The following is a 72,089-nucleotide window of genomic DNA, read 5'->3' on the forward strand; positions in this document are numbered from 1 at the left end:
AAACATACTTCGGAACAAACTGATAAATATCTGTTTGGAAAAAGGTGAGAAGGTAGTCGATCTACACGCAAAGGTAAAGGAATTAATCACCGGACTCGAAAACCTCAGAGAAACGGCAACCAACCGGGACACGATATGCTACGCACTCAATGTCTTTCCCAAGACTCCAGAATGGACCTCAATAATCGACGCCTACTACATCTCGAAGGACATGGAGGTAAGTACCCTAGAGGAACTCTTTTCTACTTTTGAATTACATGAAACCAGATGTGCAGGGACATCAAAAGACTGAAGCCAGATTATGGCACTAAATGCAACTAAGAAGGATGAACCCGAGTCAGACTCAGAAGAAGATCAAAAAGCTTATATGGTAAGAAATTTCAAAAAATTCTTTAGATTTAATAAATTTAAAGAAATGTAGAATATGAAAAATCCAAAAAATAGAAGAAGAGTTCGTTGCTACTGGTGTTAAAAAGAAGGACACTTAAAAGAAGATTGTCCAGAACTCAAGAAGGATAAGGTCAAAATACCCAAGAAGTACAAGACTCTAAAAGCTACCTGGGACGACAGTTCATCATCTGAGTCTGAAAGACAAGAATATGTCGGACTTGTAATGATGGCGAGCTATAAAGGACAAAGTATATCAGAAGCTAGCATCAATGAAGATTGAACGACTTCAGATGAATGCAGCGAAGCAGGGGGAGAGTCAGGATTCATGTCTGATATGGTAAGTGAGGTATGTCTCTTACTTCCTGATCAGCTTTATTATGGTATTAAATCTATGACAAAATCTATATACAAATTAAACAGTAAAAATAATAATTTTAAAAATGAAAACTTAGAAATAAAAAGAATTTTAACAAAATCATGTCTGATAGAAGATTTTGATAAACTAAGATTTGAAAATGATAAATTAAAAGAAGAAATAGAAAACTTGAGAAATTCTACTTATTCAAATATTTCTGCTTTTAGAAACTATAGAGGATTAAACTAGTACTATAGGTTTCACAAAAGTCATATCAGAAAAATATCAAAAAGTACTTATGTACCTAGAAAATACCTAATTAACCCTGTAGGAAGGAATCTCTATTGGATTCCAAAATCGTGTTTAAATTAAAAGAATAATTAAGACTTAGAGCTTTCAAGTAAAAAATTGAATATTTGAATTCATTAAAAGGCTTTGTCTAGAAGTGGTTAATCATCCAATAACCAAGAAGGTCTAGTGCATCGCCACAGTTTGGAAGCTGATTTCTGAATTAAATATTTAATTGACAAACTGATAAGCATAAAATAGTTAATTGCTTTCAATATTTGTCAATGGTTTAACACTTATTGAAATTTCTGCTAAAAACTTCACTTAAAAAAATTCAATATTTAAATTATTTCTGTTAAAAATATTTTTAAGTTATTTATTCCGTTGCAAAAAAATTTTATTTTTAATTTAGAAAATTAAATTGTTCTTACTTAGAAATTTTCTTAATTAGAAATTTTTCTGCCTGAAAATTTTCTCATTTAAAATTTTCTAATTTATTGTAAATTTTTTTAAGTGTTAAAGTTAACCTTAGACTTGTTAAGAAACCCAAATTTTTTTATATGATCAAAGGGGGAGAATGATATATTAAGTCTAGGGGGAGGTATAATTTAATTTTTAACTGAAAAATATTATTTTCAAAAATAATTATCTTTACATTGCATTTTTTCTTGCATTTGTTTACCCTAACTTAACTTGGGTTGCTCACATCAAAAAGGAGGAGATTGTTGGAACTCCAAGGTTGTTTTGATGTGATCAAATAAGTTAAGTTAGGTCCTGTTTGGTTTAACCCTTATGTCTAAGTGTGTAGGAGCTTAGGAGCACAGGAAGTCGAGCGGAAGACGCGGCTAGCGAGAAGGACGACACAGGGAGAGAGCCGACGAGCTCGGTGTGTTCGAGGGACGAGGTGCCACGGAAGAGTACACCGGTGGATGAGAAGAACGTACGCAACGTTCGAGGGATGAGAAACCGGGAAGGAAGGCTGCTTGAGGAGAAGGCCGAAACTTGAGTTCGGGTGAGCCGTTTTCCTTATGGCCGAGATCACCCAAGCAAGCGGAGCCGGAGCGGAAGACCCGGATCGAGGCGAGCTGAACTGGAGCAGAGGGTCCGGACTAAAAAAGTCAGCACTATTGACTTTCTTGGTCCGAGCGCCCGGAACCCTTCCCGGCGCTCGGACCTAGATTTTATCTAGATCGCGGTCAAACGCGATATATGTGAAAAGGGATAAAGTTTTATCCTCTCAGGCGCTTGAAACCCTTTCAGGCGCCCCGACCAAGGCTATAAATATATCCTTGGTCCAAGAAGCTGAACAACAACTTGTAATCCATTTCTGTTTATTCTACCTTTCTTTGTGTGCTGTTAACGCTATAAGAGGCTACTCCACCCGAAGGAGATCTTCAGATAGTGCACTTCATTCTCTTTGGATTAGCAATCTTCTACTTACAAACCAAGTAACTCCTTTGTGTCTATTTCCTGTTTAATTAGTCTTTTTATTTTTAATTACAAGTTTTATTAATTTAGTTATAAGTCGAGAAAGGGTTGATTTATTTTTTCAGGGTAATTCACCCCTCCCATCTTGCCGGCCTCTAAAAGGACCAACAATGACTACTCCCTACATCCTAGAATCATGAGAACTACTCCATAGCAAAGGAATTACAATTCAAAGTCACAAATGAAAGCATTCATATAGATGAAAACAATAAATAGAGATAGAGAGATGCTTAGGGAGAAGATTCTCAGTGTCTTCAGAGTGATTCCCTTGCGCCAGAGGTGAACGTATCTCCGGAGTAAATAAAGATGATGACTCTAGGTCTCCTCTAGAGTGGGGAAACCCTCTCCTAAGGAGGAGGACGAAGTCTTCTGGTCCAAGATTGCTCAAACAACGATTTGCTTGACCCTTTTATACCTCCTCCCAAGTTGTCCAGTTCTACATAATTACTTGGCTCCACCAAAATTGGGTTTTCAACTCTTAAACCTGGTTTTCTCGAGTTGGATCCTGAAACAAAGTTATAGATCTTGAAATTATTTACATTTCCATATATGGTTCGACCCCTGGCTCCTACTGACCCGAAAGTTATGACTATTCTAAATTCGGTCTGTAGTGCAGACAGAGGCCTGTCACAGGCCGTGCTGGTTCACATGAGCGCCCGTGGGAAAATGGCCAATTTGGCCACAAGTCGTGGCTAGCCACACGGATGCTCATGATGGGTACTGTTGGGAAGTGTTTTTGGATTGTTTTGAGCCCGATTTCCTCTATATGAACCCATTTGAGTTATGGGACATTGACAAAGAATATTCCTTGATTAAAACTTTATTTTGATGGTCTTTTGAATCTTTTTTATTCGTGGGTGTTTCGTGTGTTCAGCTTGATAATGAGGCTCGATGTTCAATGCTCTATTTTAGCTTTAAATTCATATCCTATCAATGTAAACAAGCAAAGAGCAATTCTCCAACTAAAAGCAACAAAAGAAGCATAAAGATGGAAACATCAAATATATGCATATAAAATGAGATAGGATGTATGTTAAACTACGATAAAAATCTATATGAAATGCACACATCACTATGTTCTCGAAGGAGATCCTCGAGAGGAGGGCGAGACTAATCCTTTATTTGCTTCTCTTGATTCATCCATTCGACGAAGTCTCTTGGCATACTGATGACATTCACTTGTAGCATGATGAGGAGATTGATGGTAGTCACAAAAATGTCTACATCTTTTAAGCAGTGACTAATCCACCTCCCGCACTGCCCCTTCTTCTCGAACTAGCGAAAGATTCGGGAGGGAGTCTCTGGGGTGTTCCAAAGGTGGCAGTGGTTTCCGACCGGCCTGGCCGATCAGATTTGAGACAATCACCTCCTTCCGAGCGCCCTGAGCTTCCTCGACATTAATATATTTGATCGCTTTCCCCAACAGTTCATCGAATTCCTTTAGGGGCTTTCTGACGAGGGCTTGGAAGAACTCTCCTTCTAAAAAGCCTTGAGAGAAAGTACTTATTAGTATTTCGGAAGTGGCGGGGAAACATCAAGCACCACTTGATTGAATCGCTTGATGTATGCTCGTAGGGATTCCTTAGACCCTTGCTTGAGCGTGAACAGACACAGACTGGTCTTTTAATACCTCTTGCGGGCAAAGTAGTGCAAAAAGAATTTGCGAAAATCTTTAAAGCAGCAGATGGACTCAACCGGGAGCCGGCTGAATGATGTCGGTCTTTTTGCATGTCACGTGGCACATCAAATTAATTAAAATCGAAACTCATTAAAATTTAAACAAGTGTTGTAACAACGAGTCCCAAGTCGTATTTTTTTTCCAAGGATAACTAGTAGAAATTATGAATTCTAGAATTGATTCAAATCAAATTCTTACATCACCATGGTCAAGAATAAAATCAAAGAAAGAATGTTCTTATCTAGACATGATCCATTTCATAAAGTTAACAACAGTTAAGTATAATTAATTCGAATTCTTAAGCTTACTTATTAACTAATCTTATGCATGATTAACAACATTTCACTGAGGTAAACAATCATTAGCTCAAAGCAAACATCCTACACTCAAGCATGAACACAATCTCAACACATCCAATGAATCGAATAAGGGGTTTCTAAATTCATGAATTAAAATTAAGCAACTACTTGTAATAAACTAATACAAACTAAGCTTATGAATGTAATTTTTAATATTACAGATCTTATTCAGATTTAACAAGACTCCAAAACATATTGCAATTACACTACAAACTGAATTGGATTCGGATTGCTAAAGCTCAATATGACAGGATTGCAAGTAGAGGATCGGAAATGAAATAGAAAAAAGGAAAATTCAAACAAAACGAAATGGCAAAGAAAATAATCAGATCATCAGATCTGAGCAAGAATTCAACAATTCAAAGACAAAGATAAAGAAAACTAAACCTAAAGCATTCCACATCCCTAATTCCGTAACAAAACTCTCCTCTCTGCTGTGAAACATAGGTGCTCTCGGAAACCTCCCCTCAAACACCCGACGAGCAATGTACAAGCTTACAACTATTTCCAGAAGGTGCCCACAGCTCTTGGAAACCTCCCCTCAAGCTCCCAACAACTAGAAATCTCATCAGCCGAAGAACAAAGCAAAGATCCTGTGAATTGCGAAGCTAATTCAACTGATCAGATCATCTTAGCCTCGCTACGAAATGAATAACGGAAAAGGTTCAGAAACTCCGAGAAACCTCCCTCAAAGCTCTGGTGATTGCAAAGATCGCTGATAAAGAAAACTCCCTCAAACAGGATCGCGGTGATGAAGAACCCAAGTCGCGGCTGAGAAACCTCCCTTTGCAACTCTTGTATCCTCGGAAGATGAACGCCGACAGCTCGAGATTGCCGTCGGTGAAGAACGTTGCTCTTGAATATGGAATTATGAAACAAGACCTCGGCGTCGCGGAGAAGAAGAAGAAACAGTGAAATCACGAAAACGCCGAGCCCACAAGACACTGTAGCTTCTCAAAGCTTTTAAACCTCTCCCAATCTGATCGGACGATCCAAATTAATTCGGGCTTGATCGACGGCTGGATGAACTCAAATCTGGATCAAAACCTCTGGATCTTCATCTATGGCTGAGATCTCCTCCTCATTAGGTTGGATGGACCAGATCTTCAATAGATGACTCAGATCTACTTGATTGTAGATGAACGGTCCAAATAACTCCAATGTTTGATAGTCTCATTTAGCCTTGGATTTGAGCCCAATGTAGTCTGATCTGATCGGGTCCATGACTCTTTTGATACCTACAAAATAATAATCAAATATTAACATCAAATACCATGATAATGGGCTAATTTGTAATTAAGTCCAAAATCAAATGCGATTATAAAATGTGATGTAGATATGAGTTCAATCCATGAGAAAATCATTAAAAACTTGCATTATGAATCAAGATAATATAGCCAAAATCATGGTTATCACTGAACCATCTTTACGCCGAGCCAGAAAGAGTGGTAAGAAACACTCGACACTTTATGTTATTCGTGTATTGATGAAGGATGGTTGTGTTTTCAAATTTAAGTTAGATGATCTTCTAAGCTGATCGCTCCTCCGTATTCTCCAATCGTTAAAGGACGAAAGTGACTCGACAATTTGTCCTCCAAAATTTCATGAGAGAATAACATACTTATCCGCACGGGAGAACTACTATGGACCTGAGCCTTTCCCTTTCGTGGATCCTGAGCCGGTACATCCCCAGAAGATGATGCTTGGAGTTTTTCCACTCGGCTTGCATTATCAAAGGGTGTACGAAATAATGCTCAATGACACGCGACCGGAGAAGGCGACATGGGAGGAAGGCTAATCCGTTGCATAGGTGCTTGCATGAAGCCTGCTAGAGGAGGATGAAGTGGTTGGGACCCAGTCGAGGCTTCCACTCAAGTTCCTCGTTCGGTGTGAGGGCCCATCATCAACGTAGTCGGGTCGTGCGGTAGAGGGCCCCAATCGCTACTTGTTGCTGTTGTTGCACTAACTTTTGTGCTTGGGTCGCTATCAGCAGCTCCAAGTCTTCTTATGATAAGGTGATGGTGGTGAGTCATCCAACCTCTTTCATCTCCACGTTTTAGATTCAAGCAAAAGTTCTCATAGACGACATCAAATTTGATCATGTTTGAAAGCGAGGAAGATGACGCGCTGGTTAGGGGTGATGTCGAGGTGGCTTGTATGTTGAATGGGAGAGACTTTGAGCTGGAAGAAGATGGCGCTACATGATCCTGGAACTAGGAGCAGGAGCTACAGAACTGCGGGCACCACAAACAAAGCCAATGGAAATGTTAGAGCGAGAACCAGGGAAAGGGTCCCTGACGCAGACACTCTGACGCTTAAGTTAGAACAGTAGCCAAGCGAAATGGAGAAGAAGATGAACAATAGTAACAGCTGATGAATTATGGTAGTGAGACCTCACGTACTTGAGCATACCTAACCAACAGAAAGGATCCCTTTTTATATCGCCTCTTATAACCTCCGCAATTAATGAAGCGACAGAGAATGTTTGGTATCAGAGTGTGTTAGGTAGTGGAGGATGTATATGTCAGAGTAGCGGAATATTACCTGATGAATAGCTGTTACTCTTTGACAGGTTATTACGATTCTCTGACAATATTATCTCCTACAAGGAGTTCGGCTGGCGCTTGGACCGACCGGAAGCATACTAGGAGTCGCGCTCCAGAGAAATGGAGAGCTGAGCCCCTGAAGTTCGACTGATGCTTGGGCCGGACAGATATAGGCTGAGAGTTGTGCCAAGGAGAATTGAGTTTGGAGTAGGGGTGTAAACGAATCGAGCTGGTTCACGAACTTTTCAAGCCGACTTGAAAATATTTGATTTGTATTCGAATTTATTGAATTTGAGCTGAACTCGAACATGTTCAAACTTTTTTTCGAACCGAACTTGAGCCCAAATTATATTGTTCGATAAACTGCTCGCGAACCTTAATATTTTATTAATATAAGTTAAATATATATTAAATAAATAAATTTTGAACCTTTCAAGTACCTATTTTCGAGCAATAATTCGAATAGTTCACGAACATGTTCGAATCTTTCGAGCCGAACTAAAACCCGAGCCTTAATTCGAACCGAACTCGAACCAAAATTTTTGAATTTTTCAAGTTTCAAATCAAGCTCGAAGTCAAATATACCTATTTCGAGCCTTAAATTTTTCTGCATATTCGACTTGATTCGGTTCGTTTACACCCCTAGTCTGGAGGTCCGACCAGCCCTGGGATCGGACGGATGTAGGCTGGGAGCTGCGCCAAGAAGAACCGAGTCTAGAGGTCCATCCGGCTCTAGGCCAAACTGAGCATGTAGTCTGGTTGGCCTTGGTTATGAATTGAACTGAATCGACCCTGAATTTCATCAAGTTAGGGAGGGGACTCGGTATCCAATCGGATAAAATATCCGCTCGGCTTACTATTTGGCCGAACCGTGCGGTCATACTAGCCCTAAGTATCCACCCTCTCCTTGTCTTTGACCGACATATTAGTTGGTTTTCTTAATTTTGAGCCCAACTTCAGGGATCCATCTGACTTGCCATATCAAAAATAATTAGGGATTGTCGATGAATGTACAACAGTTTGACTAGGGCTGCCTAAACTAGGAGTTCTTGGATGGTCTATAAACATTTAGTGAATTTGCTAGTAACATAGATGGATGAGAATAATATCAAATGTCCATGTAACAATCGAAAGTATCAGAATTATATTTGCATCGGATCGTTATATTTGAGAGTAACATGCAGAGCAATTTCTGTGGCCATCCTCATTTCAAGAAAGCAAGTAGAGGAAGTTATCAATAGAAAACTAATGTTCCAAGTAAAAAAGATGGATTAGTTTCATCTCACCAATCGATTGAAAAGATTGTATGATTCTACTGCTATGATTAAGGAAATGAGGTGGCATGTAGAGCATAAGGTTGAAGATGGTGTCATGTGTTATTGCTTAAATTCCCCTACTTTGAAGTATGTCAACTAGACACGTCTAGATTTTGCATCTGAAATTCAAAATAATTGACTTAGTTTTATTTAAATGGCTCTCAACCATTTGAAGACTATGCATGAAAGAACAAAATATGTTCTTACTCGTATTTGTACTAGTCTCTAGATCAAATAATTCAAAAAATAAGTTGCAAGGTCTCCTGCAATCTCTTATTGTGGAATTAAACAATTGTGAGAACTGAGTGTAAAGGCAGACATTTCGAAAAAAACAAAACATTAAACATTTGCGACGAGTGGGTGTAGGCGTATGACATTTCAAAAAGCAAAACTTTTCATACAAGAGCTAATCAGTGATTTTTCAACGTATCCAATGTTTTCTAATTGGAGTACTGCAGGGCGGTTAGCTTGCCCATGTTGCATGGACAATTCAGATGAATTTACTCTGTCAAAAAGTGATAAACAATGTTGGTTTAACAATCATCACGAGTTTTTCCACAGTGAATACCAAATAGAGATGCTAGCTCAAAATTCTCTCTAGATGCTGCTCTTCAATCAGCTTCTCCCTTGCCTACACTAGTTGTTTTAGTATTAGAAGTGTGATCTACAACTGGATGAAGGTGTATAACAGTATGTATACCCTACAGCATGAAGAAAAAACATGAAAGATTTAATTACAACAACAATAATATTAATGTTTATCCAACCCATCAGCTTAATCTTTTCAGGAAGGATATACAATGATTAGATGGTATTAGAATGGAAACTGCAGCTTAAGTTTTCAAGCAAATTAGGTTTCACAATGACCAAGTAGGACCAATTTCATGTTCAACTAGAACTCTTTAAAATGGCCTTCTCCTTGGCGCAAGAACCATACTCACTACCAATGGATCATATACTTACATAATCATCAACTTCCTTTAGCAAGAAAAGACAATTTATCTTAAGTTAGAAGAAAAAATGTAACCGAAAGATGGTTATGACTTACTAAGAATCTCAAATAAAGCCATTAGTCAACCACAACTCAAATGTAAACCATCACTTCTTGTGTGTGCGCGCGCGCATGCACGTGTGTGTTTATGTGACATTAATGCTTTGTTTATTGTTTACTCGGATGTGCAGATTAGAGAAAAGATGGATTGCATGAGAATCAAGATACTTTGCTCCATTTAATCTATTGAAAAAATAATAGACAGACATATTCCAAATCCGTCCAGCCATGGAGAGGTCATGAACTTGCGACACGGCTGTTGCAACTGACCTCTCTGCGGTTGTCGTGTGTTCACAGCATTGCGGCCACAATCTCAAACTCACTTGGCTGGTCGTGGCCACCAAAGGATTCCTTCCTCCTTCCGTTTCAAAAAGATTATTTATTATATAATTAGATAAGAGGCAATTTATTGTTCATGTTCCCATCCTTACTGGATTGCCAATGTGAAAGTGTAATCGATTGGTATCTACTTTCATATAAATAAACAATCTTCAACTTACAAAAGCCTACAATGCTACTTCCTTTGCTAAGCATGAAACCAAATTCCATAAGTTTCATATGAATTTCAATTCCAGATTAGGTCGAACAATTTCTCACTCACTTGGGTATTTCCAAGTTCTAAAAGGCCAACAACAAATGGTTGTCTAACCACCGAGATATTCCACACGGGCATTTGAAGGGGTTTCCAGTTGTTCCAAGCTGTGAGAAAGGGGCAGTTTGCCAGTCTGATTTAAATAATAAACGAGTTTCCTAGGCAATTATTTCCAAAACTGTGAAACTATAGTAACTGATCATTGCAAATTACGCATGTCTTCACTATAATTCTTTCTTCTATGAAATTTGTAAGGCATAAACTTGTCCGTGAGTTACTAGATATTGAACAGAAGCAGCAATTGCATATATTGCTATATGAAAACCATAAATACCAACTACAGCTAACCAACCTGGTCATTCTTCCCTTGCAACAATGGCATCAATGCAACAACTGAGTTACTAGAAAACCCTGAGAAGCCAATCAACTTGTATGTAGAGATTAGTTCATATGGAGTATAACGAATATGAATATGGCAGCTAGAATGAATAGATAGCATCATACCTTACAGCTTAGAAATGAAAGAATGACCATGGCAGAGGCCTGCCTAATAGACACTGATATCAGAATTCTCTATTGATTCTGAAGAACATCTGACATCAGAATTCTCTATTGCAATCCTTAATCTAGATCGAAGAGGTCAATCATCAACCATAAAGTGATCATCGGGTCCATCTCCACCAGCCCGTTGCTCTCCTGGAACAATTCCGGTCACGTGGTGGAGCCCCTGTATCATCTGAGACAGATAGGGAACTGGATGGCTGTGTGCCAGCTGATGGTGATTTCCCAGTGCTGTGCTACTGCCACCACCATCTGAGAGCCCTCCAAACACAGGGCTAGGAGGCCGCTGTGACAGCACTCCGAGGAGCTGCCCTATCAGACTCTGCTGCTCGTGAAGGATCCTTGCTTGAATCCCCTCTATCTCGGCTCTGTGCTCACTAAGCATCCCTTCCACCCGCTTCTTCCACTCTTGCCTCCTTCCATCCATCCGCTCCTCCCACTCCGGCTCCTCCTCCATCCACTGATGCCGTGCCTGCCTCCTCCTCTGCTCCCTCTCCTCTTCCGCTTCCAACGCCGCTTTCGCCCTTTCCTTCCTCGCTCTCTCCCGCTCCTCATCCCTTTCCTCCATCCTCGCCTCCCACTCCCTTAGCCGCATCTCGGCCCGCGTTGCGTTTCTCGCCTTCATACTACTCATATCCGCAGCCGGTGGCGGAGGCGGCTCCGCCGCGATGGGTACCACTTCATTGAAATCGAAACCTTCGTCCTCCTCCTCGACCTCCTGATCGGCTCCTTCGTCTCCGCCTTCAGGCTTGGAGTCGAATCCAAGCCCCAACCCGAGTTCGCCGTCGTTGTCGAAGGCCCCTCCGGGGGCTGGATCGGGCAAGGGTGCGTCGCCGAAGACGGAACGGTAGAGGAGGAAATTGGGCCAGTGGGAGACCCCTCGTTGCTCGGCCACATCCACAGAGGCGGAGCGCGGCGGGTCGAGGGCCAGCAACTTGCGTTTGGCGAGAAGGTACTGATGGCGCATGTTGTGGACCTTGGTGGCGGCGTCCTTCCAGGTCCAGAGGAAGGGATAGGCAGAGGGTTTGACGGCGTGGTGGGCGGCGTTGACATGGGCCGCGACAAGGCGGAAGCGGCGTTCCCTGCTGCGAAGGCAGGAAAGGGAGCCATCCGCCACCATCCCGGCGTACTTCTTGAGGAGGGAGCGCTCCTCCTCCTCCGTCCATTTCTTTCGCCGCGGCGCCATAACTCAAACGCCGCAGGACTCCCGGAAGCTTATCGCTCGCCGGCGAGGAGGCGGAGGTCCGATCTCGATGGGGAAGGATCCTTCGCCGTTGGCTCACTCTTTTGCGGCAGTCCGATCTCGACGGGGGTCGTCTTGACTCGAGCAAAAGCCAGCCAACCTCCCGATTTGGCTCAACGCTCCATCCATTTGTCGTCGTCTTGTGCAATTTGTCCTTCTTTGGAATTAGATTATATTGATATTTTTTTTATTTAATATGGAAAAAATATATTATAAATTTCTTCTTCATTTAGATATTATTTAATAGAAAACAGGGGCAAAAATGTCTCTACCCCAACTGAACATCTCATCACCAGTGCCAGTCGCACGATGAGATGGATGAAGATAAATCATGTATTAAGCGGCTTTAGGGACGATATTTAATACTTTAGAGAAAGAATTTTGTGAGAATTTTATCTAATAAAATAATTTTGTCATTTAGTTCCAACTTAACTATACCGTGGGAGTATTGCCCATAATTGCACAAAACGATTTGCCACCTGCGGTCGAATGAGGTGATCTCGCAAGGGACGTTACTCGTGGGGTTGCCACCTACAACCGCGCATAGTTAAAAAAAAAAAAAAAAAAAAAAAATATGATGAACGAAAAAAAACATGAGAAGAAAAAAATTGAATCAAGGGACTAGTCTCTCGGTCACCTAGCTTGGGCTGCCACCTACAGCCGTGTGAGGTGAAGTCTGTCACTCACGACCGTAACCTAGCCCAAGGCTCCTGCCAATGCCCACGTGTAGAACTGTAAACAAGTCGAATCGGGTCGAATTTTAGAGTGTTCAAGTTTGTTTGATAAGATAATCGAGCCGAGCCGAGTCGAGCCGAGCTTAAAATGAACCAAGTTTTTGAAATAAGTGTTCAAACTTGGCTTAGTTTATTTTTTATGAGCTTGAACTTGTTTGAAGCTTGGCTTGAGCTTGGTTCGTTTAGATATTATCAAACTCTCAATTCAAGCTTGGCTTGAGCTTGGTTCGAGCTTGGCTTGAGCTTGGTTCGTTTAGATGTTATCAAACTCTTAATTCAAGTTTGTTTGATTGTTTGAAACTTTTAATTGTATGATTGATTATTAAGATTGATAATTTAAATTTATTTATTTATTTATTTTATTATTTATTTAGCATATTGAAAAGAGTTTTATTAATAAATATGGTTCGTGAATATTGTTCACAAACGTTGTTCACGAACGTTAACGAGCTGAACACATGTGTGTTCAAGCTTGTTTGTTTAGCTTAATGAGCTGTTCAAGCTTGTTTGTTTAATTAATCTTATGTATATTGAACGAACATAAACAAACTCTTATCAAGCCGAACACCAAACTTATTCACGAACGCTTGGTTCATTTACAACCCTAGCCACGTGAGATGAAGTCTGTCATCCTGTCACCCACGGTCGACGACTACATGACGTTCGCTGCTCGCAGCAAGTGGCCACGAGGTGACCTTGCATATGGGAGGCCGCCACCTGCATGAGGCAAGTTCGCAACCGTGAGTTGTATCGCGAAACCATTGGGAGAAAAATTAGACTACGTCAAGGGAAGAAAGAAAATTTCTTTTCGATTTAGATCGATTAAAAAATAATTCACGGATAAATTTTAAATTTTGTTTCCTTATTAGATAAACAGATAATTCATTATCCTTTTACTAAATATATGGAGGAAATTTTTCTGCTATAAATTTTTTTCAGAGTTTTTATTCTGATCCTATCGAGTAATAGAGATATAGGCACGGACGGACATCGGTGGTCATCTTCCTTTGCCGGCGATGGAATTTCTAGTATTATGAGGGTTCATTGATAAAGATAAAAAATATCGTCTCTTGTTGCACGTAAAAATCATCCTTTTATGTTTGAATTTTTGAATTCACCACTAGTATAGGGTTAAGACTCAATAGCTCTTAGAAAAAGCGGCCAGAGTGAATTAACATCGAGTTCACTAGTGACCATGGATGTTCAAGTGAGACCATGGATGTTCAAGTGAAAAAGAGTTATATCGACAATAATAATTAAATTTAGTAATGGTTATTAATACTTAATAAAAGGTTTACTACATCACTAAAGCCATGCTGATAAGAGTTGCTAGGCTCTAACCAATTGAAAAACTTAGAGAATGTGTAAAGGAAAAATAGTTTTCTCAAATTCAAACGTTCTTCAACCTCAATTTGAACCATCTTAGATAATAATTAAACTGAGTTCATATGATTTAATCATATGCCTTTGGTTTGTATAATAATTAGGGTTTACATACACTTTTACAATAAATCAAAGACCCTATTCGTAGTGTTCTCGTTTTGTGCTCTAGAGGGGGAAGTTACAAAAATGATTTATTGTGTTAATTGATCATTTAATAGTTTTATTTTTGTATGAGTTAGCAAAAGCACTATAACTTGAGCTTTTTTTTTTGTTAAATAAAATAATAAGATATGATTCACTCTAACATATACCTATTCTTATCTTTATATTTGAGATTGATACGGAAAATTGTGAGCGACCCCAAAGATAAGATGTGGTCAATAGTTAAACTGTGGTGGTTAAAGTCAAGATAAGGTGATAGTCAAAATCTGGGTGTACATATCTAAACGAATCACCTCTTAGAAGTAGGGTTTCTAGTATAAACCCAAGTGGCCACTCAGCCGGTCGAACTTATGGGATCCAGCTCCCCACTCTTCCAATGTAAGATTCTCAGTATAAACTCAGGCGAGCCTATAGTTAGCCAAGCATACGAGGCTCAACTCCTCACTCTTTTGTACAAGTCTCTTAGCATACAACCAGACGAGCCCTAGAGTCGGCCGGGCATGCGAAGCTTAGCTCCCCACTTCTCCTGTACAAATCTCTCAGCATACAGCTGGTTGAACCCTATAGCCGGCCGAGCATATAGGGCTCAGCTCCCCACTCTCCTATGCAAGTCTCTCAGTATATAGTCGGTCAGGCCCTATAGTCGGCCGGGTATACGAGACTCAGCTCCCTACTCTCCTGTGCAAGTCTTTCATCATAAAGCCAGTCGGGCCCTAGAGTCGATCGGACATATGAGACTGAGCTCCCCAATTCTCCTGTACAAGGCAATTAGCATACAATCGGTCGAGGCCATATGGGCTTAGATCCCCACTTCTCCTGTGTAAGTCTCTGAGCAAATAATCGGTCGGACCCTAGAACTGGCCGGACATATGGGGCTAAGCTCCCCACTTCTCCTGTGCAAGTCTCTCAGCATACATCTGCCCGAACCCAGAGCCGGTCGGATCTCCTCTAGGAGATAACGTTGTCAGGGAATCGTAACAACTTGTCAAAGAACACCAACTACTCACCGAAGAATATTTCCTTATTCTAGTATATACACGTAATTGAATCTTCCTCTGCTTAGAGGAGAACTACTTTACATACTCCATCACCCGACATATTCTGACACCAAACATTCTCTGCCGCCTCATTATACGGAGATTTTGAGAGGCGGTCTAAAAAGGTGTCATCTCTATTGGCTAGGTATGTGAACACATCCAAATACACTCAAATTCCATTATTCTATTGTTGTTCTTCTTCTCCATTTTCGCTCTATTACTATTCTGACTTGAGCGTCGGAGTGCCTATACTAGAAACCCCCTCCTTAGTTCTCGCTCTAACGTTCCCATTTTCTGTATGTAGTATGCGCAGGTCCACAACTCCTAGCTCTAGGTCTGCAATGCCCAGTTCGAAGTCTCTCCTCCATCAACATTTCAACCATCTTATCGTCCCCTCTGTCTACTCAGCTTCCGGACATAATTAGAGATAAAATTAATTATTTAAAAAGAAAATAGTCATTTATATGCAATTTTCCTGTATCAAGTAATAATGTGGCAAAAGACACTACTACAAATTGAGGCTAAGACATTACCCCTAAAGTGTTGTTTTTAGCCATATAAATGTTGCATTATACCTAAGGTAACGTTTTTCATTCTATCTTATCAGGTCCTGTCATGTTAGATATAACGCAACGCTTTTGTCATTTAATGCAATACTTTTTTGAACTGTCGCGATATATAGCAAAGGCAACGCTTCTTTATATGCAACACTTTTTTCTTTCAACAGCAACACTTATTCTTTTGTTACTCTTAAACAATTGCAACACTTTTAACTATTAATAGAAACACTTTTTTACAATTTTTTAACCCAATAATGCAATACTTTTTTCATTAAATGCATCATTTTTTATTGAAATTTTCACCAACACTTTTACCCATTAATAATAACATTTATTTTTTCACCAATATATTATTGATAATACAATTTTATTATCCAATCAAACACATTTGTATAAAAATAGATTATTCAAAATATGATCATTATATTTCAAAAGTTGTACCACATTATATTCTGCTTAAGAATTTTACAAAAATCCAACAATTGACATCTACAAATATATCACCAACTAAAGCACTATACAAAAGCCACCAATTAATACCTTCATGAATCTCCCCCAAAAGGCAACCATACATTTACAAAAAGCCAACTATATAAACTCTTTGCTTGCCTTAAAAAAAATCACATAGGTATCCAAAATGTAACACTCATTCCCATTCCCAACTATAACAACTGCTTAGCTATCCAAAATGCTTGCTGCCTACAAGAAAAGCATCACAATATGTACAATAAAAGTAAGAATAGAAATTTGATCATGTAGCAAAAGTAATAACCTTTGTGCTCAACTGACAATATATCTAAATACACCTTATCCAACCACCATCCTTCAGCTGAAAAATAACATCTACTAAATTTAGTATGAGAATACTCAAATTTGGCGGTACACACTGCAATGAGAGTTAAAAATGATAGCATATCAAAATAAGCAACAACAAAGAAGTACCAAACCTCATAGCACAACTAGGAACCAACCATATAAAGAATGATAAACTAAGTACTATTAAATGAGAAAAATGCATGCAAAAGCACATTGGTCTTAGAAATTCTGGAAAAAAAAGGAAATAGTAGTGAAATGGGTGTTAGCGAAGAGCAAGAGGTAAAACATATACAAACACAATGAAAGACTCACATGTTACTAATCCAAGTAATCTCCTATGCTACAAATTTGCAATTGGATGATAAACTTATCATAATTCAGAGCAAAAAATTATATAATTGAACATCAAACTTGCAAAGTCAATTATATAATTGAGCATCAAACTTGCAAAGTCAATAGCAATAATAAATAGCTATCAACAAAACCACATCAGGAAGAACTAAACCTCAAGCATCAAATTGCAGCAAGTGGGTAAGTTCCATAGTCAAAATGAAATGCTTTTCTATGATTAATGGAAGTAAGGACTGGGAATTTAGTTAATTTAAACTTACATGGCAAACATTCACAACCACTTCCAAGTGAACATACAAAGTTCAAAGTGTCTTTTCAAATAATTTTATTGCCCATGTAATTCATACATAAATAAAAATAAGTTAATTTAAACTTACATGGCAAACATTCAACCACTTCCAACCATTAAGAGTTCAACCACTGAAAAAAATAAAAATAAGTCTTATACATAACAGGTGGATAAAAGAAAGGGATAGTTCAACATTTAAGAGCTACTCATATTGTTGAAGGATAAAATTTAGTTCATAAATGAATTGAAAAGTAACAGGTGATGACAATTCCAAGAGAACATTAGTTAAAGCTACCTTCAAGCAACTAAATCATAGCATTCTTTCATGATGAAAACATACCGAATTCATCAACATAGCCACTGCTATCCAAACAATCACCTCAAGTCAGTAATGTATCCATATCCATACATCCGAGAAATAAGAATTCCCTGAATCAAATACTAAGCACAACCTAACCACATTCATAATCAAATAACCAATCTCATATAGAGATGAGAAAACAACCTCTGTTCGTTACATCCACGCCAAGGCACAAAGCTTCGTTTTGCCCAGCTGCCCTCACCATCATAGGGACTCGTTGGCCAGCAAAGAGTGGACAGGACCCAATACAGAATGGGAAGTCATCGCGGTTATTGATCTGCTATCCAGAACACATAGCTCTGGTTACAATATGGCAGTGATCGGACAAGTAAAGAAACACCCTTAAACGTTAACACCTACCTTCTTGTGGTCGGAACCATGTTGTTCGACCATTATAGGGCAGTTGGGGGATCTTGGCCGGGAGTTTCATGACGGCAGCAAGGGGAGAGGAAGGGCTTGACACTGGACGGTGGTCGCAGAGGGTGGCGACGTTAGGCGGTGGTGCGCGGCTTGGGAGGGAAGAGGAGATCGGGGCGGCGATGAGAAGGTGGTGATCGCACTAGGGCAGAGGCACGCGGAGGCTGGTGTTGCTCCTTCCTTCCGGAGACGGCTGCACTCGGCGACGGCGGAGACCACAGAGGAAGAGGGTCGGCGATGAAGAGATTGGGAGAGCTCGTCAGTTGGCGTCGTGTGGGAAGAGACGGTGCTACAACTCCGAGGTCACGAGAACATTGCCGGCTGAGGACTTCACCGGCGACGATCGGGTGGGGAGAGAGAGGTCAGCGGCCGCGCGAAGAGGAGAGGGGAGGAGCGGCGTCGGGTTAGGGCAAGGGAGAAACGAAGGAAAAGCAAAAAGAAAAGAAATAAAACATATGAGTGACGTCGGGTTAGGGCAAGGGAAATTAATCATTTCCTCGTTTAAATACGATAGTTTAAATAGACTTTTCCGTATCCCAATAATTGATCCCTTAATCTACATCATATGTTCATTTAAATCTCAGAAAATTTCTAAAATTTCTTAAAAATTTTAATAAGACTATTTCTCAAATAACCTTATTATTTAATTATTATTTGAGCATTGTATCTTACATAATTATTATCCAAACAAGATTTCTCTCTTTGTAATTGAAACATATCTTACAAACTTTATTTAAATCTCTAAAAATTTCTAAATTTTTTTTAAAAATTCTATAAGTTTATTTCCTTAATAACACTAATTATTTAATTATTATATAGTGTAATCATTCATTAATGTTTTCATGCATTCTTGGAACATCGTCATCTAAATCTCTTGTAGTTTTCAATGATAATGGATCCTCTAGCTCTCCATGAAAAATCCACAAATCATAATTTTCCACAAACCCCTCACTTTTCATATGATTATACACTTGAGGAAAATGTTCAATTCGCTAGAGACGTTTGTGGAGAGGGCTTCGGTAAAGGTGTTCAGCAGAGAAAGAGTTTAGGTTGGTGTGCAACAGAGAAATTTTGTCGAGGGAGCATGAGGAGGAGGTTGCAAGTTTAGGGTTAGAGCAGAGAAGTTCGATGGAGGGAGGGGAGGAACTCACGATTCTAGGGTTTGCGTGAGGGAGGTTGCGGGTTTAGGTTCGCGTGAGGGAGGTCGCAAGTTTAGGGAGGGAGTTCACGAGTTTTGTTCACGCACGGGAGCTCTGTTTGGTGAAAAATAGTTGTTGGCAATTTATGAAAAATAAACATGTCATTTCTTCCGATTGCAGCAAATATTACTACTACCGCAACACATTTAAAAAGTGTTACATATTCATACACTATTACAACACTTTTACAAAAGTGTTGCCTTTTCTAATATCAACTGCAACACTTCTAAAATATGTGTTGCATTTTAGTTATAATGCAACACTTATTTGAAAGTGTTGCATGTTTTTCCCAAAACTTGATATATGACAACAATTTACTAAAGTGTTGCTCCCAAAGTGATACCTTAGGCTCATTTTGTAGTAGTGAGATGATTAATTCGCTTGCTTCTAGTGCCCCCACTAACTTGTTCTTAGGCCAACACAGAGGAGGTAAATTACGGATAACTACTAGCCATTAGTACAATGGCTAAGACATGGGGGAAGGCATGTTCGGACACATCAAGTTTCAATTCCATGACCTAATATGACAATACTCTATGCCTTAACCATTGTACCGCCCCGATGAGACCCTTTATCAAGTAATAATGTGCTCATAGTTAGTTGTTATTGCTGGTTGCTACTCGGAATATCAGACCGGTTCCCCTGTACAAAAATTTTGTACAGGTCCTGAACCTTTCCTAACAACCTATTGTGTTCTTTAGAAATTAAATTTGGAATTGCAAATGGAACTTAACATTATTGATTCCAAATTCAACTTATCTGTTCTTAGAGGTTTATACTTGGATCACAAATGATGCTTAACATTATTAATCCAAATCCACCTATATTACAAATTCAATTAAATATTAATTTCAGAGATCGACCTCCAGGTTAAACATGACGAGGTACTAGGCCTTCTTGGGTATGGGAGCATCCACCACTTCCTAGACAAAGCCTTTCAACGAAATTCAATATTTAATTTTCTTATAGTAACCCTAGGTTTAACCAAAAAGAACAATCGAATCACAAATTCAAAAAATAAAAGAAACACAAAATCGAAAACATAAATTCGATTGCCTAGATTCATTAGCCTCTTGTGTTTGGTATTTCAAGATCTAAATAAAAAGATGAACAAATTATGATGCGGAAACTAATAACTAGTTATATCTTTTATAGCTTATAGACCTCACGATCTTCTGTCGTATTCCTCTTCTTTTCTCGGACATTGTGTGGGTGACGATCTACCGAGATGAGAATCCACCCAAGCTTCCTTCTTCTCCAAGCAAGTTTCGGCCACCACAAGATCTCCAAGAGAAGATGAGGTTCGGCCACCACCACCAAGCTCCAAGGGATGCTAGAAACAAAGCCTCCTTTCTCTTCTTTTTCTCCAAGAAAGATCCGGCCACCACAAGAACTCCAAGAGAAGATGAGGTTCGACCACAAGAAGAAGAGAGGGGAAGGAAGAGGGCCGACCACACCAAGGAAGAAAAGAGAGAGAAATAGATGATAGATTATTGCAAGGCGATGCACCTCTACCCTCTCTTTTATATTCCTTGGTCTTGGCAAATAAGGAAAGTTTTATCAAAACTTCCTTATTCTCTTTGCCAATGAAAGGAAAGTTTCATAAAATTTCCCTTTCAAACTATATATGGCCGACCACCTTAATCCCTCTAAATAAGGAAAGTTTTAAACACAAAATTAAAACTTCCTAATTTGTTTCCGGAAATTTTTAAAATAAAAATTTCTCTTTTAAAAATTCCCTTCATGGTTGGTTATAAAAGAAAACTTTTATAAATTAAAATATCTCTATTAAAACATATGGATGATTTACAAAAAGGAAAGTTTTCTTTAAAATTAAAATCTTCCTTTTAACTACAAATAAGGAAAGATATTAAATCTTTCTCTTAATCTTTTGTAGAAAGCTATAAAAGGAATGATTTAAATTTTAAAACTCTCTTTTAAAATCATAAGGATGGTTACAAAAAAGGAAAATTTTATTAAAAATTAAAATCTTCCTTTTAACTACAAATAAGGAAAGATATCAAACCTTTCTCTTAATCTTTTGTAGAAAGCTATAAAAGGAAATATTTAAATTTTAAACTCTCTTTTAAAACCATGGCTTCCACATAAGAAAGATTTTAAAAAATTAAAATCCTTTTAATTTACTGTGGCTAGACACACCAAGCTTGGGTTCAAGCTAGGGTCGACCACCATCTCACCTTGGTTTGACCGGCCCTAGCTTGGGCTCCAAGCTAGGCTTGGCCGACCACCTTAAGGTGGATAAGAAGGTGGGTATGAGTGGGTATTACACTTTATAAATAAGAGGTTATGACAGGGACTGAGAGGAGGAATTGGTTTTGGTCTCCCGATAAACTTGAGCTTCCTGTGTTCGTCCCGAACACACAACTCGAGTTTCATCAATAATAACTCATACCACTAAAAAGTTATTATTGAACTACCACACCAATCTCATATTACTATATGGGCTCCTTCTTATTATGAGTGTGTTAATCTCCTTGTGTTTAAGATATAAAATGTCCACTAATTAAATGAGTTACTGACAACTCACTTAATTAATATCTAGCTCCAAGAGTAGTACCACTCAACCTTATTGTCATATCGGACTAAGTCCACCTGCAGGGTTTACATGACAATCCTTATGAGCTCCTCTTGGAGACATTATCAACCTAGATTACTAGGACACAGTTTCCTTCTATAATCAACAACACACACTATAAATAATATCATTTCCCAACTTATCGGGTCTATTGATTTATCGAACTAAATCACACCCTTTGATAAGTCAAAGAAATACCAAGCTCATTGAGTGTGGGAATACCTTAGCTAAGAATTTCATAACCATCTCATTGAGTGTGGGATCTTATCTCAACTTACTCCACCTGGCACACCACAATGGAATAGTGTATCAGAAAGGAGAAATTGCACTTTATTAGATATGGTACGTTCGATGATGAGTTAAACAGAATTTCCTACTTCCTTCTAGGGATATGCTCTAGAGACAGCCGCTTTCACACTTAATCGTGTTCCATCTAAGGCTGTCATAAAGACACCATATACAATATGGATTGGGAAGAGTCCCAATTTGTCTTTCATGAAGATTTGAGGTTGTGAGGCTTACGTTCGACGACAAGTCTCAAATAAACTAGGACCCAAATCAGAAAAGTGCTATTTTATAGGATATCCCAAGGAAACAAAGAGATATTACTTCTATAATCCCACACAAGGTAAAGTGTTTATTGCCAGAACTGGTGTATTTCTAGAAAAGGAATTCATTTCTAGAAAAACTAGTGGGAGTCAAGTCGATCTTGAAGAAATTCAAGATACACAAACTAGCACCGAAGCCTTAATGGAAACTGAACAGGTACCACAAGATATTGTGGATCATGATTTTGTTACACCACAAGAAATTATGGAGCAACAACCTGTTCAAGTAGCACAAGCTCTACGCAGATCTGATAGGGCCCGTCGTCAACCTGAGAGATATTCTTTTCTCTTGTTTGACAATGGTGACGTAGTGCTAGTTGGTTTCAACGAGCCTACGTCTTATCAGGAAGCTGTACAGGGCCCAGATTTTGAGAAGTGGCTAGAGGTCATGAGATCTGAAATGGAATCCATGTACACTAACCAAGTATGGACTTTGGTTGATCCACCTGAAGGGATCAAACCCATTGGGTGTAAGTGGGTCTTCAAAGTGAAGACTGACATGGATGGACATATGCATACCTATAAAGGTAGATTGGTAGCTAAAGGTTTCAAGCAAATTCATGGTATAGACTATGATGAAACTTTTTCACCAATTACGATGCTCAAGTCTATTCAGATTTTACTTACTATTGCAGCTTACTATGATTACGAGATCTAGCAGATGGATGTCAAAACTACATTTCTTAACAGAAATCTACTCGAGGATGTGTACATGACACAACTTGAGGGTTTTGTAGATCAAAAGAATGCTGGAAAGGTTTGTAAGCTGCAAAGATCCATTTATGGATTAAAGCAAGCTTCTAGAAGTTAGAATCTTCGATTCGATGATGTAATCAAAACGTTTGGTTTCATTAAGAATGAAGATGAACCTTATGTCTATAAGAAGGTTAGTGGAAACATAGTCATCTTTCTCATATTGTATGTAGATGACATACTTCTCATTAGAAATGATATCCCTACTCTTCAGTTAGTGAAGACTTGGCTTGAGAATTATTTTTCAATGAAAGTCTTAGGTGAAACAGCCTATATTTTAGGCCTTAAGATCTATAGAGATAGATCTAAAAGATTGCTTGGCGTAAGCCAGAGTACATACATTGACAATGTGCTTAAACATTTTTCCATGGAGAATTCCAAGAAAGGATTCTTGCTGATGTTACATGGTGTGAGTTTTTCGAAGATTCAATGCCCCTCTTCTAAGAAAGAAAGGGACCGTATGGATCAGATTCCTTATGCATCTGCTATAGGGTCTATCATGTATGCTATGCTTTGTACTCGCCTAGATGTCTTGTATGCTTTAAGCATGACGAGCAAATACTAGTCAGATCCAGGTGAAGGTCACTGGACAATAGTCAAAAATATTCTTAAGTAATTGAGAAGGACTCGAGATTATTTCTTGATCTTTGGAGGCGATGAAGAGCTTGTTATAAAGGGTTACACCGATGTTAGCTTCCAAACTAACAAGGATGATTACAGATCACAGTCAGGGTATGTGTTTTGCTTAAATGGTGGTGCCGTGTGCTGGAAGAGTTCAAAGTAGGACACAGTAGCTGATTCTACAATAGAGGTCGAGTACATTACTACTTCAGCTGCAATAAAGGAGGCTGTTTGGATCAGGAAGTTCATCACAGAGCTTGGTAGTGTTCCTAGTATAGCGAACCTAATAGACCTCTATTATGATAACAATGGGGCTATTGCACAGGCTAAGGAACCTCGCTCTCATCAGAGATCCAAACACATACTACGGCGATTCGATCTCATTCGAGAGATCATCGAAAGAGGAGATGTGAGGATATGCAGAGTCCCGACCGATGCTAACATTGCAGATCCTTTGACCAAGGCTTTGACACAGAGGAAGCATGATGGTCACACTAGCTCAATGGGTATTCGATATCTTAGTGATTGGCACTAGTGCTAGTGAGAGATTGTTAGTATTAGCCCTAATACCAATTATGAGATGATTGTAAAAGGCTCATTTTGTATCATATATCATTATTAATAAAAGGCAAAGTTGGTTATTATATTTATTTTGATTCAGTGCCAATTGAATAAGTATAATAATGTCTTTGGGTAGTAAGTTCTTATCTACAACATATCAATTGTTTGAATTGATAGTGAGATATTGTAGATATACATGGAACACTACTCTTAACTATTTCTAGTCAAGCATTAATATGCAAGGACAATATTAATGTGTTGAGACTAACATGTAGGTTAATAGATGACTTAATCTCACAAGTCATGGATATGAAATATCAGGTTGACATATGGGTATATATTAGAGAATATATACTGAATGACCCATCATGAGAATGTTTCATGGATCATTATATGAGTGTCATAAACATTCTCATGTGACTATTGGTATGAATAGTCCTTAGACCTGAAGTCACTACAGTTCCCTACATAAGGAGTTGTGTACTTTGGTATCGGCAAACGTCACCTATAACAAGGTGGACAATAAAGTCGATCACTGGGTTTGCTACTCGGAAAACCTAGAGGTTCCACTGTACAAAAATTTTGTACAAAGGTCTGAACCTTTTCCTAGCTACCATGTGTTCTTTTAAATTAAATTTTGGATCGCCTGCGGAACTTAACACATTTGGTCCAAAACTTAATCTATTCGTTCTTTTAGGTTTTGACTTGGGTCTCCTGCGGAACTTAACACGTTCAACCCAAATCACCTTAAGTTATTAATTCCATTAAATATTAATTTCCATAATTGGTTCCCAGTACTGACGTGGCGAGGCACATGACCTTCTTGGATATGGGAGCAACCACCACCGACTAGACAAAACCTTTTATGGAAAGCTAATATTTAATTTCCTAAAATAACTTTAGGTTAACCGAAAAGAACAATCAAATCACAAAGGAAAAAAAAAACAAAAGAACACTATATCGAAAACAAATTCGAAACTCTAGAATCGTATGCCTCTTGTATTTAGTATTATTTCCAAAAATAACTAGTATGATGTGGAAACAAAAATTACTAGTTATACCTTTTAGAAAGACCTCTTGATCTTTTACCGTATTCCTCTTCTAACCTCGGACGTTGTGTGGGCAACGATCTTCCGAGATGAGAACCACCAAGCACCTTCTTCTTCCTTACAAGTTTCGGCCATCAAAACTTCTCCTAGGATGAAGAGGTTCGGCCACCACCACCATGCTCCAAGGGATGCTAGAAAAGAGGCTTCTTTTCTCTTCTTCTTCTCCTTCTTAGATCCGGCCACCAAAGCTATCTCCACCATGAGAAGGTTTCGGCCACACAAAGGAGAGGAGAGGAAAGAAAGGGCCGGCCACACCCAAGGAGAAAAGAGAGGAAAAATAGAATAGAGTCGTTAGCATTAAAGCCTCCTCTACCCCCTCTTTTATAATCCTTGATCTTGGCAAATAAGGAAAATTTAATAAAAACTTCCTTAATTCTTTTGCCATTGAAAAGGAAAATTTATTTAATTAAAATAATTTTCTCTTTTCAAATTATAATGGCCGGCCACTCTTCTCCCCAAAACAAGGAGAGTTTTAATTAAAACAAAAATTAAAACTTCCTAATTTGTTTCTAAAAATTTATAAAAATTTCTCCAATAATTTTAATCCCTTCATGATTGGTTGATAAAAAGAAATTTTATAAATTAAAATCTTTCTTTTAAACATGTGGATAATTTCCAAAAAGGAAAGTTATCTCTAAAAATTAAAATCTCCTTTCAATCTACAAATAAGGAAAGATATTAAATCTTTTGTATAAACTAATAAAAGAGAATTTTTAATTTTTAAACTTTCTTTTAAATCATGAATATAATTAAAAGGAAAGTTTTTACCAAAATTAAAATCAACCTTTTAATCTACAAATAAGGAAAGAGATTTTAACTCTTCTCTTAATCTTTTGTAGAATCTTATAAAAGGAAGGATTTAAATTTTTAAACTCTCTTTTAAATTATATTATCCACATAAGAAAAATTTTAAAATTAAAATTCCTTTTTATTTTAATAGGGCCGCCACATGAATTCACCCATGAACATACCCATGGCCGGCCCTAGCTTGGTCTCCAAGCTAGCTTGGCCGGCCCCTATAGGATGGGTAAGAAGGTGGGTATAGGTGGGTATAGTACTCTATAATTAAGAGGCTACGATAGGGACCGAGAGGAGGAATTGGTTTTGGTCTCCCGATGAAATTAAGCATCCCGTGTTCGCCCCGAACACACAACTTAATTTCATCAATAATAATTCATTCCACTAAAGAACTATTATTGAACTACCGCACCAATCCCAAATTACATTTTGGGCTCCTTCTTATTATGAGTGTGTTAGTCTCCCTGTGTTTAAGATAACGAATGTCCACTAATTTAGTAAGTTACTGACACCTCACTTAATTAATATCTAGCTCAAGAGTAGTACCACTCAACTTCATCGTCATGGACTAAGTCCACCTGCAGGGTTTAACATGACAATCCTTATGAGCTCCTCTTGGGACATTCTCAACCTAGATCACTAGGACACAGTTTCCTTCTATAATCAACAACACACACTATAAGTGATATCATTTCCCAACTTATCGGGCTTATTGATTCATCGAACTAAATCTCACCCATTGATAAATTAAAGAAATAAATATCAAATATATGTGCTTGTTATTATATTAGGATTAAGAGCACACACTTCCATAATAACTGAGGTCTTTGTTCCTTCATAAAGTCAGTATAAAAGGAACGACCTCAAATGGTCCTACTCAATACACTCTAAGTGTACTAGTGTAATTATATAGTTAAGATAAACTAATACCTAATTACACTACGACCTTCCAATGGTTTGTTCCTTTCCATCTTGGTCGTGAGCTACTGTTTATAATTTATAAGGAACCGATAACATGATCTTCTATGTGTGACACCACACACCATGTTATCTACAATATAAATTAATTGAACAACTACATTTATCATAAATGTAGACATTTGACCAATGTGATTCTTATTTCTAGATAAATGTTTATACCAAAAGCTAGACTTTTAGTATACATCCTAACACTATTGGTATGAATAGTCCTTAGACCTGAAGTTACTACAGTTCCCTACATAAGGAGTTGTGTACTTTGGTATCGGCAAACGTCACCTATAACAAGGTGGACAATAAAGTCGATCACTGGGTATGCAATGAATTATGCGGAGGGATGTGAGTGTTGTAGATGGGTTCTATCCCTTCCATATGACGAAAGCGATATCTATGGACCCCTTGATTAGTAGGACACAAGAATGCATGATCATGCTCAAATGAGTCAATATGCGATATTGAGCTTATTTGATTGAGTGTGTCTACTTAGAGATCAAGAAACACAAAGATTGATAAGAGGATGACATGTTATATGCTTTATTGATTAATCTAGATATCAAGGATAGAAGGATTGAGTCATACAAGATAATAGATACGGAAAGGTTAGGTCGGATCTCGACATTCTCGTCACTTGGGTAGCAATGATGCATTGCTAGATGTCACTCATTGCTTATGTTTCTAAAATGGTTTTAGATACATTGCCAACGTTACGAGATCCTATCGGGTCACACATAAAGAACATGTTGATTTAGAGATAGATTATGGGATTAAGTTTAATTCAAATTATACACATTGAGTTAGACTCGAATGAATTCAGATTAAACTTATTGAGTAATGGGTTAGACTCATTGGTTTATTGGGTTAATAGCTTATTGGGTTAATGGTTAATCCAATATTCTAAATCCAACCCATTAAGATTAATGAATATTAATAGAGATTAATATATCATTAATCAAAAGGAAGATCAAGAGATAAAAATATTTTGTATTCATTGGATGAATACAAAAGTCATTTGTAAAAGTAACCTTTAGGTGAAGTAACCTTTTTGGTAAAGTAACCTTTTTGGTGAAGTAACCTATTTAGTAAAGTAACCCTTTTGGTGAAGTCACCTTTTTGATGAAGTGACCTTTAGGGTGGGTGTGCTCTTATTAGCTTTTGCTCTTCTTCCTTCTTCCACTCTTGGCCAAAACTTCCACAAGAGGTTGCTAGCACAACCTTTGGTTGTTTCTTTCTCCATTTCGTGAGTTCGTGAGACGGACGGAGAACGTGTTCGTGTGGATACCATAGAGGCGCAGACGTATTGATCACACTGAGATCTACATCCTAAAGAAACGTTGTTGTTGGGATTGTGAAGGGCATGTAACAAAGGTATAACTTTCTCATGTAGAAAAAATTAGTATTTAGTATATGGTTTCCTTTTTGCATGGATCTTCTGGAAAGGAACTAGATGTTTTCCGCTGCGCTTTCGCATGTTTAGCGTCCTAGTTCCTTACAGTGGCAGCATCTGGACGAGAAGTTGGACAGATTCAGAAGGTTCGGTCGACCGAACGACTAGATTAATCGACCGATCAACGTTAAGTCAAACAGTGATCCCGATATCAGTGGATCTGGATCAGGTTCATCTCGGCTATAAAAAGGGTCCGACTACTAGCTTCGAAAGATTATTATTCAGAACAACCTTCGCTCTTGCACTCTACTCCAGAACAATTCGACAACGCCTAAACGCTGCTTCGATAATCGATCACCAATTGCTAATCCCCTTGTCGTGGGCAAACATTATTTTTATTGCAATAATTGTTGTCATTTTTATACTTCAAATTGTAAGCTAGTTCAAAATTATTGTGATTGTCCAACGAAAGCAATCAACAATTGTGAGTCTTGGAATAAAAGTCGTCACAAGTTCTGAACCAAGTAAAATTCAATTGTGTTAGCTTGATTACCTTTTCCTTCCTTTTATATTTTCACTGCACAAACTTATGTGAATGTTTTTCGAAAAGTGTGAAAAAGACACAAGTGATATTCACCTCCTCTAGCGCTTTCGATCCTATTATTGGTATCAGCGCGGGACCATTCTGAATCGATACAACTACCATTTGACTATTCTTTATAGCTACTTTTTCATCCATTTTTGGTATGCATTTTTTTATTTTTAAATTTTTACCATAAGTCAGAATTGGTCTAATAACCTCTTCTGACAAATTTGCCGATTTGTCAAATTTTTTCTCAAAATTAATGCAACACTAGTTGAGCCACTTTTTTCATCTTTTCTCTTTTATACCGCACTACTAATCCAAGACTAAGTTTTAGAACAAGTTTCATTGTTTTGTCGTTGCAAGATCTTCGCTAAATGCCCCATCAAGAAGGTTACAATACTGGATGCCTGCCCCTTTTCTCTTGTAAGGACTTCGGATATTGGAAAAGTCTGATGGAGTATCATCTCAAGATCCAAGTGGAAATATGGATCATAATCCAAACCATATTCACATTTCCCACAAAAGACGGAGTACTCATCCCTTACAACAAGTTGGACACACCAACAAAGAGGAAGATCGAGGCAGATGCAAAAGCGACATGTACTCTCCAATATTGCTTAACCAAAGAAGAGTTGAATCAGGTCGACCCATTTAATAATGCCAAAGAATTATGGGAAAAGCTAATCTTGTTGCACGAGAGCACCTTCGACACTAAGGTAAGCAAACGGGACTTAATTTTAAATAAGTTATACAATATTAAAATGCAAAGATGGTGAGTCGATGAGTCAACTCTACGCTTGGATCCAAGACCTACTCAATAACCTTCACACAATTGGTCAGAAGGTGGAAAATTGAGATGTTATAAGGTATACCCTTAATGCTTTTCCAAGGAACACTTTGTGGCATCCATGGTGAATGTTTACAAAGTTTCTAAGGATCTCTCTCTAATTAGGTTAGATAAATTATTCTTGGAATTTAAACTTCACAAACAGACTAATGCACTCACAGTCGAGAAAGGTATTGCGTTGATTACAGGTACAAGCAAACAATGGAGTCTAGGAAGAAGTACTAAATCGAACACGAGTCTGAAGGCGAATCTGACTCGGAAGAAGATGATGAAATTACTGCCGAGCTCATGAAACTTGTAAGAAAACTATACAAGAAGAAGAAGGGCTTCACCAAATGAGAAATTAAAAAGGTGACTCAATCGTACACAAAGACCAAGCAGAAAGTCACCTACTACTGCTGCAACAAGAAAAGATATGACAAGCCGGAGTATTCGAATATGAAGCAAGGAAGAAGAAAGACATTGAAGGCAACGTGGTCTGAGTCATCGGAAGAGTCAGAGAAGAAGAACAAACTCAAGCAAGCTTCCATGATCTACCAGTACAAGCTCATGTTGCCAAGACTGAATCTGAGTCTGAGACAGAAATAGAAGCTAAGTTCGAGCGAAGCCACAGATTCATATTCGGTTCAAAAGGTTCTCAATCCAATATAAACATTTCTTTAATTAGATCACATAATTTAATTTCTTACTTATCAAGAAAATTAGCTAAGTCCAATATCCGGGTCAAGGTACTCCAAAAGGAGATCGAATCTCTTAAGGAGGAGACTAACTCAAGTCCTTTGACTGAGCTAGTTCAAAGTAAAAATTCGACCCAAGTCCAATAACTTGAGGAAGAAAATTTTAATTTAAAAACTCAAGTCAAAGGACTTAAGGACACATTGAAATGATTCATATTGGGTTCCAAGAATCTTGATCTAATTCTTGGGAAACAAAGGGTCATAAATAATCGATCTAGACTTGGATATAAGGCTAACCTTCGATTCAAATTGTACTTATCCTTAGTGAATCAATCAAATAGAAAATTGGTCCAAACATGGGTCTCTAAGTCTAACTTGATTAATCAAGTTGGACTTAATCAATATTGGATCCCTAAGGATCAAATCTACCACTTTGATAGACTTTATTGAGGCTATGATCCAAGGGGAGCCAATAGAAAGACAATTTTCATTAGATAAACTTGATTGATGCTTGATTTACTACTTTTTGTTATTTATGCTTAAATTAGGGTAGATAAGGACTTAGACTTGATTGCCACTTGATTAGTTAGATGAAGAATTTTTAGAAAGAAAATTAAATATTCAATTTTTTTAAAAGACTTTGTCTAGAAGTGGTTGTTACTCCAATAAACAAGGAGGCCAAGTGCCTCACCACAGTCTTTAAGCTAATTATTGAAATGGATGTTTAATTGACTAACTAATAAACCCTAATCTAACTCAAATGTAAATCAATTCTTAGATTTTAATCTAGCTAAAGATAAAACTAACCATCTCATAAAACAAATAAGGTTCTCTGATTGACAACTTAGAAAGAGTGAGATGAATTTAAGTTTAAAATTAGTTAATTAAAACTTAAACCTAACTTAATCTTTAAATCATTCAAATTTAAAGATTTTTCAAAATTGAAACTTAAATATTTTTTAAAATTAAAACTTAAATATTCAAACTTAAATTTTCAAACTTAAAAACTCTAAAATTGAAACTTAAATTTTCAAACTTAAATATTTTTAAAATTCAAACTTAACTCTGAAATTGAAACTTAAATATTCAAACTTAAATTTTTAAATTTAAATATTTTTTAAAATTCAAACTTAAATATGTTTCAAAATTGAAACTTAAATATTTAAACTTAAATTTTGAAACTTAAATATTTTTTTAAAATTGAAACTTAAATATTTTTTAATTTTTAAACTTAAATATTTTCTAAATTCAAAGATAATATTCTCAAACTTAAATCAACTTCAAAAAATTAATTCCATCTCACACAAACTCATAAGTTTAACATGTTCGATAACTTAGAAAGGGTGAGATGAAAAATTAGAAAAATAGATATTTTTTTATATTGTTACTCATGCTTGGACTCTAGGGTTGTATTGGTAGTCTTGCCTATTTTTTATTTTTTTAATTTTTTTAACAAAAAAAAAAGAAAGAAAGAGGTTTTTTAAAAGTCAAAATTTTTTTGGAACTAAGTTTTTTTTAACAAAAAATTTTAAAAGCAAAACAAAACTAAGTTTTACTTTAAATTATTTAAAAAATAAGTTCTTTTTCAAAACCAAATTTAAAAAGATATCTTTTCAAAACCTTTAAAGTATCTTTTCGTCTACTTAAAAAAAATATCTTTCATTGAAAATGAAGTATTTTCAAAAATCAAGTTCTTTTTCAAGGTTTTTATAAAAGTACTAAGTATTTTTTAAAAAATAGTTTTGTTTGAAACCCAATTAGTTTTTGCAAGTAAGTTTTTTTTTTCGAAAACTAAGTATTGTAGTTAAACTTCCTACTTGAAATGTTTTTTACTCTCCTTCTTAAAGTTTTTTAAAGTAAAATTCTATTATCTCAAAAATAGAGGTTGTTTCAAAATATTTTTCAAAGAATAAGTTTTTTTTTTCAAGTTTAAACTTTGAAACTAAGTATTTGAAAAACTTCGAACGGTGGATAAACAACCACTTGATCGGACCAGATAAATCAAGGTGAATCAAAGGTTCGGTCGATCAAACGACTGGATCAGTCAGCCGAATGAAGACTTTATCTGAAGCGGCAGCATCTGAATGAGAAGTTGGGCAGATTCAGAAGGTTTGATCAACCGAATGGCTGGATCGGTCAACTGATCAACATCGATTCAAACAATGATCCTGAGATCAGTGGATCTAGATCAAGTTCACCTCAGCTATAAAAAGGGTTCAACTAGTAACTTTGAAAGATTATTATTCAGACAACCTTCACTCTTGCACTGTACTCCAGAACGATTCAACAACGCTTAAACACTGTTCCAATAATTGTTCACCAACTGCTAATCCTCTTGTCGTGGGTAAACGTTGTTTTTATTGCAATAATTGTTCTTGTCATTTTTGTATTTCAAATTCTAATCTTGTTTGAAATTATAGTGATTGCCAAACGAAAGCAATCAATGATCGCGGGCTTTGGAGCAGAAGTCGTCATGGACTTCGAACAAAGTAAAACTCGATTGTGTTAGCTTGATTGCATTTTCCTTCCTTCTACATTTTCGCTGCACGAACTCTTACGCGAACATTTTCCAAAAAGTATGAAAAAGCTACGAGCATTATTTCACCCTCCCCTTCTAGCGCTTTCGATCCTACACCTCATACCAATAGAGATATCTTTATTCTTTTAAATTCATGATCTTTTTCCTATCTTTTCAATGTGGAACTTTGATTGCATTCTTAATAATCCTCCTCTCAAATGAAAAACCACCATTACTCTCATAGTTTAGGTCTCCCCGTAAGCATCAGGTCACTCTTGATCTGCTCCAAACCTCTCCGTAAGTATCTAATCACTCTTGGTCTGCTTCGACCTTCCTATAAACATCCAGTCAATTTTGACCTGCTCCCGGTCTCCCTCACTTCGTTCAAAGTCATCTCACATGACATTCGGTTTGGACTATGATTTTGATACTATTTATTGGGACCAAAAGAATTCACATATTTTTACAATGATACCATATTATTTACTTTGAATCTAAACTCTTATGGTTTTATTTTTAAGCTCTACTCAAAGGGCTAATATCAATGGAGATATTTTTATTCTTTTAAACTTATGATCTTTTTTATGTTTTTTCAATATGAGACTTTGATTGTATTTCCAATAACAATCAACAACGATCAAAAACGAGATTCTTGTAAAGTTGTAGCTTTTATTTGTGTTTGTGTATTTATTTTGTATTCCATTTTTGTGTCGCTTTGTAACAACAGGTGTTGTAAGATGTTTCTCCGCCTTCAAAAGTTTCCGAAAAGGATAAAGTTTAGTAGAGGTAAATCGCTAGGACTAAACCTTAGATTAGTCGCCTTAAGAGGTGGATATCAAGTAAAACTAAAGTATTATACATGTAACATTAAATTTGATTTAAATATTCCATTGCACATTCAAACCACTTACCCGCCATAATGACGACAAAGTGATTAGAGCTATTCAATCCCCCTTCGCTCTAACTCACACAGTCCTAATATATTTGAGAAATGTTTGCTTTCTGTTTAAATTGAGTCAAATTGAAATAAAACATTAGTTGAGTCAATTCAAAAGTTTATTAGATGGATAAGCCCACTAAAATGGTCAATTGTGTCAACTAACTTGGATTTAAGATAACTAAAATCTTTTAAGTTGACCAGAGATGACATTTATTAGCAAATAAGTTTACAATCTTATCTATATGATTCAATCAAAAGCATTTGAATCAACTCAAAGAATTTGAGTCGAGTAGATGCAATTTTAAGTTGATTAAAAATTTACAAAAATGATTTCATCATCAGGATTTTAATCCATTGAAAAGACCTCAAATAGACAACTCATATATAAGTATTTGGTCACATGTGCTCTATTTAAGGCTTTTGATGATATTCTAGTATTATCTTATTTTTGTTATTAATTTTTCATTTTGTAAAGTTTTTTTTTTATGAGTTCTCCCACCGCATATAAAGGAGTATTATGTTAGTGAGATTTTTGAGAGTGATCCACCTAATTGACCATTAGGTTGTGCAATAGAATCTATGTATTTTATTATTTTTTCTCTAATTTGAACAAATATATAATCGTGATATGAACCACTCACAAATTATTTAGCACCCCTCACACATGGTGTGGCGGTAAATGCCAAAGTATTTTTTCCAAGTAAAGGATTCAAAATCCATACAATGTATACATGCAGTGTTTGAACAATTAGTAATCATCTCCCTTTGTAAATTTATTTGATGGCTGAAATATAGGATCGAAGTGTCTATTTCAAGATTAATCGGTATAAACATGATATCCCGTATAAAAAACTAACAAATTATATAGCCTTGCACAGTGTAAGATAAAAAGTAAAATGATCAAGAGATTATACATCCTCTGACACTTTGGTTTACATCTCTGATTATCAAAAAAAAAAATATATCATTTTCAATATGGTATCCAACGTACTTTTGAACTTAAGTTTTTTGAAAAAAAATAATTTAGTGCAATTATATTCCTTGACTAACGAGCAAAAGAGTTGCAAATAACATGACGGAGAAGGTCTATTAGCAAAAGAGTTGCGAAGTAAACTTTTGAGTGAGTTGAGACAGATACATAGGAAAAGGTATATCTCAACTTAGACAAGAATTTGATCATTAGGATTTAGTTGAGTAGTTGATTCAAATAGATTATCTAATGTACAGAATGTACATATAAGGCTTACTTTAGTGTTAGTCAATTGATAACAACATCCAGTCGATTGATAGTGGCGGCTAAGTGGACCATATAGTTAACACAAAACAAATTAGTTTTACAAATAAATTATTTTTACTCAATATTGAGTCAATTGGAATGTCGATTGATCTCCGATCATACTTATATATATTTTGGATAAGTCTTCCTGAGTACTTTCAATTTATTATAATGATCAATAAATTTTTTTTATAAGATCGTATTAATTATCTCTAAAATTAATTAATTCAAGGAATTAAATACTTGAATAAAAAATAAGTCAATTACTAGAGGAGAAAATTTACCTTCCATTTTTTCTTTTGTTACGTTCTCAATATATATAGAACAAAGGATAAGAGAGAATCTACCTTAAATTTAACCTTTATTTGTCCCATTCATAATTTATATAAAATTAAAAGGACCATTTGAGTTGAAATAAATTGGAAGTCTAATTAGTAATTGTTAGATATTGGGGTCTTAAATGGATCAAAACGATTTAGAGGAAGGAAGTCATCAATTGTTAAAAGTCGTAATTGACTTCAAAATTGAAATCTACGATTCGCGTAGATAGATTTAGACTATTAATTTGCTCAAAACCGATTAAGGGTGAATGAGAAATTAATGTTTAAAGTCAACCCAAAATAGCATTTGTTATTCATTAATAAAGTGCATAGGAGAATAGTCCCACATCGGAAATTCTCGATGTGTATTTTCTACTTATTAATGAAGATGTGTTAATGGAGTTAACACAAAAAATAAAAGGACAGGTGACCCCTTAGCCCAGGGCGAGCAGTGTGAGCCCGCCACCCGCCACGTGCGCACGAATCAATGGATCCAGATCCGATGGCTGATGACAATAGGCGGGATCTGAGGGTCGCAACTCCTCAGATCTGATGGATGAGATTGAAGTGGGCTTGGTGAAGGGTTACAACCCTTCAGAATAGATGATCTAGATCGATCCAGCCCAAGGAACACATCCACTCACCCAAAGGACACTCAACCTCTTCGTTCAGTATAAATAGAACCCTCCAGATGATGGAATACTCACTCAATCTTCTCTTCTCTTCCTCAAGCATTCATCTCATCTTGTGCATTCAAGAGTCCAAGAAGTCTACTAAAAGGTTCGTTGGTCTCGGAAGTCGGAGTGCTACGATTCCGAGACGTTCGTCGTCGTTGTATCTTGGGAACGAATTGCAAAATCCGTTAAGCACCGTAGCGGAGCAATATCGTTTACGGAGATAGTGTCGAACACTAGCCTCGACGATCAGTTTGCATACTCCAGAAGCTACCCGGAGACAACAGTCGTAAACGATATTTCCTGCAAACTGATATGGCTACCAACGACATTCCGACGGCCGTTCCGACCGCCATTCCGACAACCATTCCGCACGGAGAAAAGCCGGAGAAATTCACCGGAACCGACTTCAAAAGATGGCAACAGAAGATGTTGTTTTATCTAACAACGCTAAACCTTGTACGGTTTTTGCACGAAGACACGCCAGCCGCTACGGAAGGAAGTAAGGCTGCTAGCGATGCGTGGTCTCATGGAGATTTTCTGTGCCGCAATTATATACTCAACGCCTTGGACAACACGTTATATAACGTATATTGTTCTCTGGAGACGGCAAAATCTTTGTGGGAATCCCTTGAGAAGAAATACAAGACCGAAAATGCTGGATTGAAGAAATTCATCGTCGGTCGATTTCTGGATTTCAAGATGGTGGACTCAAAAAGCGTCTCATCTCAAGTCCAAGATATGCAATTAATACTGCATGATCTGGACGCCGAAGGCATGAAGCTGAACGAGACATTCGCAGTTGCTGCGGTAATTGAGAAGCTCCCTCCGTCATGGAAGGATTTCAAGAATTACCTAAAGCACAAGCAAAAGGAAATAGGGCTGCAAGACCTGATCCTGAGGCTATGAATAGAAGAGGATAATCGAAAGTTATCCGACTCCAGAGGAACCAAGCGGACTATAGACGAAATGTCCAACCTGGTCGAGCCGAACGCCAAAAAGCCGAAGCAGTTCAAAAGGAAGGCTCAAGCAAAGAAGTTCAAAGGCTCCTGCTACAACTGTGGAAAGGCAGGACACCTATCCAAGGACTGCAGACGCTCAAAGAAGCCAACCAAGGGGCCAAAGGATGTTGTGAATCATGTCGCAACCTCTCTTGAGGACTTGGATCTCACTGCGGTTGTATTTGAAGCCAACTTGGTGGATACCAACCCGAAGCAGTGGTTCATTGATACTGGAGCAACTCGTCATATCTGTTCCGATAAAGCGATGTTCTCCAAGTATACTCCGATAAATGGCAGGAAGCTCTATATGGGTAATTCCACGACGTCGCCAATTATTGGACTCGGAAAAGTTGTTCTGAAGATGACGTCCGGAAAGGAGCTAACACTCATTGATGTACTCCATGTTCCCGACATCAGTAAGAACCTAGTTTCTGGAGCGGCATTGGTAAAGGCCGGATTTAGGCTAGTGTTCCAGTCAGACAACTTTGTACTTACGAAGAATGGTGTCTTCGTAGGAAAGGGGTACCTAGAAAAGGGTCTATTCAAAATGGTTGTAATGCCTGTACTCCGAAATTTTGATGGTAATAAAATAAATGCTTCCAGCTATGTTGTTGAGTGTTTTAATTTATGGCATGATCGACTCGGACATGTGAATAATAATACTCTCAAACGTCTCGTCAAATTAAATTTATTACCAAACGTCAATGTTGACGGAACACTCAAATGTGAAGTGTGCGTGGAAGCGAAAATGACGAAACTACCTTTTCATTCGGTGGAAAGGACGACAACTCCTCTAGAGTTAATACATAGTGATCTATGTGACTTGAAATTTGTGCAAACTAGAGGAGGTAAAAAATATTTTATTACTTTTATCGATGACTGCACAAAGTTCTGTTATGTCTTTCTTTTAAGAAGTAAAGACGAAGCCCTAGAGGCGTTCAGAACCTATAAAACAGAAGTTGAAAACCAACTTGACAAACGAATTAAAATAATTCGAAGCGATAGAGGTGGAGAATATGGTGCACCGTTTGATGAATTTTGTACAGAATCTGGCATTATCCATCAAACAACGGCGCCTTACTCACCTCAATCAAACGGTGTTGCCGAACGTAAAAATCGGACACTAAAAGAAATGATGAATGCCTTGTTGATAAATTTAGGCTTACCTCAAAACTTGTGGGGGGAAGCAATATTATCGGCAAATCACATTCTCAACAGAATCTCTCATAAGAAAAATGATAAAACTCCATATGAACTATGGAAAGGCCGCGAGCCATCGTACAAATACCTGAAAGTGTGGGGGTGCTTGGCAAAGGTCGAAGTACCTAAACCAAAGCAAGTAAAGATCGGACCTAAAACGTTCGATGCGATATTTGTCGGATATGCCCATAATAGTAGTGCATATCGTTTCCTAGTTCACAAATCAGATATTCCTGATATACATGTGGGAACAACCATAGAATCTCGAAATGCGATATTCTTTGAAAACGTATTCCCAAATAAAAAGGGAAACGTTGAAAGTGATAACAACGGAAGTTCAAACAAAAATGACGTTACCGAACTTAGCTGTTATAAAAGGACTATTGACGATCAAAATGAAGAGCCACGTCGTAGCAAACGGGCCAGAGTTGAGAAATCGTTCGGGCCAGATTTCATGACTTTCATGTCAGAAATGGAACCAAGAACATTAAGTGAAGCTCTCTCTAGACCCGATGCTCCAATGTGGAAAGAAGCTGTCAATAGTGAAATTGAGTCTATCATGAATAATCATACTTGGGAATTAGTAGACCTTCCTTCTGGTAATAAACCATTAGGTTGTAAGTGGATACTAAAACGTAAGTATAAAGCTGATGGATCAATTGACAAGTATAAGGCCAGACTTGTAGCCAAGGGGTACAAGCAAGAGGAAGGCCTTAATTACTTCGATACATACTCACCGGTGACAAGGATTACGTCCATACGAGTGCTAATAGCCATTGCAGCACTGTATGACCTTGAAATACATCAAATGGATGTTAAGACTGCATTCTTAAATGGTGAGTTGGAAGAAGAAATTTATATGGAGCAACCCGAAGGGTTCATGGCTCCTGGAAATGAGAAAAAGGTGTGTCGACTTGTTAAGTCATTGTACGGACTTAAGCAAGCGCCTAAACAATGGCACGAAAAATTTGACAAAGTAATGCTGTCAAACGAATTCAGAATAAATGAATGTGACAAATGCATTTATGTCAAAAACACACCTGAAGGCTATGTAATTGTCTGTCTATACGTAGACGACATGCTAATAATGGGCAGTAATCATGATGTAATCATGACTACAAAGAAAATGTTGACCAGAAATTTTGATATGAAAGATATGGGTCAAGCAGATGTTATATTGGGAATTAAAATTCTCAGGACATCAGAAGGGATAGTTTTAACACAATCCCATTATGTAGAATTGTATTGAAAAAATTCAATGCGTACGATCTCTTTACAGTGAAAACACCTATGGATCTAAGTCAACACTTAGCAAAAAACTATGGTGAGACCATATCGCAGTTGGAATATTCTCGGATAATAGGCAGTTTGATGTATCTCACAAACTGCACACGTCCGGATATTGCCTGTACGGTCAACAAACTGAGTCGTTTTACGAGTAATCCAAACGACACCCATTGGAAAGCATTGATGCGAGTTCTCAGATATTTGAAATATATTATGAACTATGGATTACATTATGGAAAATATCCCGCTGTATTGGAAGGATATTGTGATGCTAATTGGATATCAGATACAAAAGACTCCAAATCCACTAGTGGATATGTATTCATGATCGGTGGGGGAGCAGTATCTTGGAAATCCACTAAGCAGACTTGCATTGCTCGGTCAACTATGGAATCCGAGTTTATAGCACTAGACAAAGCAGCTGAGGAAGCTGAATGGCTGCGGAATTTCTTGGAAGATATTCCTAGCTGGGTGAAACCTGTGCCTGCCGTACTAATCCACTGTGATAGTCAATCGGCGATTGGAAGGGCACAGAGTAATATGTATAATGGGAAGTCACGACATATACGTCGTAGACATAATACCATTAGGCAGTTGATCTCGAATGGAGTGATTGCAATCGACTATGTTAAGTCCAAAGATAATTTGGCGGATCCTCTAACGAAAGGGTTGAGTCGAGATCAAGTATATTGCTCATCAAGAGGAATGAGATTAAAATCTACAACTAAAAATACTGAAGCGGTAACCCAACCTTGTTGTTGGAGATCCCAAGATCTTGGTTCAATGGGACAACGAAGTTCAGGTTGTGGTCCAAGACATTAGATAGTTTATCTCTATCCCAATCCTAGGATGAATTTGTGCTGTCCTACCTCATGTAGTGAGGTTAAGCTTATGCTTTTAGTGACTTCTATACCTGATAAGGTGGAGTATGGTAGGATACTCTTGATAGAAGTGTCACCTATGTGAGTGTGAAGACAGGCCGCTTCAATGAAACACTCATGAATCCAAGATGGTATCCATGGCCGAAACGGAACCAACCATGAGAACCTAAAGTAGGTGAAATAGATCTCTGTATGGGTGTTATTGTCTAAGTATACACCAACAGCTGAGCAGTTCAAGACATCACGTTCACTGCGCAGCCTAGTATACTCGATAGCATTTCACTACGGAAGGTTCAAAGCCACAAGCTACCTCTCCCGATGCAGTGACTTATCGATTGGACTCTTGTAAAATGTCAGCATGCATACACGCATTGCATTAATTTTCATTCATGTGGGGGATTGTTGAATATTGGGGCCTTAAATGGACCAAAACGATTTAGAGGAAGGAAACCATCAATTGTTGAAAGTCGTAATTGACTTCAAAATTGAAATATACGATTCACGTAGATAGATTTAGACTATTAATTTGCTCAAAACCGATTAAGGGTGAATGAGAAATTAATGTTTAAAGTCAACCCAAAATAACATTTGTTATTCATTAATAAAGTGCATAGGAGAATAGTCCCACATCGGAAATTCTCGATGTGTATTCTCTACTTATTAATGAAGATGTGTTAATGGAGTTAACACAAAAAATAAAAGGACAGGTGACCCCTTAGCCCAGGGCGAGCAGGTGCTCGCACCTGTGAGCCCGCCACCCGCCACGTGCGCAATGGGCGCTTTGTAGGCGCACTTTGCACTTCGCATCGTCGCGAGGAGCTTAAATTTATGCTCCAGGTGACATTGCAGTGCGGCAAAGGGAGATGACTGGACAGTTGACTTAGGGAATGGATGGCTACCGTTGATCAAATAGATATGATGGATCGCTTGTGATGCGATCTAGAGCGTTGGATCGCAAAGAGTAACGATCTGACGGCCTGGGATGAGGCTTGATCTGAAGCATCGAATCAATGGATCCAGATCCGATGGCTGATGACAATAGGCGGGATCTGAGGGTCGCAACTCCTCAGATCTGATGGATGAGATTGAAGTGGGCTTGGTGAAGGGTTACAACCCTTCAGAATAGATGATCTAGATCGATCCAGCTCAAGGAACACATCCACTCACCCAAACGACACTCAATCTCTTCGTTCAGTATAAATAGAACCCTCCAGATGATGGAATACTCACTCAATCTTCTCTTCTCTTCCTCAAGCATTCATCTCATCTTGTGCATTCAAGAGTCCAAGAAGTCTACTAAAAGGTTCGCTGGTCTCGGAAGTCGGAGTGCTACGATTCCGAGACGTTCGTCGTCGTTGTATCTTGGGAACGAATTGCAACAATCCGTTAAGCACCGTAGCGGAGCAATATCGTTTACGGAGATAGTGTCGAACACTAGCCTCGACGATCAGTTTGCATACTTCAGAAGTTACCCGGAGACAACAGTAATTACCAATAAGAATAAACCCTCATGCTCTTTTTACTTTAAAGGATGGATGAAAAGAGAGCAAAAGAATCCACATTAATGAAAAGAAAAAAAAACAAAGACGAAGAAAAGAAGAAGATAAACAAATTCTCATAGCCAGGATCAACAATCGCAAATCACAGTTATCATAATTGATCAGTCCCAGTTTTGATATGCAATTAATATTAACGTTATTCAAATTGCCCCCACAAAGCTTCTCATTTATTTAGCGCTTTATTGAAATTCTATTTTATAAAATATCTTTAATTAGTTTCTCTAAAAATATGGCAATTTCTCTGCCCAAAGTTTGAGATGGCTCAAAAGGCACCTACATTTTGAAAACACCCAAAAGATGGTTAGTCCAGAGAGATTTACTAGAGAGGGTGAATAACCTAAAAAAGAAGCTAAATAATATCTTTTACTTTTACATTTAGTAAGGACATAATATTAATTAACATTAAAAGTAATAATATAAAATAAGTAAGAGGATAAATTTTTTTTACTTAGTTACAATCTAGATGATTATTAATTCAAAACAGTTAAAAACTCCATTAAAAATCTCCTTCGTGAATGCGGAGTAGTTTCTTATAGTCTTTGAAAGCTTAGAAATAGCTAGAAAGTTGAATACAATAATTAATAAATAATTCCTATCTCTAGGTGTTGTCTATTTATATTTTCTGGAAAAAATTATCGTTGCTTAGATGCACCTCTAAAACTATCTAGGGCGCCTCCAATTGAATAAAGATTTATTCACTTTTCAACGGTCAACCAACCACTACTATTTATTGGAAGTGTCTCTATGGAAACTCCAAGGCTCCTCCAAGAGAGGCATGAGGGTGCTTCCAAGCTCAATGAAAGCACCTCCATCAAGAGGCATGAGGACACTTCCAAGCTCCTTTAGGGTGCCTCCAAATTCCTCTAGGGCATCCAGTTAACCTCCAATCGGTTAACCCTTCCTTTCTCTTTTTTGGGTGATGCTCCAACCGTTCGGAATTGAGCTCACCCGAACCCAATTTTGTTCTTCTCCTCGAGTAGGCTTCCTTCTAGCTTCTCATCCATCGAATGTTTGCACACGTCATTCTTGTCTGTCGGTGTACTCTTTCATAGTTTTTTGTCAATAGGATGCATCGAGCTTATTGACTCGTTTTCCGTGTTATCCTTCTCGCTCATCGTGTATTCCACTTGACTTCCTATATTCCTAAGTTCATGCACACTTAGACATAAGGTATCAAAAGACACATGACATTACTTAACTCGGTTGATCACATCAAAAATCAATCTGAGTACTTATAATATCTCTTTTTTCTTTTTTTTTTTGATGTGCATTCATCCGAGTTAAGTTTAGGTTAAACAAATAAGTAAAAAGCAATTCTAACTAAAGTTTGACAATTAAACGGATTTAATTAAATTGCAAATAAATAATAAAATCTCCTCTTAAACTTAATATCTTCTCTCCCTTTGAACCCAACCGACAAAAAATTAGGAAAAAAAATACAGTTAGAAAAATATTTAAAATTTTTTCTAGGGGTCAGTATACAAATATCCCAAAGCTTTGGACTTTTATTGAAATTAATTCGTAAAGGAATTAATTTTTAAGAATTAAGTCTCATATTTTCAAAAAATAATGTAAATATTATTTTAAATTTTAGAAAAATATTGAAATTTTTTGTCAATGTCAAAGATAAATCTTCAGATCATTATAAAAATTTTCACAAACATACTATTTTCTTTTATTATCAAAATAAATATTTTGAGATAGAAATATATATTTTAAAATTTTAATGTTTAAAATTATTTTTATATTTTAAAAAATCTTGCTAATTTTTCTGAGCATATAAGATAAAACTTTTATCCACACAAAATTAAAAATTTTAAAAATAAATTTTTGAAAATTTTTAATTATTAAAACATGATTTTTGATAAAAAAAAATTCATAACAACTAATATATCGGTCAAATTTTTTTAAAACTATTTTATAGTAATGGAAAACATAATTTTTATCATAAAAAATTCATATTTTCAAAAATTAATTTTTGAAATAATTTTAATTTTAAAAATCTAATTTTCATTAAAAAAATTTATAAAAAAATAATGTAACTTTCAAATTTTTTTTTTATATTAGCAAATAATATTTTAATTTTCACCAAAAAAAAATTGAATAGAAAATATGAATAGGTATATGAAATTGATTTTGCTAAAAATGTTAATGAATTAAATCAATTAAAATTTGTAGCCAACACATGAAATTAATTTATCAATCTAGTATAAATTTTGGTATCTAAAATAAGTTAATTAATTTATCAATCCAGTATACATTTTGATAAGTTCATATTTACAGGATTTATCAATATTTTTTAAGAATTTTATTTCTAGCAATCTTCACAATTTGACCTTTATGATTTTTTAAATATCACTTAAGTCCATTATTATGATTCCTAAAATTTGAACTATAAGTCGAGTTTGACATTTCACATGCAGAATTTTTTTCTAAACATTCTATTTTTTTCTTTTAATTTTTCATTTTTAATTTGAATTCTGTCAAAATATTTTAACGGATATGTATTGGCTAAGTTTACTTCCAATTCAATGTTATCCTTTTTAAATTAATATATTTGGCTCGTAATTTGCATAAAAATCTAGATAACATTTGTATTGCATTATACAATTGATTATGAGGTAAGAGTCATACCTCATTTACACTGTCGGACTCGTAATTAGACACCTCCTTCATCGATGCTCATATTGAATATGCTTTCTTCGTCTTCATCTTCTTGATGACTTTCCATAAGTGCAAGTTTGACATATACCTCAATCTTTGATTCTGACGATGACCCATCCCATGTGATTTTTAGATTCTTGTGCTCTGTCCATTTTGGTCCTTTGTCATTTTCTCTCTTTTCTTTAGCTTCAGGTAGTTGTTCTTGATGTGTCTTTTTTCTTGGCAGTTGTAGCAATGAATCTTCCTTTTGCTTCGTTGTAGCTTCGATGCATGTTTCTTATCAAAATTATTAGTTCTAAAAAATTTTACTAAACTTTCTTACCATGTACGCTTCTTCCTTTTCGTCAAGCGATGATTCTGACTCCGATTCGATCTTTTTGGCTTTGAGTGTCAGGTTCTGAGTTGATCTTTCTTCTTTATTTCTTAAACCTACACATCTAGACTCATGTAACTCGAAGGTAGAAAATAACTTCTCTAAAGTACTTACCTCGAGGTCCTTAGAGATGTAGAAGGAGTCCACTATAAACATCCATTCGGGTGTCTGGGAAAAGTATTCAGCGCATACCTTAATAAGTCCTGATGTATTACCATTTCTCCGAGATTCATGAGTTCGGTGATTAGCTCTTTGATCCTTGCGTGTAGATGAGCTACCAATTCTTCCTTTTCCATTCGGAGGTTGTTGAGTTGGTTCCGGAGCAACTCCCGTCTTGTGAGTTTGGCCTCCGAGGTCCCTTTGTGTTGCTCTAGGAACTTCTCCCAGAGCTCTTTTGTCGAGTCATAGCTGTCAATTTGATTGACTTCTTGGGGTGGAAGAATGCTCTGCAAGTGGAACTCTACTTTATCGTTCACCACGAATTCGTTTTGCTCTTTTTTGCTCTAGATGTGTTCTTCTTTTTCCTCTTCATGTTAATCTCTATGCGCTATAAAACTATATTAGATTGTAAGAAGAATTTCAAAATCAGTCTTGAAAAATACATCCATAGGGTGTTTCTACAGCGTGAATCCCCCCTCCCCCCACCGAACTTTAGTGGGTAGATACTCGCGACTGTCTATTATCTTCTTACTTTAGCAGGCGATGAGTCCTTCTAGAACAGTTTGGCTCTGATGTCAATTGTTGGTATAGTGAGGCCGACTAGAGGGGGGTTGAGTAGCCCTGAAAAGAAGTTAAAAAATCTTTTGCTTTGACACGTAGCAAAGACACAATATTAATTAAATATAATTAATTAACATTAAAGCAATAATATAAAATAAGTAAGAGGATAAAAGATTTTACTTGATTACAACCTAGGTGGTTGTTAATCCAAGATAGTTAAAAATTCTACTAAAAATCTCCTTTGTGAAGGCGGAGCAACCTCTTATAGTCTTTGAAAGCTCAAAAATAACTAGGAAATTGAATACAATGATTGATGAATAATTCCTAACTCCAGGGTCTATTTATAGCCTCTGGAAAAGTTATTGTTGCTTGGAGGTGCCTCTAATTGGATAAAGATTTATCCATTTTTCAACGGTCAACCAACAACTAATGTTCATTGGAGGTGTCTCTATGAAAGCTCTAGGGTGTATCCAAGAGAGGTACGAGGGCATCTCCAAGCTCCATGAGGACTCCTCTAGGGGAGGCACAAGGGTGCCTCCATCAAGAGGTGTGAGGGTGCCTCCTGTTATGACCAAGGGGAGCTAAAGGGGGGGGGGGGGGGGGGGGGGGGATTAGCTTACTTGCTTTGTTGATGATGACTTTTGCAGCGAAAATACTTGAAGCGAACTCTTCAATGCTAATACAAGGGATTTACTTGGTATCCACCTCAACGAGATGACTAATCCAAGGACCCAGCTCTCTCTTACATATGCACTATCAAATACACTCCGGAGGTGGAGAAACCTCGTACAAGACTCCAATACAATAAAAAGAAAAGAGAAGCTAATACCAATGAAATATTACAATATTTACACCAATGAAACTCTAGCTTGTTTCTTCTTGGTTGTCCACCTCTTGATCAACTTGGAAATACAACAACACTTCCCTCTATGTCTTCAAGAACTCTGGTGGTGAGTGTTGGAGAGAAATATGTGAGAATTGGTGAGAAGAAGAGTTGTGTCCGTTTGAATCTTCAAGTGCTTTTTTTCCATAGTCTATAACAGTCATATTCTAATCGATCACCTGATGGATCGAAGTAGCTGGATCAATTAGCTGATGAATCCAGAATACCACTATGCTCTCATGGAAACCCCAAAAATCCCAGAATCAATTGGGCTCCCTCCCAATCAATCTAGTACACCATATACTATTCTTAGCCAAAACCTGACGCTAATTGATTGATTGGAGTAGCCCAATTGATTATTGTAGTGCTCTGTGTGAAATTGCGATGCTCCCAATATATCAACTGACCAATTAGATTCTGGCTGAATTGATTAACTAATTGATTCACCATGTCTTTCCACAATGAAACTCTCAATCGATCCACTGATCGATTGGGCTCTGGCTCAATTTATCACCTAATCGATTAACCAACCCTAACTTGCTTAACTCAAGTCTAGGGTTCCCAATCTTAATATCTGGTTAATCGTGACCTGTTGGGACTCTCTTATGCCTAGCATCTGGTCAAGCTTGACTTGCTGGGACTTCGTCACCAAGTGTTCAGTTAATTCTTTGATCCACTTGAACTTTTCTCCTTGTGTTAAGCGTTCGGTCAATCTTGACCCACTTGGACTTATGATCTCATGGCAAGTGTTCGCTCCTCCATGACTCACTTGGACTTCCAAACACCAGGTGTCCGGTCAATTTTGATCCACCTAAATTTCCATATGTCTGGCTCCACTTACTAGGGTTTTTCACCATCTGACTTTTTTAGTCACGTATTTGGTCAACCTTAACCTATTTGACTCTTCTGGTCAACATTTGACCATCAATTTCCCATATAGACAATTGCACCAACAATCTCCATATATATTTCAAAATTGAAACTCAAACATCAAGACTAAACTTGAGCCAACTCAAGCTTAGTCAACCTAGTCAACTTTGACCCAGGAGAAATTGTACCAATAATCTCTCCCTTTTTGATACTTGACAACACATTTAAGTTAGGCTAATCTCATAGCCTCAACTTCTTCTTAATGCCAAAGTATGAATGAAAGTTTCCTTCATTCTCCCCTTTACTAGAGGATAATCTTCCCCTTGGATAAATGAATGTTTCCTAACTTAAACCCTACATTCTCTTTCTTTGGTACATATCAAAAACTCTTCTCCCAAAGAGTTATTCACAGCATCACAATGAAAGTCTCATACCCTTCATTATCTCCAAATATTCACCCTTGAGCATCAACCCATCATCCAATGCTCATCCTAGAGCATTTGCATACACTACAAAAATTTCCAGGATTACTGACGAAAATATCCGTCAGTATTCTGTCTCTAAATAGTCTTACTGACAGAGTTCCGACGGAAAGCAATTTGTCGCCAGAATATGCGTCGGAACTTGTTTTTCTGACAGAAATACAATTTCGTCAGTATATTACTGACGGAATTATAATTCCGTCGGCAAATCCCGCTGGACAGATGTAACCAAGATTTCCGACGGAAGTATAACTTCCGTCGGAGCCAGGGGATTTTGGGCCCGGCTATATCGTAAATTATCGACGGAAGTCCCATTTCCGTCGGCAATTTCCGACGGAATTGGTGTTCCCGTCGACAATTGCCGACGGAAACGGGACTTCCGTCGGCAGTTTACGATAGAAGAATACCGACGGAATATATATTTTGTCGGTATTCAATCAGGAAAATAAAAAAAAAAACAATCAACGCCTGCTTGTATTTCCATTCTACCATATATACATATGATATATCCATATAATCACAGATACAATCATAGTTTACAATCACAGTTTACAAACAAACTAACACAATCATAGTTTACATATTCTAACAAACCATATATAGATACAAACAAACTAACATCAAACTAACACAATCTATACATATAGAAACAAACACTCTATACATATAAAAACATATAGAAACAACACTCCATACATATAAAAATATATAGAAACAAACATAATATAAACAAAGCATTTCCGTGCTCAAATGTATAAATCCATACCATGATAGCAATTTACTCCAAAAACATCTAATAGTGTAACATCCTGCAAAAAGTAAAATACAATAAATTATGATGAGATTGATATCGATGTACAATTCAAAATATTACATATATGTATAATGAATTTTACATTTAAACAATAAATACCTAGATAGAAAGAAGATGATGATGATGATGATCGTGCTGAATATGTACACCCTGATGCTTGATATATATAATAATGTAATATTTAGAAATGAGCAGAGTAGAATAAAATAATCAAATAAATTTTGCATGTGACTTGTATGATAAATAAAGATTTAAATAGTAGTTGAACAAACATCGAAACATGCTAATCACCACGGTCTGATGGGTCTTGAGTCTACTGTGACTCAAGATCATGTGGTGTCTGGGTGCGAGCGAAATTTGCCACGATCTCTCGCATACTGGCAAAGAGAATATCCTAGTCGGTCCTCCTCTTCTCCTCAGCAGCCCTCCACTGATCCATAGAAGCAATCCTCTCATCCATTGACTTCAGTTGAGTGCGTAGTTCTTCATTTTCGCATCTTAATGTCTGCACCTCACTAGAAGAAGAGGAACTAGCACGACCCCTAGGAGTCCTCAAACGATCAAATGCCACTTTGGCCTGGGAGCCAAGGCCGTAGAGGGTGGAGTTTTTTTGTCCTTCCACTGACAACATCATAATATATCTCATTTAGCATGTCGGTGGATAGAGACTGTGGATCCTCCCCCTCTGATGGTGGCTGAGAGGCCTGAGCCACTCTTTCTGTCATTTGCTCCTATGTTCAAAATTATAATATTGATCAATATTTAATTTGATAACAATTATTAAAGTTAATCAAAATAGAAATGCATGAACAAATGTAATAAAGTTAAAAATCTTATGTGTAGGGTCCGAGATCGAGAATCGACAAATGATCCATCTTTCTTCTTATGGGTCTTCAGAAATACCTCCATGCATGTGGGCTGCTGAGCAAGATCATGCTCCTATATACACAAATAATTTGTGACATAATTATACGTACTAATGTGATAATAAAATACAAAATTGTTAGAAATTATAGCTTTAAATAAAATTACCAAATCCATAGCATGCTCAACGATAGATTTCGATCCTGACGTATGCCGAGCGGTTCCAGTGCACGGGCCACCTGGCTCTGTATTTCTATTAGATCGAGCATTTTCAACATTTTCTCGCCATCTTTCTGCAGCCTAGGTGACTGTCCATGCACTCTATGTCGTCTCTGAAACATACGTCGGCCTAGTGCCCTTTTTCCTTATATAATACATGAGGTCTCTGTAAAGTTTAGCACAATAACTATTCCATGTAGCTTTGAACTGTTCTTCTTGGCCATCTTCCCATGTATATCTTTTCTGCAATTATAAGTATAGATTTTAGTATATGAACGGATAAATATATTATTGAATATCAAATATATTAATTTTACTTACTACGAATTCATTGTAATAAAATGTCTTCATCTTCTGGTCTACATGTCTCCATGTAGTACCAGAAACATATACTCGCTCTTTAAACTTACTAGTGATATAAGAGGCTACCTGGTGGCCATCAGGAACAAATCTACAAGGAAAAAAAATTGATATAAAAAGTATTGAAGAAACCAATGAACTTGTATTACTAATAACAAAAATACATACGTATCTCCGACAACTCAAATAACTTTGTAGCCACGGAGTGCTACTGTTTGTTGCTCAACCATAATAATATATTTGCACAATAACATAGCATGCATGTACTAGTAATAATATATATACATAATATATCTACAAACATGCATAACATTAACATTAACATTAACATCACAATACAAAAATATATCTACACACATGCATAACATTAACATTAGCAACACAATACAAAAGTATATAGAAAATAACAGTTCAGACATCACATTAGCAACTATTTAATCAACATTAATAGTTTCCAAGTCTTCATCGCTAGACTCTGTTAGTACAAATTCATCTTCACCGTTGGACATCTCTCAATCATCTATCTCCTCATAAGTGACATTAACATCAACAAGTAATTGAGATGCTGATTTAAGTTGTGTATCAATTGAATGTCTCTCTACTTCGTCATTATGAAATGCATCAGCAGCCTAAGTGGTATTCGATATTTCTATAATCGAGCGAGGCTTCATTCGACAAACATACAACCATTCACTGGGTCTTCTTCTCTTTGTAGGGTATTCAAGATAGAAAACCTGTGCTGCTTGTACCCCGAAAATAAAAGGTTCAAACTTGTTGAACCTTTTGTTTACATTAACCTCAACTAAATTATACTTTGGATGTATTCTGATACCTATTCTTGGGGTAGGATCATACCATGAACATTTAAATAGCATACATCTCTTAATAGGTAATGCAGGATATTCAACTTCTATGATTTCCTCAAGTCTACCATAGTAATCATACTGAGTGTTATTGTTGTCCATAGATCCTTTGACGCAAACACCAGAATTATAGGTTAATCTCCGTGAATCTCGAAGTGCCACGTGGAATTTGAGGCCATTAACATAGAAACCAGAGTAGACTTTTATTTTACGAAGGGGTCCTGATGCAAGATTCATGATCCTATCATCTGTCACATTTGATATTCTACGGTCTTTAACCTACACAATTAGTAGACATTAGAACACTACTTAACACACATGAACTTAAATATTTGATTAAATCTTCAAAACTTACATATATTTCAAACCATAATGCAAATTCAACCTCTAACTTTTCAGTTACGTCATCTGCATCCATTGATGGATTTTGTAGATATAGTTGTTGTTCATATAAGCTTGAAAAGAAGGTAATTTTAAGGTAAATGAGATATCAAGCAACAAATTAAACGGGGGATAATTTTTTAATTAGAGAAGTCAACTTACTTTATGTATGGTTTGACCTCTTCACAATTTAAGAGTAGGTATGTTCTTACAGCATGGTATTCTTCTGGAGTTAAGAATCTAGAAATAGATGCACCTATTGGCTTGCCAAAAAACTTAAAAATAGAAAGCATCGAATGGTCTATTGCTTGAGCATCATCATAATTTCTAGGAACCTTGCAATGCCTGGTTTTGACATTATCAGCAAAATAATAGGAGCAGAAAGAAGATACTTCTTCAACCAGATAAGCATTACATATTGAGCCCTCAACTCTTGCTTTGTTACGAACATTATTCTTTAATTTTCTCAAAAATCGTTCGAATGGATACATCCATCTATATTGCACAGAACCAGCTATTTGTGCCTCATATGACAAATGTACTGGCAGATGTTCCATTGAATAAAAAAAACTAGGTGAAAATATGCGCTCTAACTTACATAATATGAGAGGAATGTCTATTTCTAGCCGAAGCATATCATCCATCGTAATACACCTTGCTGTCAAATCTCTAAAAAATAGACTCAATTCAGTGAGTGCTTGCCAAACATTATACGAAAGTAAATCATGGAAAGCTACTGGAATAAGTCTTTACATGAATACATGACAGTCATGACTCTTCATCCCAAACATCTTTAACCTATTCATATCCACACAACAAGCCATATTTGAGACATACCCATCTGGGAATTTTACTTCCTTCAACCAACTACATAAAGCTTGCTTTCCGTCTTTGTCTAATGTATAACAAGCCTTTGGAAATCTATTAGTTGTTTCATTTTGATGCAACTCTGGTCTGTTTACTAATTCTTTTAATTCTTCACGAGATTTTACAGTGTCCTTAGTTTTTCCAGGTGCATTTATCACAGTGTTAAAGATATTATCGAAGCAATTTTTCTCAACATGCATGACATCTAAATTATGCCGAATGAGTAGATACTTTCAATAAGGGAGTTCCCAAAAAATACTCCTTTTTTTTAACCATACTGGCACATCCTAACAATGTATCTATTTATCTCATCAGAACCAGATTGAGATATTGGTAGAAATCCATAACTGTCAACTTGTTTAATGATTTCTTCACCTGATGTATGAAATATTGGAGGAGGTTTTCTGACTACAACATTTTTTAGGAAATTTTTCTTATTCCGCCTGAAAGGGTGATCAATAGGTAAAAATTTCTAGTGATTATCAAACTAGGATACTTTCCGACTACAAGGTAATGAAAAGGTATCAGAATCTGTCATACAGTGTGGACAAGCTAATTTACCCACCGTGCTCCATCCTGACAACATTGAATATGCTGGAAAATCACTGATCATTCATAATAATACAGCATGCAATCTAAAGTTAGTTTTACTTACAACATCATAAGTCACTGACCCTACATTCTATAAATCATTTAATTCTGCAATTAGCTGTTACAAGAAAACATCTATCTTCTCTGTGGGATTGGTTGGACTAGGAATAAGTACAGTAAGAAACATAAATTCATCTTTCATGCACATCCAGGGTGGTAAATTGTATGATATTAATATAACTGGTCATGATGAATATTACTGTCTCGATTGACCAAATGGTTGAAATCCATCAGCGGAAAGTCCCAATCTCACATTACGTGGTTCCATTGCACACAAGGAAAATACAGTATCAAGATGTTTCCATGCAGAGGAATCACAAGGATGACACATAATACCTCATTCATGCTCATGTTCATGATGCCACGTCATGTGACAAGCTGTAGCGACAGATGCATACAAACGTTGAAGTCTAACGTTGAAGTCTAGCAGTTAAAGAAAAATAATGCATCACTTTCCAAGCAATATTTTTCTTCTTCTTCCCTAGTATGCGAGTAACATTCTTATAACGAGGGTGAGTACAGATTTTGCATTCACTCAGTTCACTATCTTCATGCCAAAATATCATGCAGTTGTTTACACAACAATCAATCTTCTCTATAGGCAAACCTAAACCTCTAACCAATTTCTTGGTACTGTAAAAACTATCTGTCATTATGTGGTCAGTAGGAAGTAGCTCTGATATCAATTGACATATATCATCATAACATCTTTCAGAAAAATGATGTTCTGCTTTCATATTCAATAATCTTACAGTAGCTGATAATTACGAGTGACCTGAGGGAATGCCTTCCCACACTTCTCTTTCACTAGCCTTTAACATTTCATATAGCTGCTGATATTCAGGTGCAGGTCTTTCGTTTACATTGGAATAATCAACTGCGGCATTCATTGCATTGTGAACCATTGATTGTATTCCAATATCATAAGTGTTGGGACCTTCGGACGCGGCTAGAGAGGGGGGGTGTGAATAGCCGACCCCAAATTCACGTTTCTTCCTACAATTTAGGTTAGCGCAGCGGAAATACAATGTAGAAACGAAAGTGGAGAAGATCAAACCTCAAACACGATGATGTAACGAGGTTCGGAGATGATACTCCTACTCCTCGGCGTGTCCGTAAGGTGGACGAAGCCTATCAATCCGTCGGTGGATGAGACCCCGGAAAACCGGCTAATAGAAACTCCTTCTGGGTGGCGAAACCTCGCCACAAACTTCTTGCAACAGCAAGATAGGAGTACAAAGATACAGCACAATACAAAGGCAGTAAGAATGTAAAAACACAGCTTGCCTTCTCGTCGACGGGATGAAGCAGCAACTTCACGAAACACCTACAACAGCAGGAACCAGCCGAAGTCGGCCTATCGAATGAAGAAGGAGTCAGGATCGAGAAAGAAAAGAGAGGCTTGTTCTCAGAGAGGCACTCAACCCTTTATATCCTCGAACTGCGAACTGCGAAGAGGGCGGAGGATACAGAAAGCTAGCCATTGTGACTCAGCGGCTGGACCGATCGAGCTCCACCGATCGGTCCAGATTTCTCTGATCGGTCTTGGGACCGATCAGACCTTCCTGATCGGTCCCTGACCGATCAACACACACAGAGAGTTCTCGATCGGTCTGGACCGATCAGGACTCAGTGGATCGGTCCACGGACCGATCCCCTCTTCTTCTCCCGATCTTCTTCGTTCTGTACTGATCGGTCACCGGACCGATCGGGACCCCTCTGGAACGGTTTCCTTGATCGGTCCACGGACCGATCCAGGTTTAGAGCTCCCAACCCTAAACCCTACCTGGTCCTGAGAACGAGCTACCGAGCCCTCTCTGACCTAGTCCGGAGAACGAGCTACCGAGCCCTCTCCGACTTCGTCCGGTCCAGAGAACGAGCTACCGAGCCCTCTCTGACCTCGTCCGGAGAACGAGCCACCCAGCCCTCCCCGACCTCCCCCGGTCCGGAGAACGAGCTACCGAGCCCTCTCCGACCTCGTCAGGAGAACGAGCTACGAGCCCTCTTCGACGTCCGGTCCGGAGACCGAGCTACCGAGCCCTCTCTGACCTAGTCCGGAGAACGAGCTACCGAGCTCTCTCCGACTTCGTCCGGTCCAGAGAACGAGCTACCGAGCCCTCTCTGACCTAGTCCGGAGAACGAGCTACCGAGCCCTCTCTGACTTCGTCTGGTCCAGAGAACGAGCTACCGAGCCCTCTCTGACTTCGTCCGGTCCAGAGAACGAGCTACTGAGCCCTCTCTGACCTAGTCTGGAGAACGAGCTACAGAGCCCTCTCTGACTCCATCCGGTCCAGAGAACGAGCTACCGAGCCCTCTCTGACCACAGTTCGGAGAATGAGCTCCCAAGCCCTCTCCGACTTCCCATGCCAAGTTTCCATACTTGGATTTTTCCGTGCCAAGTCTCCATACTTGGACTTTTCTCGTGCCAAGCTCCCTGCTTGGACTTTTCACCAGATGTCTGGTCAATCTTGACCTATCTGGATTTCCCTTGCCTGGCTTCACTCACCAGGACTTTCCAACTGTCTGGCTTCACTCACTAGGACTTTCCCTTGCCTGGCTTCACTCACTAGGACTTTCACCTGGCTTCACTCACCAGGATTTCCCGAATCAGGTAGACTTACCTCGGGTCAACCAGGTCAACCTTGACCAAAGATTGCACCCACAATCTCCCAAGTTTGTATTCTGTCAAACATCAGAATACAACTTTTCTACTCTCGTCAAACATCAGAATAGAACTTTTCTATTCTCGTCAAACATCAAAATACAACTCGAGTCAGGTCAACCTGGTCTACCTTGACCTAAGGTTGCACCAACAATCTCCCCCTTTTTGATGTTTGACAAAAACCATAATCAAGTTAGGTTAACCCGATAACCTAACCTAGGTTTTCCAATGTTCTTCCTTGAACATTCCCCCCAAACTCTAATGTTCTTCTTTGAACATCCTTTGGACATTCTCCCATTCTCCCCCTTTTTGACACACATCAAAAAGAGTGAATCAAGGTCAAGAGTTTCTTCCTAATGAAAGTCCCATACCTTTCATTGAAACCCTTAATTTCCCCCTTGATACTAAAGTCAACAATCAACTTAGTGATAATCCCATATCACTCATCCTCAGAAATCTTGACGAGTAAAAACTCCCCCTAAAAGTCAACTCCCCCTTGATAATTAGGTAAAACTCCCCCTAAAGGTCAACTCCCCCTTGACCATTGCACCAACAACGTCTTGGAGAGGTTCAATCCTTTAGAAGTCTAAAATACCAACTTTCAGTTGAAATTTCAGACAATCAGTCGAAAATCAGCATTTTGGCACGCTCAGCCCTTTACTGGATCGGTCACCAGACCGATCCACACTTCCCTGGATCAGTCCAGTGACCGATCTAGACCTCCCTGGACCGATCAGCATCCCCTCTGATCGGTCCACAAAGCTCTGATAGGAATTTCTGATTTTTCTCCCGAAATTCAGAAACCCCTAAAAAAAAAATCACAGAAAATTCCAAAACTTTGAGGATACATTCCTCATAACATATATTATCATGGAAAAATAGTTTTCTATGAAAATAACTTTCATTTTTAAATCTTGATACAAAGTTCGAAAGACTTTGAAATAGTTCAAGGTTAATCCATCTTTGTATCAACTTGCTCAATGATGAATGCTATCACTAGAAAAGCTTCATCAAGGTTTTTCAAATCAATTTTGAAATGATTTTAAACCATTCAATTTAGGATCACAATCTTAGGGCTAAATGTACATGACGTGTACACAAGTTTTCCCTATGATCCTCAATTTAGAATTAGGCTCATCTAGGTACAAGAGCTATGCACCTTGATCCTAACTCATAATCCTAATATCTCACACACATCTAATGTGTATCAAACACATCCAAGTCAATTTTGATGTGAGATATGGGTTTAGGTCATCTTAAGCTAAGTTCTCATGCATTTTCTAAACAACAATTTGATCTCCATATCAAATTGTGTTTTTATCGTTAAATCAATTTAATTGATCATACATGCAAGAGATGATGACATGGAATAAAATAATATCATAAGTGGAAACATGTGCCAATGTCATGATGTCATGGCATAAAGTATGAAACTTAAATAAGGCATGACATATAACTAACCTAAGCATTATCATGACATTTCAAATGATAGTAAATCAGATATGATGTCATGACATGGCATATGACAAACAATATATGGCAAATAACATATAAAGGTATAGAAAATACCTAATTCTAGCTTTAGTTGCCATTTTTGATAATTTTGATCAATTTGCCATAAATTCTATATTCCTAAGTGTAATAGACCTAAAATCATATACTAAAGATTTTTAGATCACTATGTGCCAATTAGATTGACCCTAGAAAATTCCTCAAATGTGGTTGGCACATCCTAATCACCTTAGGAATAATTTTTAATTTCATTTTCAAGGCTTGGTTATACCTTGAAACTTCCTAAAATGCCACCTTTTGCCATGATTAGGTTAACTACCTATCCAATTAAGGTTGACACACCCTAAACCATCTAGCGTGAAGGAATCACGCTCCTAGGAACCCAAAACCTATTTGAGCTCATTGGGTTCACTAAATATTCACTAGGGATGACTTCCCTAGCAACCCTCCTAATGACCCTCCTAGGCTTTAAAGCCTTGGTCATTTGGGACTCATCAAGATCAACTCTAGGGGTGACTCCCCTTGTGACCTTGGTGATGGTCTTCCTAGACCTAGGTCTTGTTCCATAATCGAATGGAACATTATGGTAAGTGGGCTTGACCACTTGAGACTTAGGTTTGTGACTCAAACCTCTCATGTCCTTGGGCTTTTGTTTTTGACCCTTAGACCCTAGAGTTGACTTATCCAAATTCTTAAGAGTCTTTTCTAAGGTGCCAAGTCTTGACCTCAAGACTTGATTTTCCTTCTTTAATACCTCAAGTTTTAATTTGTCATTTTTCTTTGAGATATTCCTAGGCATATGTCTTGTTGTTTTGGGATTCCTATCTAGGTTTTCCTTAACCTTAGATGAGTTAATTCTAGGGTTGACATTTCTAGTATCATCCTTACCTAGACTAACATGTTTGGCACCTAAGCACATGTATCGGTTTCTATGGTTATCATGCTTATCATCATTGGCAATTGCAATAAAGCTACTAGCATGTTTCTTATTAGAATTGCAATAATGTGCCTTAAAAGATACCTTAGGGTTTGCCTTAGCTCCCCTCATAGATGTGCTTGGTCTCTTGTCCTTGTGAGGTTGCCTCCCCCTCGGACATTGGCTCCTATAATGTCCCCTTTGCTTGCATTGGAAGCACACCACGTGCTCCTTGCCCTTGCGTATCGGGACTCCGGCTTCCTTGACCTTTGGCGCCGGTGGAGTCTTCCTAATCCTCTTTGGACATTTACTCTTGTAATGCCCATATTACCTACACTCAAAGCACATTATATGTAATTTATTTGAAATTAAGTTGCTTGAGTTACCTAGGGTTGAGGATGGATATACGCTCTCCCTTCATCCCTTCCGGAGGTAGAGACTTCTTCTTGCACCAATCTTGATGAAGAACTCTCCTCCTCTTCTTCCTTAGATGTTGAGTAGCCCTCAACTTCTAATTCCATACCTCCATGATGTGAGCTACTTGGCTCACTTGACTCCTCTTCATGACTTGAATTGGAGCTCTCCTCATGGAACTTAGCCAAGTTGTTCCACAACTCCTTGGCATCGTTGTATCCACCTATCTTACACAAGATATCATTAGGTAATGAAAGTTCAAGGATTTTCGTTACCTCATCGTTGATTGTGGATTGGTGGATTTGTTCCTTCGTCCACTTCTTCTTCTCGAGAGGTTCTCCCTTTTTATCCACTGGAGGAGTAAAACCTACTCGTACACAATTCCAATTCACTAGGTTAGTCATAAGAAAATACTTCATTCTTACCTTCCAATACGCGAAGTCGTCGCGATCGTAGAAGGGTGGAATCGTGATGTCTTCTCCAAGTAGATCCATTCTCTAGCTTGTGCTCCCCCGGGTGTTAATCCGACGAAGAGCAACCTTGCTTTGATACCACTTGTTAGGACCTTCGGACGCGGCTAGAGAGGGGGGGTGTGAATAGCCGACCCCAAATTCACGTTTCTTCCTACAATTTAGGTTAGTGCAGCGGAAATACAATGTAGAAACGAAAGTGAAGAAGATCAAACCTCAAACACGATGATGTAACAAGGTTCGGATATGATACTCCTACTCCTCGGCGTGTCCGTAAGGTGGACGAAGCCTATCAATCCGTCGGTGGATGAGACCCCGGAAAACCGGCTAATAGAAACTCCTTCTGGGTGGAGAAACCTCGCCACAAACTTCTTGCAACAGCAAGATAGGAGTACAAAGATACAGCACAATACAAAGGCAGTAAGAATGTAAAAACACAGCTTGCCTTCTCGTCGACTGGATGAAGCAGCAACTTCACGAAACACCTACAACAGCAGGAACCAGCCGAAGGAAGCTTCCACGAAGCTTCAGGAAAATAAGAGCTCAGCAAAGCTCTGATTGCAGTAAGATCAGAAAGAAAAGAGAGGCTTGTTCTACTGTAGAGGCACTCAACCCCTTTATATCCCTGAACCTGCGAACCTGCGAAGAGGGCAGAGGATACAGCAAAAAGCTAGCCGTTGTGACTCAACGGCTAGAGCTGGACCGATCAGGCTCCACCCTGATCGGTCCAGACCTTCTCTGATCGGTCTTGGGGACCGATCAGGACCTATGCTGATCGGTCCCCAGACCGATCAGCACGCTTCACAGAGAGTTGCCGAACTCTCTGATCGGTCTGTGGACCGATCAGGACTCAGGTGGATCGATCCACAGACCGATCCCCCTCTTTCTTCTCTCGATCTTCTTCGCTTCTGTATGATTACTGATCGGTCACCAGACCGATTAGGTAACTCACAGAAACACACTGTTTGGTTACTGATCGGTCACTAGACCGATCAGTCAACCAGCGTATCACTGGATCGGTCACCAGACCGATCCAGGTTTAGAGCTCCCAGCCCTAAACCCTACCCGGTCCAGAGAACGAGCTACCGAGCCCTCTCAGACCTAGTCCGGAGAACGAGCTACCGAGCCCTCTCCGACTTCCCATGTCCGGTCCAGAGAACGAGCTACCGAGCCCTCTCTGACCTAGTCTGGAGAACGAGCTACCGAGCCCTCTCCGACTTCATCCGGTCCAGAGAACGAGCTACCGAGCCCTCTCTGACCTAATCCGGAGAACGAGCTACCAAGCCCTCTCCGACTTCGTCTGGTCCAGAGAACGAGCTACCGAGCCCTCTCTGACCTAGTCCGGAGAACGAGCTACCGAGCCCTCTCCGACCTGGTCCGGAGACCAGACCGATCAGATAACCCAGCGTATCACTGGATCGGTCTCCAGACCGATCCAGGTAGAGCTCCGAGCCCTCTCTGACCTAGTCCGGAGAACGAGCTACCGAGCCCTCTCCGACTTCGTCCGGTCCAGAGAACGAGCTACTGAGCCCTCTCTGACCTAGTCCGGAGAACGAGCTACCGAGCCCTCTCCAACTCTATCCGGTCCAGAGAACGAGCTACCGAGCCCTCTCTGACCACAGTTTGGAGAATGAGCTCCCAAGCCCTCTCCGACTTCCCATGCCAAGTTTTCATACTTGGACTTTTCCGTGCCAAGTCTCCATACTTGGACTTTTCTCGTGCCAAGCTCCCTGCTTGGACTTTTCACCAGATGTCTGGTCAATCTTGACATATCTGGATTTCCCTTGCCTGGCTTCACTCACCAGGACTTTCCAACTGTTTGGCTTCACTCACTAGGACTTTCCCTTGCCTGGCTTCACTCACCAGGACTTTCACCTGGCTTCACTCACCAGGATTTCCCGAATCAGGTCGACTTACCTCGGGTCAACCAGGTCAACCTTGACCAAAGATTGCACCAACAATCTCCCAAGTTTGTATTTTGTCAAACATCAGAATACATCTTTTCTACTCTCGTCAAAGATCAGAATAGAACTTTTCTATTCTCGTCAAACATCAAAATACAACTCGAGTCAGGTCAACTCGAGTCAGGTCAACCAGGTCAACCTTGACCTAAAGTTGCACCAACAATAAGTTGATAAGTCATGCACAGTAAAAGTTGTGTCAGATGATAAACCACCGGAAGGCCCAATTGGTTCATACAAATAAGGTTCTCCGTGACAGTACCAATTATAGTAATTTGGCACAAATTATTCCTATATATATGCATTTTTACAGTATCTTCATCACGGAAAGCTCTATTTTGGCATTTTTTATGATTGCACGAGCAATTTAATTCTGCACCATTCATACATTCTGGATGACTTTTAGCAAAGTTAACAAATTCTTCAACTTCAGCAATAAAATCATCTCTAATAAATCTATTTTCTAATCAATTATACATCCAAGCTTTGTTCATAGATATTTTCACCTAAAACTAATAAATTGAGAATTAAAAATTAGCTTAGATTAACATACAAACACAAAACAAACAAAAGAACGATAGTATGTTACAAATTAATATACGAACATAACAAATATCTAAATTAAACCATGCTAAATAATATAAAATACAATAAACTAAATTATACTTGAAGATGTGAAGATCTATCGGAGAAGAGCAGCAAATGTTATCTGTTTACAAAATAAAAATAATTTAGCACAAAATTTATCAAAAAATTAACAAGTAGAAAGACGACCAGCACAGGCCAGCACAACAGTGTCATGCATTGCAGCGGCTGGCACAGTAACATCTAACATAGCCGAATCACTAGCATTCGACACAACAACCAGCAGTTCGCTGCCGGCCCACACAACGACCAGCAGCCGGCTACCGGCCAGTAGGTCGCTGGCCGCCAGCCCGCTGCCGGCCAGTAGCCTGCTGCCAGCCTGTTGGTTAGTCCTAGGAAAATCGTACCGGTTCCACTGTACAAAAATTTTGTACAAGTGTCGAACCTTTCCTTAAATAACCTATTATGTTCTTTAGAAATTAAAATAGGAATCGCAGACGAAACTTAACATCATTGATTCCAAATTTAACTTATCTGTTCTTAATGGTTTAGATTTGAATCGCAAGCAGAACTTAACACTATTGATTCAAATCTACCTAAGTTATTAATTCCATAAATATTAATTTCCAAAATTGGCTTCCAAGACTGCATGGCGAGGCACATGACCTTCTTGGATATGAGAGCAACCATCACTGCCTAGGCAAAGCCTTTTAAGGAAAGCTAATATTTATTTCCTTAAATAACTCTAGGTTAACCAAAAAGAACAATCGAATCACAAATTCGAAAAAGAAAAGAAAAGAAACACAACTTCGAAACAAATCTGAAAACTCTAGAATCATATGCCTCTTGTGTTTGGTATTTCCAAAAATAACTTATACAAAGAAAACTAGTATGATGCGGAAAACGATTACTAGTTATACCTTTCTTTGTAAGCAAAAATAACCTCTTGATCTTCTACCGTATTCCTCTTCTAACCTCGGACGTTGTGTGGGCAACGATCTTCCGAGATGAGAACCACCAAGCACATTCTTCTTCCTTCTAGGGTTCGGCCACCAAAAGCTCCACCAAAGATGAAGAGGTTCGGCCACCACCAACCTCCAAGGGATGCTAGAAATATCGCCTCCTTTTCTCTCCTTCTTCTCCAAGCAAGATCCGGCCACCACAAGGACTCCAAGGAGGAGATGAGGTTCGGCCACAAGATGGAGAAGAGAGAAAGAGGAGGGGTCAGCCACACCCAAGGAGAAAAGGGAGGAGAAAAATAATAGAGTCGTTCACCCATGAAGGCACCTCTACCTCCTCTTTTATAATCCTTGGTCTTGGCAAATAAGGAAATTTAAATAAAAATTTCCTTAATTCTTTTTCCATGAAAAATAAAATTTATTTAATTAAAAATAATTTTCTCTTCTCAATTTACAATGGCCGACCACTTTAAAAACAAAACAAGGAGAGTTTTAATTAATTAAAACTTCCTAATTTGTCTCCGGAATTTATAAAAAATTTCTACAATAATTTTTCCCTTCATGGTGGTTTGTAAAAAGGAAATTTTATAAATTAAAATCTTTCTTTTAAACATGTGGATAAAAAGAAAGTTATCTCTAAAAATTAAAATCTCTTTTAATCTACAAATAAGGAAAGATATCAAATCTTTTCTTAATCTTTTGTAGAAACTTAAAAAAGAGAATATTTAATTTTTAAACTCTCTTTTAATTCATGAACATGGTTAAAAAGGAAAGTTTTCTCAAAATTAAAATCTACCTTTCAATCTACAAATAAGGAAAGATTTCAAATCTTTTCTTAATCTTTTGTAGAAAACTATAAAAAGAAAGATTTAAATTTTAAACTCTCTTTTAAAACCATGATATCCACATAAGAAATAATTTTAACAAAAAACCCTTTTTAATATGATGTGGTCGGCCACCTAAGCTTGGGCTCCAAGCTATTGGCTGGCCACCTTAAGGCTCAACCTTTAGGCTTGGCCGGCCCTAAGCTTGAGCTTCAAGCTTGGCTTGGCCGGCCCCTATTGGTTAGGTAAGAAGGTAGGTATGTGGTGAGTATAAATCTCTATATACAAGAGGCTACGATAGGGACCGAGAAGAGGAATTGGTTTTGGTCTCCCGATGAAATTAAGCATCCCGTGTTCGCCCCTAACACATAACTTAATTTCATCAATAATAATTCATTCCACTAAAAAACTATTATTGAACTACCGCACCAATCCCAAATTACATTTTGGGCTCCTTCTTATTATGAGTGTGTTAGTCTCCCTGTGTTTAAGATAATGAATGTCCACTAATTAAATGAGTTACTGACTACTCACTTAATTAATATCTTAGTCCAAGAGTAGTACCACTCAATCTTATCGTCATGTCGGACTAAGTCCACCTGCAGGGTTTAACATGACAATCCTTATGAGCTCCTCTTGGGGTCATTCTCAACCTAGATTACTAGGACACAGATTTCTTCTATAATTAACAACACACACTATAAGTGATATCATTTTCCAACTTATCGGGCTTATTGATTTATCGAACTAAATCTCACCCATTGATAAATTAAAGAAATAAATATCAAATATATGTGCTTGTTATTATATTAGGATTAAGAGCACACACTTCTATAATAACTAAGGTCTAGTTCTTTTATCAAGTCAGTATAAAAAGAACTTACCTAAAATGGTTCTACTCAATACACTTAGAGTGTACTAGTGTAATTTATTAGTCAAGATAAACTAATACCTAATTACACTACGACTATTCTAATGGGTTGTTCCTTTCCATCTTAGTCGTGAGCAACTGTTTATAATTTATAAAGAACTGATAACATGATCTTCTGTGTGTGACACCACACATCATGTTATCTACAATATAAATTAATTGAACAACTACATTTATCATTGATCCTGTCCGAATCGCTGAACCAATGGACGCTGGGGATGTGGCGCTCCCTGCTGTATCCTCGAGTGCTCCGGCGAACCTGCAACAAAACCGAGCCGGGGGGGGTGTCCCGGCGACGACCCTCCGACGCTCAAGTTAGGCGAAGGAATAAGAAAGTGGCTTCGGAAATGTAGACTTGCGTACCTCCGGTTGAAGAAATGGAGGCCTTATATAGACCTCTCGAAGGAGCCTGGGCACACCAATCGAAGCGATCACCTGCTTTCGACCATGCCTAGGTGTGGGCCTGTCAGAAGGGCATACATAAGACCATACTGTTGATACAATCACCTGCTTTCGACCATGCCTAGGTGTGGGCCTGTCAGAAGGGCATCCATAAGACCATACTGCTACTGTATCAACCTTTCCGTGACGTGATGGTGGGGTCTAATCATCATGCCTTTGCTGACATATCATATCCCGAGCCGAGTGAATAGGCCGCTCGGCTAACCACTGTTCCCTCGCCACGATTCCGGCCGAGCGGGCACCTCCGCTCGGCTATTTTGTCTTCGGCCGAGCGGACACCTCCGCTCGGTCATTCGGCTCCGGTTCTTCTGCTTTGGCGTCGGAAACCCAAACCTTTGGCTGGGTAATCTCTGGTTCCGCTCGGATGGGACCCCATCTATGGGTCCCCCGTTCTTACCGCCGGATCACTTGCCTCCCCTTCAAGTCTAGTCGAAGGAGGCAGTGAGTCCGACTGACTGGACTGTGTGTCCGAGCGGGCGGTCGTCGCCTTATCGCTGCTGCTGATATCCCTTGAGCCGTTCCCCCTTATGCCAAATTTATCCGCTCGGCTCTTCGCTTTGTATGCCTTGGCGCCCAACGTGGATGTTTGCTTGTCTAAATCCTCTTGAAAATCGCGCAAGTCTTTTTCATTAAGCCGAAGCGTGTGTGGTATGGGCGCATTAATTGCGCTTGGTGACAGAGCGCCACGTGGCTTGTCTCTAGTGGCGGTGACGCTCCGTACGATGGGACGCCCTTTGTTTTGAAATGAACGGTTAGATGATGACCTCGTCTCTTGTGCCCTTCATCCGACGGACGAGGCTGAGCGGTCTCGTTTGTATAAAACCCTCGTTTTGGCCTTCACGCCGCACTCTCTGTTTCATCGCGCATCCTCTGTCGAAGCTGCCTGCCGCTAGCTTACTCCGGCGACTCCCAGTGCTTGCTTTCCGGTGGTTTTCGAGTTCCTGGGCTTCTTTCCTTTGATCTTCCCTCAGTAAGCTTCTTCTCTTCTCTCGTCCCCTTGTTTCCGAGTATTGCTAGGCTTCCTTCCCTTCTTTAGTCATGGCGAGCACTTCTGCACCTGCTACCGAGGTTTACGATCCGTGGTATATGAGTATGGAGAGTAGGTTAGATGAGGAGCGCGCCCGGCGCGTTGTTAGGACCTACGGGATCCCACACGACAATGAAATAGTTGTAGCCGGCCCGACCGACCGGCCCCATAACCCGCCGATCGGTACTATTTATTTTTTTCTCGACCAATTCCAGGGCGGCCTTAGATTTCCTACTCATCCATTTATTTTGGAAGTTTGTAATTATTTCTGCATCCCGCTCGGCCAACTTGTGCCGAATTCCTTTAGGCTACTGAGCGGGGTTGTCGTCCTCTTTAGGCTGCACAGTATCCCACTTGACCCCAAAATATTCCACTACTTCTTCTACCCCAAACAATCCGAGTTGGGTACTTTTGTTTTCCAAAGTAGAATAGGCTTCAAATTTTTTGAGAACATGCCGACCTCCAACAAGCACTGGAGGGAGTTCTTCTTCTATATACGACTTCCCGAGCGGCCAACATTCCGAACCAGATGGCAGACCGCTGTGCCGACCCAGCCGGAGCTCGGCAAATTCAGAAGCAATCCGGCCAACCTTCATGCGGCAAATTGCTTGTCCGGTCAGCAGTACAAAATTGACCAGTTGCTTCTCAAGGGGGTGTTGTACATTTTTGGATTATCTCCCGTTCGGGCCAATCTCCCCTACCGCATGGGTAAGGACTCTTTACTCCCTTCGCCTTTTTTGTCTAACTGATTTTAATTTCTTCCACTGCAGCTGAAGTCATGTGGCGCTCCAAGGCTACCGATCATTTGAAATTGAGGGCCGTGGAAATTGAGGCGGCTACCAAAAAAGAACTCGCCGAGCGGGGTCTTATCCCCAGCCGCTCGGCAGATGCAGGAGAGGGGGGGAATAGAAGTTACCCAACCCGCTTCAACGGAGGTTGAGGCGGATCCTGTTTCCTCTGCTCCAGCCGAGCTGGGAGTCCCCCAGGCCGGGGATTCACCATGGGAAGTTCGGCGGAAACGTCGAAGAGAGTCCAGCCTTCCGCCGACCCCAGAGGGCGAACCGTAGGCGCCGATCGAGATCGCTTCTCCAGATCGCACGCCTTTGCAGATCAGGACCCCCGTGGCCTCGCCCACCGCACAACCCTCTAGCTCTCCTCCACGGACTCGTCGTCGCTTATGACGGTTGGGCGAAACTTCAACCATAGGGGAGTCCTCGGGCCAGGCGACTGCGGCTGAGGAAGTGCCGGCCGGCCACCCGACCATCAAGACTACCCTTCGATTCCCGTCGGAGGAATATTTATTGTCTGCCGATCGGCCATCAAGCCCCGTTCATGAAATAACCTTGACGGGTCCACTCGCCAAACTTTTCGAGGACGCCCAGATTCGGGTGGCCCTCATGACGCCCAAGCAGCTCGGCGATAACCACATGCAGCAGGCCACTCAGGTAGGTTCATTTTTCTTCCTGTGCCATGCTACTGTTCGGTTCCTGATTTTATTATTTCCCTTATAGCATTGGGCTGAACAAATCGCCACTAGCCATCGGCTGGCCGAGCTGGAGGATCTTATGGAAAAGCTCCAAATCTCGGGGGGTCCATCGGCCGAGCGGGAGAAACAAGCCCGCGAGGCCGAACAGAAGAAGGCCGCCGACCTGGCTACAGAGGTGGCTCGACTTGAAGGCTTGGTGAAGAAGCGCGACGAAGACGTGAAGCGCGCCAGTAGCCAGAAGAAGCGGGCGATTGCTGATCTGGACAAGATGAAAGTTGAAGTCCGAGCCCTAGATCAGCGATCTAAGGAGCTGGAAGCCCAACTAACTACCGAACGGGATGGGCGCTCAGCTGAACGCACTAAAGCGGAGGTGGACCAGAAAGTTCTTCAAGATTCACTAATTGCCTCCCGGGCGGCGCTCAGAAAGTGCAAGGAAGGGGAGCCGAGTCGTCTGGCTGCTGCACGTCAAGATTACCTCCGCTCGGAGAGGTTCGGCACGAAATTTGGTGGCAGCGTCTCTTCAACCTTTGCCGAGGCCGTTAAGGTCACTATGGCCTACTTGAAGAAGGGTGGCCACCTTCCTGCGGGAATGCACATTCCCACCTCCGATCTGGCGGCTATGACAGACGACATTCCGGACGATTTCTTCAACTTCGAAGACCCCGAGTGAAGAGTGTTCCTCGTCTCTATCTTGTTTTTGCGTTTCTTATGCCCAACGCAACTTTTTGTACTTGCCGTCCGGCATGCTTTCCCTTTAATGCAATTATGTCTTTGCTTGAGTCTTCCTGATCATTATCCATAATATTCTTCTGTTTGCTTGACGTTTATGCTTAGAGTCAGTCATGCTCCAAGTGTTCTCCGTCACACGACCGATCAGCTTAACCCATTAAACAAAGTCCGAGCGGGAGGGCCTACTCGCTCTGCACGTATCTAGCCTGTGTGAAGTCAACAAACGCCAAGTATCGAAGGACCAACGCCCGAGCGGGCCTAAATGTTTTAATACTTGTGGTTTCCGCGGTTTCTTAATTCTCTGATATTCGTTCGTCCGCCCGGGGTATTTATAGTCACCGGACCGACTATCGATTTTTAATAATGGTGCTCGTCGGTTTTCCGCTCGGTTTTTATAGCCGGTCGGCGCGGCTCTCGATCTTTAACGACGGAGCTCGTCGGTCTTCCACTCGGTTTTTATAGCCAGTCGGCGCGACTCTCGATCTTTAACGACGGAGCTCGTCGGTCTTCCACTCGGTTTTTATAGCCGGTCGGCGCGGCTCTCGATCTTTAACGACGGAACTCGTCGGTCTCCCGCTCGGTTTTTATAGCCGGTCGGCGCGGCTCTCGATCTTTAACGACGGAGCTCGTCGGCGCGGATATTTATAGCCGGTCGGCGCGACTCTCGATCTTTAACGACGGAGCTCGTCGGTCTTCCGCTCGGATATTTATAGCCGGTCGGCGCGGCTCTCGATCTTTAACGACGGAGCTCGTCGGCGCGGATATTTATACGCCGTCGGCGCGGCTCTCGATCTTTAACATCGGAGCTCGTCGGCGCGGATATTTATAGCCGGTTGGCGCGGCTCTCGATCTTTAACGACGGAGCTCGTCGGCGCGGATATTTATAGCCGGTCGGCGCGGCTCTCGATCTTTAACGACGGAGCTCGTCGGCGCGGATATTTATAGCCGGTCGGCGCGGCTCTCGATCTTTAACGACGGAGCTCGTCGATCTTCCGCTCGATTTTTATAGCCGGTCGGCGCGGCTCTCGATCTTTAACGACGGAGCTCGTCGGCGCGGATATTTATAGCCGGTCGGCGCGGCTCTCGATTTTTAACGACGGAGCTCGTCGGCGCGGATATTTATAGCCGGCCGATCTTTAACGACGGAGCTCGTCGGCGCGGATATTTATAGCCGGTCGGCGCGGCTCTCGATTTTTAACGACAGAGCTCGTCGGGCTTTTAAGCCTAATTTGGACAACGTTTACCTGGCCGAACGGCACAGGGTCTTCAGAATTGAGCCCTCCGGCTGAGCAGCTCGGGGCCTTCGTCGTCGAGCGCTTGGCTCCGATAATTTACCTCCGGCCGAGCGGCACGGGGCATTCGGATAACCAACCGTTCGGCTATGAACACAGAATGCCTTGGGAATAATTTGTTTCCTGCGATAAAAGGAGTACAGCTATTTTGAATTTACACAAAATAGAGCAAAAGCGCACCTATCACCCAACTCTATATGGCTGAAGGTGATTTGCACTCCATGGCCGATCCCACATCCGACCTTCCGCATCCTTGAGATAATAAGCGCCCGAACGGAGCTTCTCGACCACTTCTTCTTTCTGTTCGTCCTCCAGGTCGGCGGCAATAAAGGTTGTAGCCTCCGATCGGCTCGGATGGATCTGAACCTCCTCCTTTTCATCATAAATTAAAGCAGGAGGTTTCTCGGTTATGGCGTGTACCTCAATCCATGGAGCCTTTCGCGCGGCACTGGATTCGGCTCGGACCATTTCCACATAGCATTTCCGAGCGGCTAATTGATCTCCTCGTACTTCACCGATTTTGTCCTTGACCGGGAATTTGATCTTCTGATAGAACGTCGACACAGCAGCTCGGAATTCACTTAACGCCGGTCGCCCCAGTATCACGTTGTAGGATGAAGGGGAGTCGACCACCACAAAGTTTGTTGTCCTCGTTCTCCGGAGCGGTTCTTCCCCTAAGGAGATAGCCAGTCTTACCTGTCCGACCGGAAGAACCTCATTGCCCGTAAACCCGTAGAGGGGGGTTGTCATGGGCAGCAGCTCGGCTTGATCGATTTGTAGTTGATCAAAGGCCTTTCTGAAGATGATGTTGACCGAGCTGCCAGTGTCAATGAAGATACGGTGGATGGTGTAGTTGGCTATCACCGCTTTGATGATAAGGGCATCCTCATGCGGCACTTCAACTCCCTCAAGATCCTTGGGCCCGAAACTGATCTCGGGTCCGCTCGCCTTTTCTTGGCTGCAACCCACCTCATGGATTCTGAGCTGCCGGGCGCTTGCCTTTCTCGCCCTGTGTGAATCTCCGCAATAATATTGATTTCTCCCCGGGAGGTGTTGTTTCTGTTCTCCTCTTCCCGAGCGGACTGCCTAGGTCGCTCATTGGACCTTCGAGAGCGATCTTCATGCCTTGGAGGGAAACGCTGTTCGGGAGATCTTCTATATGTTCGCCGACCGGACTCTTGATGCCGCTCCCGGCGGCCGGGTGAAGGCGATCGACGAGGGCCACCCCGTCATACGGGATGGGTGATTGAAGGCAGGCCCCGACAGTCGCGGGTGTTGTGGGAGTTAGTATTATGGAAAGAGCAAAACATTGGGGTCCATACCCTCTTTTTCTTCATCTTTGACCACTCGGCCGCTACCTCTTGGACCATCGGGGACTTCGCATGATGTGCCCGGGATGCCTCAACTCTTGGTCCTCTTGGTGGCTGATGGGCAGCGGGTTGCTTCCGTTCGGCATGGGCCGGACGTTCGGCATGAGTTCCCTTCCGTCGAGCAGCCTCCGCCTCTTCCACATTTATATACTCATTCACCCGGTGTAGCATGTGGTCGTAGTCTCTGGGCGGTTTGCGAATGAGCGCGCGGAAGAAGTCCCCTTCCGCGAGGCCTTGCGTGAAGGCGTTTACCATTGTCTCCGAGGTGGCTGTGGGGATGTCCATCGCTATCTGATTAAATCGCTGTATATACGCCCGGAGAGATTCTCTTGGTTCTTGTTTGATGGTGAACAGACTGACGCTTGTCCTTTGATAACGTCGGCTTCTCACAAAGTGATGAAGAAATGCCTTTCGGAACTCCTGGAAACTAGTGATAGAGCCGTCCGGCAGCCTCCGAAACCACCTATGTGCAGATTCCGATAGAGTGGTGAGAAATACCCGGCACTTTACGCCATCGGAGTACTGATGCAAGGTGGCGATGCTGTCGAACTTCCCCAAATGATCGTCGGGGTCGGTCGTCCCATTGTAAGCTCCGATCTGCGATGGTGTATAGTATTTTGGTAACGGATCCCGATGTATGGCTTCAGAGAACTGTCGGTGAACCTGCTCGGGTGGTGCGTTCGCTCGGGGAGCTTTGCCTTTCTTATGATCCCGAACGGGAGGCTCATCGGATGAAGATCCTTGCTCCCCGTGAGCGGGCGCGATTTCTGGGGGAGTACGGAAGAGTGCCTGAGGGAACCCTCCTGTTTAAACATATTCCGGGCGGTCTGCTTGCGCCGCCCGGCCTGCTGAAGCCGAGGTTGTTGGCTGTTGCGCTCGCTCAGCCTGTGCTTTCTCCTTTTGCTGCGCCACTGTCTTGGCTGCCCTCGCCTCGACTATAGCGTCAAACTCTTCTTGTGAGAGTGCCACGGTATGTAGTCTTCCAGCCTCGTCCATTGCCTCTGCTCGGATGCAGGTGCGTTCCCACAGACGGCGCCAAATTGATCCTGCCCGAATCGCTGAACCAATGGACGCTGGGGATGTGGCGCTCCCTGCTGTATCCTCGAGTGCTCCGGCGAACCTGCAACA

General features: G+C 39.6%; 1 protein-coding gene across 10 annotated transcripts; it reads right to left on the reverse strand.

Moving 5' to 3' along the window:
* Nucleotides 1–4,887: 4,887 nt before the first annotated feature.
* Nucleotides 4,888–12,007, reverse strand: LOC122008560. Of its 10 annotated transcripts, none has more exons than XM_042564329.1 (3): nt 10,568–12,007; nt 10,416–10,490; nt 4,888–5,796 (listed from the first exon to the last, which is right to left on the reverse strand). In XM_042564329.1, exon 1 carries the CDS (start codon nt 11,808–11,810, stop codon nt 10,704–10,706), a length of 1,107 nt encoding a protein of 368 aa, XP_042420263.1. In that variant the 5' UTR covers nt 11,811–12,007; the 3' UTR covers nt 4,888–5,796; nt 10,416–10,490; nt 10,568–10,703. The 10 variants fall into 10 exon arrangements, with proteins under 10 accessions (XP_042420263.1, XP_042420264.1, XP_042420259.1 ...); XM_042564330.1 differs by having other exon boundaries at nt 4,889–5,796; nt 10,416–10,474; XM_042564325.1 differs by lacking the exon at nt 4,888–5,796 and adding an exon at nt 8,797–9,051 and having other exon boundaries at nt 10,416–10,474.
* Nucleotides 12,008–72,089: the final 60,082 nt, after the last annotated feature.

Source organism: Zingiber officinale, chromosome 8A (genome assembly GCF_018446385.1).
Source record: "Zingiber officinale cultivar Zhangliang chromosome 8A, Zo_v1.1, whole genome shotgun sequence".
Lineage (NCBI taxonomy): Eukaryota > Viridiplantae > Streptophyta > Magnoliopsida > Zingiberales > Zingiberaceae > Zingiber > Zingiber officinale.

What these genes read in the sequence shown, in the direction of transcription:
- LOC122008560 (XM_042564329.1), bottom strand. Translation starts at nt 11,810, where the DNA reads ATGGCGCCGCGGCGAAAGAAATGGACGGAGGAGGAGGAGCGCTCCCTC.